The 68,585-nt window shown below is 36.9% G+C and overlaps 9 protein-coding genes across 12 annotated transcripts; 3 read left to right on the top strand and 6 right to left on the bottom strand.

The window, feature by feature from the left end:
- Positions 1-6,781: 6,781 nt before the first annotated feature.
- LOC113763049 (protein DOWNY MILDEW RESISTANCE 6) lies at positions 6,782-12,548 on the top strand. Of its 2 annotated transcripts, XM_027306733.1 has the most exons (5): positions 6,782-7,145; positions 7,325-7,572; positions 11,292-11,616; positions 11,711-11,995; positions 12,145-12,548. In XM_027306733.1, exons 1-4 carry the CDS (start codon positions 6,948-6,950, stop codon positions 11,951-11,953), a joined length of 1,014 nt encoding a protein of 337 aa, XP_027162534.1. In that variant the 5' UTR covers positions 6,782-6,947; the 3' UTR covers positions 11,954-11,995; positions 12,145-12,548. The 2 variants fall into 2 exon arrangements, with proteins under 2 accessions (XP_027162534.1, XP_027162533.1); XM_027306732.1 differs by having other exon boundaries at positions 6,783-7,145; positions 11,711-12,548.
- A 204-nt stretch (positions 12,549-12,752) lies between these two features.
- Positions 12,753-15,167, bottom strand: LOC113760751 (caffeic acid 3-O-methyltransferase). The gene is made up of 2 exons (XM_027303457.1): positions 14,595-15,167; positions 12,753-13,593 (listed from the first exon to the last, which is right to left on the bottom strand). Exons 1-2 carry the CDS (start codon positions 14,972-14,974, stop codon positions 12,921-12,923), a joined length of 1,053 nt encoding a protein of 350 aa, XP_027159258.1. The 5' UTR covers positions 14,975-15,167; the 3' UTR covers positions 12,753-12,920.
- A 7,778-nt stretch (positions 15,168-22,945) lies between these two features.
- LOC113760838 (nascent polypeptide-associated complex subunit alpha-like protein 2) lies at positions 22,946-24,721 on the top strand. The gene is made up of 4 exons (XM_027303572.1): positions 22,946-23,105; positions 23,298-23,400; positions 23,856-23,974; positions 24,068-24,721. The coding sequence occupies exons 1-4, from the start codon at positions 23,058-23,060 to the stop codon at positions 24,416-24,418; spliced, it is 621 nt and encodes a 206-aa protein (XP_027159373.1). The 5' UTR covers positions 22,946-23,057; the 3' UTR covers positions 24,419-24,721.
- Positions 24,722-29,739: 5,018 nt separating this feature from the next.
- LOC113764152 (heavy metal-associated isoprenylated plant protein 6) lies at positions 29,740-31,290 on the bottom strand. The gene is made up of 2 exons (XM_027308224.1): positions 31,043-31,290; positions 29,740-30,157 (listed from the first exon to the last, which is right to left on the bottom strand). Exons 1-2 carry the CDS (start codon positions 31,170-31,172, stop codon positions 29,844-29,846), a joined length of 444 nt encoding a protein of 147 aa, XP_027164025.1. The 5' UTR covers positions 31,173-31,290; the 3' UTR covers positions 29,740-29,843.
- Positions 31,291-33,755: 2,465 nt separating this feature from the next.
- Positions 33,756-36,397, bottom strand: LOC113762123 (heavy metal-associated isoprenylated plant protein 9). 2 transcript variants are annotated; one of them, XM_027305409.1, is made up of 5 exons: positions 35,880-36,397; positions 35,585-35,762; positions 35,272-35,444; positions 35,038-35,128; positions 33,756-34,408 (listed from the first exon to the last, which is right to left on the bottom strand). In XM_027305409.1, the coding sequence occupies exons 1-5, from the start codon at positions 35,904-35,906 to the stop codon at positions 33,930-33,932; spliced, it is 948 nt and encodes a 315-aa protein (XP_027161210.1). In that variant the 5' UTR covers positions 35,907-36,397; the 3' UTR covers positions 33,756-33,929. The 2 variants fall into 2 exon arrangements, with proteins under 2 accessions (XP_027161210.1, XP_027161211.1); XM_027305410.1 differs by having other exon boundaries at positions 35,287-35,444.
- A 3,599-nt stretch (positions 36,398-39,996) lies between these two features.
- LOC113762371 (IAA-amino acid hydrolase ILR1-like 5) lies at positions 39,997-46,205 on the bottom strand. The gene is made up of 5 exons (XM_027305797.1): positions 45,615-46,205; positions 45,382-45,507; positions 41,448-41,762; positions 41,105-41,233; positions 39,997-40,494 (listed from the first exon to the last, which is right to left on the bottom strand). Exons 1-5 carry the CDS (start codon positions 45,957-45,959, stop codon positions 40,129-40,131), a joined length of 1,281 nt encoding a protein of 426 aa, XP_027161598.1. The 5' UTR covers positions 45,960-46,205; the 3' UTR covers positions 39,997-40,128.
- Positions 46,206-47,809: 1,604 nt separating this feature from the next.
- Positions 47,810-51,898, bottom strand: LOC113761059 (protein NTM1-like 9). 2 transcript variants are annotated; one of them, XM_027303876.1, is made up of 6 exons: positions 51,415-51,898; positions 50,354-50,634; positions 49,531-49,851; positions 49,026-49,409; positions 48,394-48,849; positions 47,810-48,326 (listed from the first exon to the last, which is right to left on the bottom strand). In XM_027303876.1, the coding sequence occupies exons 1-6, from the start codon at positions 51,581-51,583 to the stop codon at positions 48,033-48,035; spliced, it is 1,905 nt and encodes a 634-aa protein (XP_027159677.1). In that variant the 5' UTR covers positions 51,584-51,898; the 3' UTR covers positions 47,810-48,032. The 2 variants fall into 2 exon arrangements, with proteins under 2 accessions (XP_027159677.1, XP_027159678.1); XM_027303877.1 differs by having other exon boundaries at positions 47,810-48,317.
- Positions 51,899-56,151: 4,253 nt separating this feature from the next.
- On the bottom strand, positions 56,152-61,200 carry LOC113760379 (uncharacterized calcium-binding protein At1g02270). Its single transcript, XM_027302932.1, has 10 exons — positions 60,481-61,200; positions 60,251-60,355; positions 60,038-60,143; positions 59,082-59,302; positions 58,882-58,958; positions 58,687-58,795; positions 58,480-58,605; positions 57,782-57,892; positions 57,564-57,671; positions 56,152-57,252 (listed from the first exon to the last, which is right to left on the bottom strand). Exons 1-10 carry the CDS (start codon positions 60,640-60,642, stop codon positions 57,016-57,018), a joined length of 1,362 nt encoding a protein of 453 aa, XP_027158733.1. The 5' UTR covers positions 60,643-61,200; the 3' UTR covers positions 56,152-57,015.
- Positions 61,201-66,295: 5,095 nt separating this feature from the next.
- Positions 66,296-68,361, top strand: LOC113761902 (60S ribosomal protein L9). The gene is made up of 3 exons (XM_027305078.1): positions 66,296-66,788; positions 67,804-67,926; positions 68,072-68,361. The coding sequence occupies exons 1-3, from the start codon at positions 66,414-66,416 to the stop codon at positions 68,156-68,158; spliced, it is 585 nt and encodes a 194-aa protein (XP_027160879.1). The 5' UTR covers positions 66,296-66,413; the 3' UTR covers positions 68,159-68,361.
- Positions 68,362-68,585: the final 224 nt, after the last annotated feature.

The following is a 68,585-nucleotide window of genomic DNA, read 5'->3' as shown; positions in this document are numbered from 1 at the left end:
CGTGTCATCCTAAAAAAAAACCAATTACTAAATTGGCATCAAGTGAAAAGTTTAGTGGTTTCAATTACGATTTCGCAACCTTTCATCATCGTGTACATGGTGCGGTTCATGTTTGAATGGTTTTCATCAAAATTCATTATTATTGACCATTTTATAATACTGATAGTTACAGTGATTTTGAAATTCAAACTAAATGGCTCTTAAGACTTTGGCGAATAGGAGCCACAGCTGATATTGGGAAATCAGAACAGGGGCTAGAGTCTTAAAATTCACCAAAAATTATAATGGAAACTGAATTTATGATTCTGAGTTGGCTCAAACCATCCAAAAAAATTTTCCTTTTTTAATGTAATATTTGAGCACTAATTTCATAAACTCACGAGTCACGATAGCTTGGAAAGTTATATGCGCTTGCGTTATTCCGTGAGTGTCGAATCAAAACTTAGAGAAGTCCAACTAAACAATGGTACATTACTACAAATTAGATAAGTTAGCGACCCAACCTCTCTGAGACAGCTATAAAAATCTTTGAAGTAGCTCAGGATCCATGCAATTGTCGCCGTTGGAACATTGATGCATCAAGCTCTTTCATTTTGGCATTTCCGATTCAACGTTCGTGACAGCAATAAGTATAGGATCCATGCATTTGTCGGGGGATCATGCTCAGAAAAGAGGGGGGAGTGGGATGGGGAAGAAAGGAGGCAAGAGAGGAGGAGGAAGAGGGTGATATATATATTTTTAATAATGATAACATTTATATAATCTATTGGGACAATTGTTTAAAACGTCCCTCACATTTTACAAAATAACTTTTTGCGTCCCTCACTTTTAAAAGTGTACTTTTACGTCCCTTACAAATTCACATTGGTTAAATTTAGTCCCTATCTAGATTTCTGACTAATTTTTTGTCGGAATTCACCACGTGTTTTACTTGTAATCATTTTTTAAGGGCAAAATTATCAAATCAAAGTTTACATTATCCAATCCATAGTCCCTCACATTTCATAAAATGAATTTTTTTATCCCTCACATTTTACAAAATGAATTGTTTCGTTCCTCACATTTCACAAAATAAATTTTTTTCATCCCTCATATTTTACAAAATAAAATTTTTAGTCCCTCATTGATCATGTGTACGAATAACTTTTTTTTTTAAACTAATATATATCTATTTGATTTCACCTGAATAATATGAATATCATGTAATATATCTCTATTTGATTTCACCTGAACATACTGTTCAAGTGAAATTAAAATAGATATATACTGAGGTTTAAAAAAAATTGTTAGTTTTTTACTCATGTTCATTCCTTTTACTCAAAAATTGAAAACAAAAAAGATATTTAATTCTAAAACATTATCAAACATTTATATCGAATTAAATTTGGACAAAAAAATAAACAAAGGAAAAGTATGACAAAATGAAGTAAGTGATTAACACTTTCAAATTTTGAAATAATCATAAGGTAAGAAATTCAACTGTTGGTCTTAAAGGTAGCAAGTAAAAATTTCAAATTTAAATTGCAATTTGTTAACATGACTATAGAATTCAAATTAACACTGATTAATTAGATGATCTTATTACACAACTTAATAAATAAATTATTACCAAAATAGAAAAGGTTACAAATATTGAATAAATTTACATGGTAAAATCAAATATAAATATATATGGATTTAAAACAAAATTATTAGATTTAAACTCATGTATATATCTATTGATTAGCATATGTACAACTACAATTAGTTTGTTTAGGTGAAATCAAATAGAGATATATTACATACTATTCGTACTATTCATGTGAAATCAAATAGATATATACATGAATTAAAAAAAAAAAATTTGTATACATAGTTAATGAGAGATGAAAAAATTCATCATGTGAAATGTAAGGGATGAAAAAATTTATTTTATGAAATATGAGAGACAAAATAATTCATTTTGTGAAATGTACAGATGGATTATGTAAATTTTGATTTGATAATTTTACCTCTAAAAAATAATCACATACAAGGCACATGATGAATTCCGACTAAAAACTAAACTTACGTAGGGATCAAATTTGACTAATGTGAATTTGTAAGGGACGTAAAATTACACTTTTCAAAATGAGGGATAAAAAAAGTTATTTTACAAAATGTGAGGGACGTTTTGAACGATTTTTCCTAATCTATTTTATCATATTTTAGGGGAAAGGAGAATCTAATCGATGGAAAATTCCATAGAAGGAAACCACTGAAGTGACTGATGAGAAAGATAACTTTCATGTCTTTCAAAAGTACTTTAAAATTTTTAAAATCTTAAAAACATCTCAAAACGATTATACTTTAATTTTTTTAAAAATACAGTACTTTTTAAAAACACTCCAAAAAGCATTTAATTCATAATGACTCTAGCATATTCAATCACCACTAATTAGCGCCACAAGTCCATCAGATAAATAATTGTTAATGGGAAGATTTGATACATATGAAATCAAAAAATATACTCACAAAAAATATAAAATTTTTTTTGATAAAAAAAAACTAGCAACTAGCGGGCTTGCGCGGCTGCGCCTCCCGTAATTTCTTTTGGTCCACGAGGTCAGAGAGTCAACTAGTCTTGTTTTATGCCATTTCCATCGATCCTAGAATAAGTCAAGAATGAATCGGAGAAGCGAAAGCTTCTTCCAACTTCTGCTGTTCTGCACCTATTTCTTTATTTATTCACTAGTTAACGTTGCAAGTTTTCTTGCCACTTACCCTTTCGGAGGCTTCTTTTTTTTTTTCCCTCTCTCTCTCTCTCTCTCTAAATCATCCGTTTAAAACTCCCCCCCTTTTTAGGCTAATTGATTGAAATATAGATACTTGCCAAAAAGTTCCATCAAATGTGGTCCATCAGCTCCGTGGTATCTTTTTATGCCCGTCGCCCCTACATGGCGCGACGGGCAGCAATTATTTTTTTTTTAAAGTTGTTCTGACCGTCGCGCCATGTTGGAGCGACGGTCAGAGCTGTCAGAAATTTCTGACCGTCGCTCCTATATGGCGCGACGGTCAGAAATGTTTTTTTTATAAAAAAATCCTCATGCTTATTTTAAAAAAACAAATTTTCTCAAGCGTCCAGCCAGATAATTAGATACATATAGCCTTTGACCGTGGCTTTATTGATAGCTTTATTCACGTGAAACCTTTCCGTGAAACCTGTGTTGCCATTCGTTCATCATTGTTAGGTTGATGCGTGCAATAAAAAGACAAATGGGCTCGATTATTGATTCTCCTCATTTAGTATGGCCTCTCCTTTTAGACATGTCCGGCAGGACATTTGCCAGACATATACAAAATTTATTGGCCAGAAGTCTGCAGCCTTTGACTGCTTGGGACTGCAGCTTTATATTTTTGGCTTGTTTTGTGTCAGGACAGGCGTAGACAGCTTTTTTTTTATTTCTCAAAGACACTTTAGTCACTTTAACATGGAGCAACGGGCTAGAGAAATGCACAATTCCTTCGCTTATAAATTGTTCTTCAGAGCAACTCCCAACTCCATAACCACAACTTCAGTCGTTTCTTCTTTTTCTGAGACTTTCGTTTCTCCCTCTTCCCTCTAATCATAAACAGAGCTCCGCATCTCCATTTCTCATGTCTGTAAAGCCTCTGCATTCTGTTCAAGCTTGGATGTGTGAAGTGAAATAAATATTGTTTGAAGTTACAAACAATATTTGGACGGAGACAGAGATCCCTGAAACTTAGCTACATTCTAGAGGAGCTTAACTTTGTAAAGTCTGAAGCTATAATATTTGAACGGAGATAGAGAGCTTGGGATTCGGTCAGTAGAGGGCCTTTGATTTGAACAGTCGTGTTTGCAAGTCTCGACAGGCGAAATTCTCGCAGAAACTCCATCATTGACTAGGGAAAAACAACAATAATCAAGTAAGTAAAATACTTATTTATTTTTGTAATTATTATTCATAAATATCGTTTACTATAATTTGGAACATGTCATTCATGATTATTAATTGTATAATGTTGTTTGTTATGTTTTAATGTGAATTCTATTTTTGTGTTATATTATATATTATTTGTAAAATCTAAATATGACATGACATTGTTTATATTTTATTCCGTATTAGTGTTTTTTAATTGACATGGTAAATTAGAGTATTTTTTTGTTGTAGCATGGTGATTAGTTGAAATTAATGAATGTAGTATTAATGAATTGTATAATACTAGGTATGTGGTAGAATATGTGATAACCCAGTAGAGTAGTTAGTTAGTGATTAGCTTAATTAATTAAGAAGGTAAATTATTTGATTAGATATTAATTAACCATATCACTAATCATCCTATTAAAAAAAGGATAAATTTAAGTGTTGTTACCAATTAATATACTTTTGACACATGATTAAAGTTAACAATAAATTAATATATTTTTACCACGTGATTAATATTTTAAACAATAGGTGCAGACATATGGATATGTTAATAGATGCTATTAAATTTTTTAATATTACATGTATATCGAATTAAAGGTAATTAGTGTAGATATTTTTCAAAACTAAGGTAAAGTTACAAATATATCTTAATAGTTTAAATTATTTGGAGAGAAATTTTTTATGATTAATTTATCAATAAACTTTTAGACTCCATATTAGTGTTGTAGCATGTTAAATACATGCTGTTGAACTAGTTTGTAATACAAATATATTAATTAGTTTTAAACGTAATTAACTTAACATAAATATGTTAATTAGGGTTGAACTTAACATAGATATATCACTCGACTGCTTACGTAATTTAAATAAAAATACAAAAAATTGTAAATTCTATGCACTGATTAGGTATAATAATTATGTTAAAATAATATAAAATAATATAATTTACTCCATTTTTATTATATAATTTACTCCATATATTATATTAACGTCTTTAGTAGATTAGGTGAAACATGTCAAATTCCCTAGATCCTTTAACAAATGGATCAAATTTTTTAAATCTAATCTCCTTTAAAATGCTAAAATTCTTGCGAGCCCAATGTTTGTTTTTAAAATTTTGTCAAACTAAATGCATTGTTTTGAAAACTTTTCATTTTAAATAATTTTTACAGAAAATTTTTTGCGAAATTCCCAATTAAATTGGACAAAGATTTAAAAAAAAAACATTTCTAAATCGCCGGGCTGAAGGATTTTTTATTAAAACAAATTCTAAATTATCTGTAACCGTAAACCCTAACCCTAACCCTAACCCTAACCGTAAATGTAACCCTAAGAAAAATTTTTCTTTTTTACTGAGGAGGAGGATTTTTAAAAAAAAAAAACATATCTGACCGTCGCGCCATGTTGGACCGACGGTCATAGGATTTTAAAAAAAAAAAATTCCTGACCGTCGCGCCATATAGGAGCGACGGTCAGAAATTTCTGACAGCTCTGACCGTCGCTCCAACATGGCGCGACGACCAGAACAACTTCAAAAAAAAAAAAATATTGCTGCCCGTCGCGCCACGTAGGAGCGACGGGCATAAAAAGATACCACGGAGCTGATGGACCACATTTGACGGAACTTTTTGGCAAGTATCTATATTTCAATCAATTAGCCCCTTTTTAAAGGGTTTTTTGTTTTTTTGGGGAGGTGGGGGTGGTGTTGGTTTGTGTGTTTAAGGAACCAAATAAGAAATAGGAATAATTTCACAAGCCTCCCTTAAGATTTTTAACAATTATAAAGAGCTCTTTTTAACTTTTAAAAATTACATGAATCTCCCTATTTTTACTGTTTAGTAACAATATTGGTCCAATAAGATAGATTTTCTCACAAAAATCACAAATTGCCCTTTTGTACAAAACTAAGAAAGAAAAATAAAGTATATTTAATCATTTTCTTTCACACTTTGCACAAATCAACAAGTTTAATCATTAACGATTGTCTAAATATAAGTTTTAAAACCAAATAACCATCCAAAATATCCCAAATCGTATATAAATTATCAATACTCGTCACACAAAAAAAAAGAAATAAAACACATACAAACCCCATTGACAACCAATTTTAAACCCCAAATTTTCAATGCTCAAATACTTTTTCAATACAAGTTAATATGATCTAGAACCATCATTACAACCCTTCTATGATTTTAAAAATATTAATATCTCAAAAGTAAAGAACAGATTTTACCTCCACAATAAAATTATAATAAAAAATTTCTAATTTAATGAAAGAAATCCTTACATAAATATTGATATTTTATAAAAGTTTTTCTTGACAACAAATAAAATATGCCAAATTTCACCTCTTTAGTTTTTCTTCCTATTTCAATTATCAATTTTATTATTTATTTTTCCATCATTGCGAGTCTCTTTATTTCCTTCTTGTTTGATACATAATTTGCTCCATCGATTGATTTTGTAATTTCAATTTGCTAATATACATAAAGATGAAGATAATAAAAAGAGGTTACATTAACTAGAAAAAAGAGAAGCTAAAATAGACAAGAGACAGAAAAATATATATATTTTTTGGATTATGTAAATTACTGCCTTAAATTTAAAATCATCTACCAAGTGGAGGGCATTATACGCATTTTACTATGTCAAGGGAGGTAAGTATAAATTTTTGAAACTTGAGAGTAGTCGAGTGAAATTGTCTGAAACCTGAGGGAGGTATTTGAAATTATCCCTAAGAATTATAAGCAAAAAGAAAAGGGCGTGCCCAAAAGTCCAGTGAAAATTAGCGATTGGTTGTAGACTTTTGAGTCAACCAAAAACTACTTCCTCCGTACCATCGCCAAGGGGAGAGCCTTACGTATAATTGTATATATATGCAGGGGGACGAAGCACTTTCCAGGAAGAAGCCTAAAGCCTAAATAATTGGAGTGGCGGTGCAGCACTGTACTCGTCCTAGCGGTTACGGCCTGCTTCAGCATCCCTTCTTAATTTTTATATTTATTTTATGTTTCTACTTTCCAGTGGCCTGCAAGTTCCATGGAAACTAAAGTTATTTCCAGCGGAATCAAGTATACGAGCCTCCCCGAAAGCTACGTCCGTCCAGAATCCGAAAGGCCAAGACTCTCTGAAGTTTCCGATTGCCAAAATGTCCCCGTAGTTGACCTAGGCTTCGGGGATAGGAACCTCATGGTCCGACAAATTGGCGATGCGTGTCGGGACTATGGTTTTTTCCAGGTTCGCAAATTAATATTTTCATTTTTCCAGCGGTCATTTTCAGCTTCAGACTTTTTTTCCCTTCTCCTGGCATTTCATTTATGGGTGAAAACAGTACCACGTCTTGCTCTAGAGATTTATCATTCGTGTCATTTGGAAAATATCCCTAATTTTCTTCTTCTGTGGGATCACTTCACCAGGTAATAAATCACGGGGTTTCCAAGGATGCGGTGGACAAAATGCTTGAGACGGCGACGGAATTCTTTAGCCTCCCGGTTGAAGAGAAGCTCAAGTTGTACTCCGACGATCCAGCCAAAACCACGAGGCTTTCAACAAGCTTTAATGTGAAAAAGGAGACCGTTCACAATTGGAGAGACTATCTCCGGCTTCACTGCTATCCTTTAGAAAAATATGTTCCCGAATGGCCTTCCAACCCGCCATCTTTCAAGTAAGTTTTTACTCTTCTGAATCTGTCTTCCGTCTCCTGATTGCATTACCACTAGATACTATTGCTCCGTGTCCGTGAGATGATAATGCAAGTGATGCAAATCGTCAGCAAAGTTCTTTTCTCCCACTTTCACGATCATCTATTTATCCCTTCATTTAGATGGCCACTTTGATTGCATTGTATTGCATGGTGGAGTTAAGTCGACTACCTTCATGCAATTAATTAACACAGTGGCAATTATCACGTACGCGTCTGATTATATTATGACAACGAAGAGTTTTTTTAAACGTGATTCGTTTCTAGACTCTTTATTAATTACATAATAAAAATTTATTTTTGAGGTCACGTCTCAAGTACCATGACAAAGATATGGAGTACAATTATCGAATTAACTATGGCCCTACTAAGAATCCTGATAAATTGGTTAAGAATTGAGAACAAAGCACAAAACTTCTGCCTATTATTTTTCCTGTTATGCTTTGGTATCTTTTTACGATTTCAAAAGTGAAACTTTCCATTTTATGAGGTCATCCAAACTTTACAACCAAATACTACTATATATATATATGTTCCTCACACTCTCCCGGGTCTTGCGGTCGTGTTCCAACATCTCATGGCTAATGGATGTCCCGCACGCAGTGTAGTCTCCGTGTGGGGTACCAAGATGTTATTGTACTCTCTTTTCTTTTTTATTTTTATTTTTTTTAAAAAGCATTGGCACTGAACTCGTAGTAGTGGTGGCGGTGGTGGTGTAGTACTTTAAGCAACGTGCTCGTAAAAGCAAATAGGATGAAAGTCTTTAGAAAAACTAACAGTTTGGATGAAGCTGAACTTAATTGGCCTAGCAGTTTAGACCATGAATTTCATAATGTGCAACTTGCACTAACCACCCCTCCATGAGTGCTATGCCGCGAGTTTCCTAGGATACATACACCAGGATAGTGTCCGTCTACTCTACTCTACTCTAAGGAGGGTTTGTTCTTTACGATCAAAATTCTTCTTCTTCTGTACTAACTAATATGAGAAGTGATTGGAAAGAACAATTAATTAAAGGTCCAGTCCACCTCTGGACCATTTGATCAGGGTGGAGGGGACTTTGTGGCCATGATTTTCTTTTCTTTGTCCTCGTTGTGGGGTTGCTGTGTGTCATTAAAATACCGCCTTGAAACCAACATAATAACTCTTCCTTTAGAAAAGTGCGTGACGGGATTCATCTACTTAAATTGCGGTGACTAGTTTCAATTAATCCTCCTCCTCCGGCCTCTTGAATGATGGCAGAATCAAACCTTCATCACTAGTACCAGTATTAAATTTAAAAAAAAAAAAAAAGTTGAGCATTAGAAAATTGAAAAGCCACCTGTGAACTATTTAATTAGCTGTGAGAATGAGAATCTTCCATCCGCGGGTGTTGAAAAGTAATAATACTCCACTACTTGAAAAGTATGTACAAGATTTTTTCCTTTTTTTTTTTTTTGGGGTACGTACTGGAGGAGTTTGGGTGTGCTAGACAATACTACTACTCGTACTCAGTAATGTATAATAGGGCGGGTTGGTGGCGTACTAGAAGGTGATGCGTCATGTGCAACTCATTTAAGTGTTGTCCGCTTTAATAATCCATCGGAGGAATGAGATCAAAGTGCAATTTTCAATACTTTCGGCGCCGTTGGATGAGTGGGATGACGCACCTGATGACGTTAGAGGCTGACCTCATTTTGTTAGTACCAGTGACTAGTAGGCCACGTACAGGTACAGGCTGGTGCTGGTGCTACAGTTCACTCGGCGGAGTTTTCTAGAATGCGTCGTCTAGTCTGACCGTGCCCCCCCTCCCCAACCAAAAAAAAAATCCCTTCCCAGTCTAACAAATGGGCGGATGACGTCACATCACAAACTCCGCGTTGACGTAGGCAAGCATCGAATCGAATCCCTCCCACCGCCCCCATGTGTATGTTCTTGTACTGTGCAATGTACATGGTACATAGAGAGTATGATGGTAAGGTTGTGTGATGACTGTGCTGTCCCTTGCTGCAAAACCAAAGGAGTCGGCAAGCAAACGCAAACTCTACATTTGCGGCAATTTTTGTCATTTTATGCGGTCCACACACTTTTGCGCAGTGGGGTCGCTCCTAAATACTACTCACTACTTACCTCTCAACTAAAATTAAAACTTTAAAACCAATCACTTAAAGCTTTTTTTCTTTTTCTTTAAAGATTTTTTTTCCCTTTAAAGCTTTTTCTTTAAAGATTGGAAAACAAAAAAGTTTAGGGACAAAGGCCGTGGTAGGACCCATCCGCGGAAGATGATTTTGTGATTTTCTTAATGTCTTCTTTTCTTTTTTATTTTTCTTTCTTTCTAAGGTTGGAAAAAGGTATTATTGAGAAGCCGCACTTCTAAGCTCTTTTTTGTTTTTTGGTTCCAATAATCACTTCTCTTTAGGAATTTTTTTTTTTAGGAAAGAAATAAACGAGAACAGACCCGTGGCCTGCCAAATTAGTAGGAATTGACAATCCAATGCATATCCAGAAACGTAAGCTTGAAAGCTTTGCCTTGGAACTTTGAATCAAATACACCGAATAATATGCATTTTTTAGCAATCAATAATTGAGTGGGCACTCAATTCTGTGTTTACTACCGCTACTATTACTGTTTCCCTGATTGATGTTACGGTGGGTCGGGGGTGGTTTAATGCATTAGTATAATGTTGCATTCATGAATCTCTTTTGTCTATGTACTAGTATTATTTTATATACATACATATATATATGTATGTATGTATGTGTGTGTGTATTTATTGATACATCATCATTTTGCCAGCATCAGATCAGCATAAAGGGTGATTGGTTATAATAAGAGACAAAAGAGTTAAGCATTCAGAGCATCATGTTTCAGGCCTACGCATTTTGTCAATGCTGGCGACTAAAAAAAAAAAAAAAAAAAAGGCTTGATCGGTTCCTGGGAAAGAAAAAGCAAATATTTGCTCCTTTTTCTTTTTTTGGGTATGCACTTAATACAGAGAGTCAAACTAAGGCCCTGTTTTGGAACAGAGGGAATAAAAAACTAAATGGATTGGATTATAATCTCATGATATATTTGTACACAGAGGGAATATGTAAAGTGCGTTTTCTTTTCTAGGCCTTTTTACTTTTAGCACAAAAAACGAGGTGTTTAAAAGATCGTAAATGGCCGAAATAGAGACCGAAATAGCGACTATTCTGTTCTTTTTCGTGCATCGAAACGCATGGAATGATTGGGGGGTTGGGGGGACCGTGTTACGCGTTGTTGGTTTCTGTCCAGAATCATCAACCGAACGTCATGGATGACGATGACGATGACGATGGTGTGGACTGTGGACAGGAGGATGCTGGACCATATTTCAATCAGCGGTGGACTCCTTAGTACTTTGGGTTTAGTTAGTTTCCTTTGCGTTATGCGAGGTAACCTCTGCAGCCGAGCGCTACTATGGTGTAAGATGGGCTTGGGCCTTTCTAGGCCCTGATTGATAAGATTGGGGGTCCATTGTCGCAAAAAAATAACGAAAACCCAGAGTGCGAGGCTGCGATTGCTTGCGTGCTCGTACTAAACCAGCCCCACGGTCATGATTAACCTCCGGAAAATAACACCACTGGACTGGACTGTGGCAATGGTTTTAACTACATTTTCAATATATTTTGAACACAAAAATTAGTGACGGCAAATATAATAATTAATTTTGGGTTGATAGGGAAATGGTGAGTAATTACTGCGCACAAGTACGGGAACTTGGGTTGAGATTGGAGGAAGCCATCGCAGAGAGCCTAGGCCTGGACAAGGAATGCATCAAGAAGGTGTTGGGTGATCAAGGACAGCACATGGCCGTCAACTATTATCCTCCGTGTCCACAACCCGATTTGACTTATGGCTTGCCCGGACACACTGATCCTAATGCCCTCACTATTCTGCTTCAAGATTTGAACGTCGCTGGTCTTCAAGTCCTTAGAGATGGCAGATGGTTAGCCGTGAAACCCCATCCCGATGCCTTTGTCGTCAACATCGGCGATCAGTTACAGGTATACCGTATACCCTTCCCCGTCGTCGGATCCTTTTATTAGAATTATTTTTTGAAGACGATTTTGATTCCCGTGACTTTAATAATCAAATCAGGCTCTAAGCAATGGGATTTACAAGAGTGTATGGCATCGAGCTGTCGTCAATGCTGATCAACCAAGACTTTCAGTGGCTTCCTTCCTCTGTCCCTGTGACCATGCCGTAATCAGCGCCCCGAAGCCGCTCACAGCAGATGGTTCCCCAGTCGTATACAGGGATTTCACCTATGCCCAGTACTACAAGAAGTTCTGGAGCAGGAACCTGGACCAGGAACACTGTTTGGAACTTTTCAAGAACTAATGGGAATCCCCGGGCATTCCGTCGAGTTTTTGCTTCCTTCAGGTCCCCCAACTTTTTTCCCTTCCATTATTCGGCTGCTTCCAACTAGTTTCTGGTATTTGTACTCTTGTGAATAACGGATGGGATACCAATGTAGCACTTGTCCTTTCATTGTCATGATGACCTTCACCATTTGTTCTGCTTCTGTCCAGTTATTTATTTTTGTTTGTGCGTTGTGGGAGGGGTTCAACCGTGCGTGTTACCTCCAGGCCGGAGCAAGAAGGATTTTATCCATGGGTGCGGCTTCAAGAGTTGTTGACTTCAATCGGGGCGAATGCTTAGATGACATGACCGAGCCACAATAAACGGGATTCAGAATTTATATCTTTCTTTATTTTTTTTCATTTTTTATTGGTGAAATAAGTGGAGAAATCTTTACATGTGTCTGTGCTTGAGACTTGTAAGGATTACGCAAAAACTTCTCGTTCCCTGCCCTCGTTGGTTCTGCACTTGGTCAATGAGTACAGGATGATTGTGTTATGTGTTTGTAAATTAATGATCCTTCTTTGGTCCATTTAATTTTCGCCAGATAATTAATTGCTGCCAGGCTTACCTCTTCCCCTGTATAATTGTTGAGCAACCATACGAGACACTAGATGCTAGACGCTAGACGCTACACACTCGGCTCGGCTGTCATAATAGTTAGATTATTTACTCAGGACAGTGCTTTTTTCCATCACTAGATATGAGAAAAAGGAGGATGAAGCCACTTTAGTTTCAGGAAATAAGTAAACTAATTATAAATAAACATGCAAAAAAAAAAAGGAAAAAAAAGGTATTGATTTCATTCACTTTCTTATTCCGTTTCAATGCTGCTGTGAAATAATAGTAATACAGAAGGAAGGTATATTAGTACTGATTAGAAACCACCAATCCAATCACGTAAGAGACAAAAGGAATTCCCAAAACAAAGGGTTCATTTAAGCCTTCATTTGCACAGCTCCATGATCCAGGTATTGACAGCAGAGCAAACCTTGCGGAATTCTTTGAATCCAGCCCCCTTTGCCAAGGCCTCGAAATCCTTCTCAGTCCTCTCTTTCCCACCAGGGTTGTGGGCCAACATGACGACATCAACGTGGACGACATTCTGAGTAGCGAGCGAGGTGTCTGGGGCTTCCGGAAGGACACATTCGGCAAGGATCACCTTCCCGTTGTCCGGAAGTGCTTGGTAGCAGTTCTTCAAGAGTTTCCGGCAGTGGTCGTCGCTCCAATCATGGCAAATCCACTTCATGAAAATGGCATCCCCTTTAGGGACGCTAACAAACATATCCCCACCCACATGCTCCACCCCGGGATGAGACGGGGCGTCCTCTACGACGTGGGGGAGCTCAAAGTTGATGCCCTTGATCGTGGGATATTTGCTGATGATCATATTGAGCGTAGCCCCAGTTCCACCCCCCACGTCGACCACGGTCTTCAGGCCCTCAAACCCTCTGTAAACTTCCAAAATCTTCTTCATGGTAATGGTGGAGTGATTAGACATTCCCTGGTTAAACACCTTGTTGAATCTGGGATCGGTTCCGTGGTATTCGAATGCAGTCATTCCGTAGGCCTTGTTGAAAGGGATTCCTCCGTCAAGAACCGCATCCTTTAAGTGATACCTGTAGCAGGTAAAATAATTAAAGCGGCAAGCTACTAATTTAAGTGCTCAAGTTACAAGTTTATAAAGGATCAATTAGTTGAGTTTTGAGCTGATTGGACCGGAGTTAGCAGCATTAATTGATAATCTCAAAGCATTTTTTTTTTTCAATTTAAAAAAAAAAAAGATGCCTTTTATTATTTTTTGCTTTGTCTTGTTTTGTGGGGAGGGTGCTGATTGGAGTCGTAGGCAAAGGTCACATAGAGTACGTATTTTCTCGTTAGGTAATCATGGAATTAGCAGTTAGTGCCAAAATGGACACCTTGCGTAAGGAGTGCGCAATTGTATATCATATGCATCAGCCATAGACAAATTACTCGAAATTGAAATTACAAGTAAAATTATATCATATGCCGACCACATCTTTTTGTTTCATTTCATCGTATCTGTGACATGTAGTAGTTGGTTTACTGACGGCCAGAAATGAGACTTTATCCTCCAATACAAGAACAATAAGCCAAGTCACACAAGTGATTCATTCCTCGCACGACGATTTTCAGCAGAATTGAATAAATCTTGGTGGATCATGACTATGAGCACGCGCAAACTTGGAAAGATAGCAATGAATAAAGGAACAAACAAAACATCGCAATTGAAGTAGATAAAGCTGGTAAGTCCCACGTATTATCACAATGCGCCATGTGTAGTGTGTGCGTGTTACTTTTATTTTTATGTTTTAAAATTTTGGTTCCGTGTTTGTAATTTCATAGGGGTTAGTTTTGATATTTGATCTTTGGATTAAGCAATTTAGTCTTCTAGCTAACTATTGAAAAAAGAATGGTCCTTGATGTTGGTTTAAAAAAGGATGAGACAGACATTGATGGATTCTGCCACGCATAAAGGAAGAGGAAGAAGATACACGTAGACATGAATGCGTTATATTATGGATGGAGTAGTGGTATTGCTAATGCCAGGAGTACTATAACCTGAGGAGACAGAGACAGAGAGGGTAGAGGATGTTACCAGCTTTCCATGAGGACCTTATCTTGATTCATGAGCAAAAGAGGGGCCATGGACACACCATCAGCGTTCTTGGTCAAGAATTTGCAAACAGGGGCCAGACCGTAGAGCCTCTCGACGCCACCATCGGCCAGATTGTTGAGCTTGCAATCGAGGACAGAGTAGGTGGCCAGGAGTCGGAGGATGCGATCAAGCATGATAGGAGCTTCCGGGTTGTGGGTGGGGAGCTGTGCGGCGAGTTCCGATGGGGAGACGTAGGCGCCAGGACCAGCCTTGGCTATAAGCTCCAGGAGGTCAAGTTCGATGGCTGATTTGAGTACCATAGGAAGTACGGATGCACTAGCCAGGCGCATGGCGAATAAGCAAGCTTCCTCCTCTGCCATTATTTGATTTCTTTTTCTTTTTACTCCAACTTCAGCTTCAGAAATCAGAAATGTCCTGGCAGGAGGTTTGTTTGGCTGGAGAGGAATCAAAGGTGAAGGGAAAAGCTTCCGGGACGAAGGAAAAGGTGAGACTGGAATATGAACGCACCCGGTAGAGCAGAGGGGAGTAGTTTATATACTATGTATGACGTCAAAAATCCTCCGTCTCTGTGTGTGTTTTTGTTTTGTTTTGTTTTTCTGGAGGGCTTTTCTTCCCTCAGACCCTCGCTCGATCTCACTGTCTGGTGGTTGGTAGAAGTCACCATCGGACCCCACCGCCTCCACCCACCACTGACCGCACACCCACTGCCTTGAGCTGGTGTAATCTAATCATACACTGTGCATTAGCGTTTTTGAGTGCGATGTTTTACTTAAAAAGATGTCCTACTATTATCCGGAAAATGAAGTTAGTCAGATGCACTTGCACCAGGATTGGTACTTATACACCTATGCCAGTGAAATAAAGATTCATCAAATCGCTATTTGCAATTTAAACGATTGTTTCGTTATCTCGAAGGTCATCTTAGAGTCAAAGAATAACACAATCCGCACGCACTCATTCACATATCTGTGACTGAAAAGAAGAAGAAGGGGAAGAAAAATATTATTGTACTTTTCCATATTGTAAATTAAACATTAGATACTACCCTATTGTCTTGATTCTTCAATAATAAGTTTGTAAGTTATTGAACTTTTACATGTTCCTTCAAAGAAAAAACTTTTATATGTAAAATATAATATGAAAAGATGTAAGATTGTGGGGTCTGTTCGGTTGAAAGTAAAGTATTTTCAGGAGAGCATATTAAGTGACATTCTAACCACTAGGCTTTGGCTCAATAGCCACAAAAAAGGGATGAAATCCCTATGTGGCTGTATTTTCACATGCAGTGAAAAAAAAAATTAAAAGAGGTGCCAGAGAACACATTTTTTGATCTAGTCGGGTCTGTATACCTGCCCCAAGTCCCTTGTAGAATAGGATATATTAGGTTATACCCTTTATACAATCTCTTTAGACTCCCCTGTAGAATAGGATAGATTATATTATAAAAATGTTACAGACAAAATATTAATATTGATAGATTAGGTTATACCCCTTATATAGTCTCTTTAGATTTCTCTATAGAATAGGATAGATTAGATTATAGAAATGTTACAAAAAAAAATATTAATATTGAGTGACATTCTCGTGGAGGTTGAATATGACTATGTCAAAATATGTTTCTTTTTTTCTTTTTTTTTTGGGTAAAAATAGGACTTAGCATTAATAAAGATTAGGCAGAACAATAGATGAAGCCTAATTATTACATTCCGACCTAACATTACGGGTAAACAGGCCCCTCTGTTGTCCTCATCATATGCAAAAGAAATTTCTCGAGGACAGGATACAAAAATAACTAAAGGCATGTCCAATTTGCATCCTAATTTTACTAAAGCATCAGCACATCTGTTGACTTTCTGATACACATGTTTGAGTTTAACTAGCTGGAGCCATGACAGCAAGGATCTGCAATCCATGACAAAGTTACGAAAATAATGGTCTGGATCATCATTTGAATCCAACAAGGTCAGCATAATCAACTTCCATTTCCAGTGGCAAAATATTCAGAGACATGGTCAATTCCAACCCATCTCTAATACCCCATAATTCTGCGATCATATTAGTGGCTAATCCTAGATTTCGACTGCATCCCTTGATCCAGCAGCCGGAGGAATCTCTAAAGATACCTCCAGTTCCTCTCAGTTCAGCTTCATAAAATGGAATTTTTAGCTTCCATATCTGTCCAACGTTGGAAATTTGGTGTGGTTGTGGTGGCATGATTAGAAGCTAACTCATATGCTGATTTCAATTGAAACTTGGCATCAAGGGAGGGACTCCATCTAAGACTGTCCTGAACAGAAGAGTAATGGGGTCTTGAAGTAGAGAGGGTTTTATTAATGATCGAATCAAACCACATGGTGCTGCTCTTCATTTCGAAGGACGGGACCTTAAATTTGATTTCTAGAGTGATCGAATCAAACCATTTACTCGTCCAGAAAATTTAGGGATTTTCCATCATCCACCTTCCTCTCCCATATGTCAAAATTCTGACATTGACCATGTCAAAATTGGTGATTTCGCTTCATCACGGGGCTTATTTGGAGAATTGTTTCTTTTAGTTGAGAAACCAAACACATAGAGTTCAGCCGCGGACAAGCATCACAGTAAGAATTTGGAAATTCTCTATCCCTAATCTCTCCATTGCCAAGAGAAAAATTAAAAATTAAAAAGAAAGAAAATAAAATCCGGTTTCTGTTCAAACCGGATTTATTTCATAGCTCATTTACTAAGTCGCAAGGTCGAATCTGAGAGGATAACATTTCACCTAATTCTCTAGCGAATCAAGCAAAGCCTTGGGGGCAGCAGCAATCGGCGACCGTCACTCCATTTCAACTCTGATCTCGACTGCCCGCTATTTTTTTTGTCAACAAAAATCAATAAATTAAGTAGCGAAAGTGTGAAAGACGTGTAAAACCTAAAAATTTCCCTCTCCTCACCAACTTCTCTACCTACTGCACAATCTTGCTTTTTCTTTATATTATTCGAGTTGCCAAAATACTTGGGGTCAGAGCAAATTGTGGCCCTTTCAATATATATATATATAAATATTGAAACAACAGGGGTAGAGGTGGCAAATCAACCCACTTAAATAAATTTACCCATACCCGCCCATGAATGGATGGGTATGGGTATCTTAAATTTTTGTATATGGATATAAATGGGTTACCCAATAATACTCATTTAATAAATGGGTATTATTGGGTAACCCATCAAACCTAATTAACCCATTTAAAATTCTCTTTCCCTAAATCTCTTCTTTTCCCCCACCCACTTTTTTTTTCAGATTTTTCATTTTGTCATAATATTAACTACTTTTGTTTCATTATTATTATTATTTGTTGGTTTTATTTTATTATTTTGTTTTCTCTTAGTTTGTTAACTTGCTCATTTTTTGGCATTACCAATTTATGATAAATTTGAGCCTCTTTTCTTATCTTTCTAAAATGAAATTTTAAATTTATATATGGAAAAAATGTTAGGGGTTAAAAATTTTTGGATTAAATTTTTATATTAACTTTTATAGTACTTAGTTCAAATTTTTATATTCTTATTATTCAATTATTAAATAATATGTAATTTTGTGAAATAGAGTATAAATGAAAAAAATTTGGTAATTAAGCTTATTGAACATTATAAGTAAATATTTAAAACTAATGATGGGTACAAAGAGCGGTATAAATTGTTAACTTAGTTTGCAAAAATGAATTTAAATAAATTTACAAAAAAATAAAATAAATGAGTTATAAATGGGTAATTGGGTTACCCAATTCATTTTTTGACTTACCCATTTATACCCATCTAATTAAATGGGTATAAATGGGTTGACTCATTTATACCCATTACCCATTTTACCCAACCCAAACCCGCCCAAGTCACCCATTTTGACACCTCTAAACAGGGGTAGTAGTTTTGCGATTTGGAGTTAGTTTAGGTTAAGGAATCATTCCAACGTGTCCCTTTCAGAAATGCAATGAAGATGGAAACTTGGATCCAACCAACCAAAGCCTGAAGAAAATTCATGACAACTTAACGAAGCAGGACACACGGCGGAGGGGGCACTAAGTTTGGCAATTGGCTCCGAGGGTTCTAAGTGCCTCTTGAGAAACGAAAACAACCATGTTGGAAAAATGATAACTGTTTTTTGAGGTATTTTAGAAATGTTTTACTGTAACGGTGTATATGAAAATTTTTTATTACAAATATTTTTTGAAATATTTAATATATTGTATGGATGAAATGTTTTCTGAGTTATTTTTATTTATATATTACTTTAATATTGTATTTAAAAAATTTATTTTTTGAAAAATATGCCAATCCAAACGGAGCTAACACCTTCCCCTTTATTAGAACATTATTATATCTATTGTTATGTTTACTATATTCTTTAGAAAGTGAGCAATTTATAACTCTTCGCGATCACGAATTCACCTCATTTGGCTTTCCTCACAATCGATTGAAGGTCAAAATTGGGTATGAACAACTAGGAGGGAAAGCGATAATTGAAGAGGGTAATAAGTATGAATGCTCGCATTTAAATGTCAACCGTTGTTCAACAAATGCCTGCAAGACATCCCTTAAAAGCACTGGTTTGATTGTTTTCAAAATGATCAAATGGGAATGACCCTTATAATTCAGGTCAAGAAACCTACACAACGCACTTGTTTCTGATAAACTATTTTGATACTCGGCGAGTATAAAGGGGCATCTAGAACATGGTACTAATGGAATAGCAGAAATAGTTTTTTATATTTTTCTTGTTTTTCACTAATTCTTCTAATCTTTACTAGGAAAAGAATAGCTGATGTCTTGATAATCCAATCTTACAATTATTTGCTGATGTTTCATTCTAAACTTCGTTACAACTTTCTGCTGGGCCCTACATCAGGAGCTGCATTTTAAGGCCATTGGTGACCCAAATTGGCCCAATGTCGTCTAACCCTAGTTGATCTACAGAAGATTGGGCCTGCTTACTACAATATGCACTACGGACGGTTGGGCCTGCTTACTACATATATGTTCTACGAACGGTTTGGCCTATTTTAATTATATATATATATATATTACACCCTCTCACTCTTCTACCGCGGCTTTCTCATCCCTAACTGTAATGCACGGGATTCGAAGTCTGAACTTGACAATGAAATTTGAATCCCGAACTTGAGACTAAAAAAACTTTAAAAACCCTGCCTTCTTCTGACTACTCACCGACCTTAGGATTTGAACCCTCTCAATATAGCTAAAATGCTAAATCCATTTGAATACAATTATACTGTATAAAAATATTTAAAAAATTGCAAATAGAAAAGATCTAAGCAATTCAACGTGTTCATCTCAATGCTTACTTTAAATGAAATAAAATTAATTAGTACATTTGGAATGAAGATTATTTTGTAAACTTTTTAACTCTAATACTATTTTTAATGTGATTTATACAAGATGAAAATGTGACTAAAAAATAAAAAAGTAGTAAAAAAACGTGTTTAGAGAATCTAGATTTTTTTTCCAAATAAGATATAAAGCAAGGTACAGTAGTGACATAAAAATACCAATTCACATATTATAAACTTATGAGAATCTCGTTGAAGTTGCAAAGTAAGTAAAATTTATTAAGACCAGTCTGTTTATAATATAAAAGGAAGAAAGAGAAGTGATTGAACACTAGCACAGAAATTTTGGATTTTTTTTCCTCCACAACCCAAAATTTAAATTATTTGATATTTCATCATCTTTTATTTTTTTAATATTTTATATGATGTGACTCTATTTCTTTTTTTTTTTAAATAAAACGCTCCATATTAGCATTAATTTACAACCATTGTGTATGGGTATTAATGTGATTTTGCATAACTTTATGAAGGGGGTGAAGTCCATATATTTGAAATTAAGGGGAGCCAAAATGTTACAACGGGAAAGTTCAGGAAAACTAATTGTACTTAGCCCCGTAAAATGTCGACTCTGTGAGTACAGGTTGGGGGGGTCGCTTCAGTTCCTGTTTCGCTCTTGGGATTCTGGCCGTCCTTAAGAATGTTCAAAGCACTCAAATCTCAAGAATGATTGAATAGTGATTTTGGGGATCAAACTCTTTGGGTTCCATAGACTGTCTATCTAGTCACTACCGCCACCCTCCTCCTATTCCTACGTCCTCACCTCATTTCAAATAGCTTCTGCAAAAAAAAAAAAGAAAAAAAATCTTATTTCAAATAGCTTTGGTGGCAGCAGCTTTGGGGCTTTTAGGTATATTTTTCTCCTTCCCGGTGATGACCAAAATGCAGAAGTTGCCCTTATCACCAATAGTGAAATGCACTGGTACTAGTGTTATAGACGAAGAAGACACCATGGTCATAGATTTGTGCTCTTCACCGTCGCCTAGATCAGAGCTAAAAGGGACTCCTTTAAGACCTGTCTTTTGCCTAAAAAACAGAGATAATATCAAGAGGATAGAGGAGAGGGAAGATTGTTTCATCCTAGATTTTGATCCTGGTGAGGATGATGATCTCACATTAAGCGTGTCCTCCAAGAATAATGTCGAGAATGTGGATGGTGTCTCTCCTGACGTCTCTCTTGTTGGGGAAAAGGGGAAGGTACTTTTCTTTTTCCTTAAAACATTTTCATTACTACCAACTTTGATTCCCGCGTTAGTTAGTGCTACTATCTGGCACTAGTAGCGGCTGTTAATGTTGGGATTATTTCGCCTGAATAGAATTGAAAATGTTTTGGTAATTGAATGAAACATGTCCATTTTGGTGCCGCAGGTGGCATGTAGGGACTACCCGCATTTCAGACATGTCTGCGTCAAGAATCCTTTTGGGCAGACACCTGACGATAGCTATTGTGATTTGGTAATGTTGATTTTTTTTTTCTTTCTTCTTTTTATGTCAATCCAATCCATAATTATCCTATAATTGCTGCAGCTTCTTGATGTGATGTTGGGACTATTTTCTTTTTGTTGTAACCAATATCTGCTGCACGGTGCAGTGCTATTGTTTTGTTTGTGATGCGGCTGCTCCTTGCAAAAACTGGACTGGACCTTCGGGGCATTGCCATGCTACAGACAATGCTGCTTGGAGGGTGGAGAGGAAGGTCAGAAAGAATTCAGGGAACACCTCACTATAAATAGTAATGACTCGCTCGAGTCTGCTTGTTTGCCAACTGGTAATCTGACGGAATACTCAGAATTAAGACATATGGTTTTCCCTTCCGGTGTGATCGGTAATGTGCCAGATAGTAGATTGTGCCAATAACCCTACCATTCTATTGCAGTGTTCGTTTAAAAAAGAAAAAAGAAAAAAGAAAAAATCTCCAGGTTCATTCCAAATCCAACTGTTTATGTTTGCAGCAGAACAACAGCAGGATGGGGATTTCAGCTGATGCCAAAATTCCTTGGTTACAAAATAATTGGAGGGTAGCTTTTTGCTGGGCATTTCTAGTGGAAGGACTGGGTGGATTGGTTTGGGCTTCGGTTGCGTTACTCGGAATTAATTTCGTATAGGATGATGATCAGGCTTTGGAGTTCTTTGGTTTTTGCCACAGTTGCATGTTGATTAGTAATACAATAGATGTCGGTGAGTAGGAATCAGCGCATTATGAATTCTTTTGTTTGATTAGATTAATCATTGTCAAGGTTGACAGGGGGCTCGCCGTTTTGGATATCGTGCGAATTTTTTCTCAAAGTTTCCAGCAGTCGAATGGCAGCACAGAACTGTGAATTTGATCAGCAATGGTCGTGTTGCTATTGCAATCATTTCCCCCTGGGCCTGGATAAAATTGTTTTAATTTTACTGACAAACTAATATACTAATATTAATGACGAGAAAAAAATTATACTATATTTACGTAAAAGTTCTTTTCTGCCGCCGCATATGGGCGTAGAAAAGTTTTGGAATAAAATGATTAGTAAAAAAAGAGGAGCAACGAAAGTAAATATGTGCTTCAATAGTATATTATTTGGGTGTGTTTGGATGGTAAATTATTTAAAATAATTTATTTTTAAAAAAATACTGAGGTGATTAGAAAATGTGTTGATGATACTTGCGAATGAACTTTTGCAAATAATTCTTTTGAGCAAAAAAATGATTTGAAATTTTTTTCCCTTCTTTTGATAAAAACAATAATGATTTGGATGTTTTCTCGTCAATAAGAAAACCAAAGATTAGCCTGACAAATCTTAACGAAATGAGAGACGTCAAGCAGGCGAGCAAGAGGAGGAACATTTTGGGCTTCAAATGAGGACAGGAAGGTAAAGACACTAGATCCAACAGCTAAAGGCCCATACCCACCAATATGTGGAAAACCCTAGTTTCAAAAAAGAAAAAAAAAACCCAAAACAAAATCTTTCCGTCCTTACTCCAACAAAGGTTTATCCTCCAGTCGTCGCAACCCGCTGTGCCTCTCTCACTCTGTTTCTCCATCATCTGGTAAAGCAAGCAGAAGCAATCAAAGAAAGCCATGCCGGGCCCCGTCGTCGAAGAACTTGACGTCGACAAAAAGCTTCAGGTTCTCAGTTTACTAGCCAACTTCTTCTACCTTCTTCATTTTTCTTTTAATCTTCTTTTCCTTTTCTGTTTTTAAATATTTTTATCAGTCAAGACGTTATTATCCGCGCGAGTTCTTTTTTCCTTTTTCGGTTTGCCTTTTTTAATCTTTGATATGCTTGCTTAATAATTTTTTTAAAGGATTAATTTGCAGGGAGATGAGCCGGTAGTGGAGGACGTGAAAGACGAAGACGACCACGAAGACGATGCCGACGATTCCGACGACGAGGATGATGACAAAGAAGACGGTGCCCAAGGTTTTCTTAGTAGTATTTGTTTACTCTTGTTTTTCCTGTTCTAGATGTCCCGTTTTGGGGGGGGGTTTTTTTTTTCTTTATATTTATGTCCGTCATAAAGTACTTCTGCTTCATGCTTAGTTTGCTAGTAGTTGGGTTACCGATTGTAGTGCTCCATGTTTGGTGGGCAATTAATAAATGCTACTTGTATCGTATGTTCCCTCCTCAATCCTCTTGTGGTTGAAATATTCAGACTAGTCCCCCCTAATGCATTCAACTCAAATTTGAAAAGTTCCAACTGCTGCATTTCTTGGTTCATGATGGTGTATTCTAGTAGTACGTGTGAATCAGATGATAGATTCACTAGCTGCGTCGCTCTTGGTTAGTGGTATTCTAGTGGTGGTTGTTCTCCTTGCTTTGCAACCACCTTGCTGCTTTGACATTGCTGAATTATACTGATTGACATTTACTTGCAGGCACTAACGAGAGTTCAAAGCAGAGCAGGAGTGAAAAGAAGAGCCGCAAGGCAATGTTGAAGCTAGGAATGAAACCTGTTACTGGTGTCACTAGGGTCACCATTAAGAGAACCAAAAATGTAGGCCTGTATTCTATCCTCTGTTTATTTCATTTTGTTTGCCTCGTGTTGGTCCCTTCTCAGTTCTCTCCAATCGTCTTCAACTGTTTGCAGATATTGTTTTTCATCTCAAAACCAGATGTGTTCAAAAGCCCAAATTCTGATACCTACGTGATATTCGGAGAAGCTAAGATAGAGGACTTGAGCTCTCAGCTGCAGACACAGGCAGCCCAGCAGTTCAGGATGCCGGACATGGGCTCTGTGATGGCCAAGTCGGATATCTCTGCTTCAGGTGCTGCAGTACAGGCAGATGAAGAAGAGGAAGAGATTGATGAGACTGGTGTCGAGCCTCGTGATATCGATTTGGTGATGACTCAGGCGGGGGTGACGAGGTGCAAGGCTGTCAAGGCTCTCAAGGCCCACGATGGAGATATCGTCAGTGCTATCATGGAGCTAACAACCTAAAATTGGACCATGGTCTTTTACCAATTTTTGATGCATTCTAGTGTTAAGAGTTCGAAATGGTGGCACCATTTTGTTTAATCATTCACCTAATAGCTAGGATTGTCATTTTTATTTTTTCCCTTTTTGCGCTTGACATTTGCGGGATCATCTTAGTAGAGAAAAATATTTGTCTGCTCAACGGCTGACTGGTCTCTGTGCTTTTTTTTTTTTTGGTGCTACTGTTGCGAGTTTGCTTATGCAGAGCTTTAAGTTGTAATGCTATCAGTTTTGGTGATTATGGATTTTAGTGTCTTGGCATCTTCATCCTAGTTACGAAACACGCTTGGTCGCTCGCTCATATGGACCATGCTGCTTTGCAAACTGTAGCCGGCTTTGAGGATCACATTTTCTCCAGTGAGATTTTTGCGTTATATTAGTCGTTTGGATGGCTTATAATTATAATTTAATTGCATTATGAGCACCCCATAATAACCTGTGTAGAGGAGCCAATTGTCCACTGACACGTGTTAGTTCTTCTAGCCACTTCGGTCCAACATATGAGCCTGTTAGGTCATTGACCGAAAGATCTATCTCGTATCTGGTATTGCACGATTACATTATGCAAGAACTCCGAATCATTCTCTTCATCATAAATGATCCGCTTGCCCCAAAATGGCCTGGACCAATAGGGAAATCCCAATTCATTGGGCCTTTCGATACAATCAAATAGAAAGGCCCAAGGGTGTCTCGTATCTAGTCCGAAGAAGCAATGTCACTCGATCATTATCAAATTGACTGCAATATTTTTTTGTTTGTGAAGATCCCACCAGAGCGCCTTCTACTTCTAATAGGCCATGAACTAGATCCGAATCGTTCTCAACGAGTCCATAAGAAGTGATTCCATTTTTTTCATCGGGTTTGAGTAGAGACCAAAGATCTTGGGCGATCAATCCGGTAGAACAACTGATAAGGGATTCCTCATTTTTCGAGATAAGGTTAGGGTTAGAGTCCAAGAGAGACTCTGCTTCTAATAACACAGTAGGACTCATATTCTAATGGGATAACTACTGTGGGTAGGGGGATAACTTTGGACTCCTTAGAGGCTATCCCTAGCAGTTCTATAAATAAGGAATGGAGGGGATCTAACAAGGTACACTACGCTACATAATACTATTACTTTCTCTATCCCCACGTACTTCCTAACTGATTTGAGCGTCGGAGTCGCAATGGAGAGCCAATCCTGTTGTTCGGCTCATTGCAGGTCAGTTCGAGAGCACACGCTGGTGCTCTGTTCGGATTATGATCTCAGCGTACTCTTCAACTTGCAAGTTGACAGGTAGGCTTACGAAACAGAAAATATAGTACATAATCCAATGACATGTCTGGAAATACCAAAAGAAAATATTAGTCATAAATTGAGCATGCAATCTAAATTATAACTCGGAAGCAAAACTCCTCAACTACCAATTAGTTAAAAGAGACGTGAACTTAGATTTTCTTATCATCCTTTAGAAACGCCATTTTTTAAATATAACAAACTTTAGGGTGCGTTTAATATAATTGAAATCTAAAATTTGAAATTTAAATCCCTTAAATTATTAACTTGTTAAGTATTAAATTTGATATATTTGAATATATATCACATTAAATAATAAGTGAACAACTCATAACTTAGGATGTATTTGATAAAATTGAAATTTGAAAACTGAAGTTTGAATCCATTAAATTATTGAATTGTTAAGTATTAAATCTAATACATTTGAGTACATATCGCATTCAATAATAAGTGAATAGTTTATCACTTAATTTTAGGAGTAACTTTTGTCTAGAAAATCCAGTGTCACTTAATTAATTCGAATGTTCAATTTTTGATTATCAAACGGTCTGAATATGTTAAAATTTGATTCCATTAATTTTAAATGATGAATTGGTTATCAAGCATGGGCTTTATTTTTAGGAGCAAATTTTATCTAGAAAATTCAGTGCCACTTAATGAATTTAAATGTTTGATTTTTAGTTATCAAATGCGTTTAAATAATTAAGATTTGAATATATTAAATTTAAATGTTAAATTGAATTATCAAATAGGATTTTAGTGAACAAGTTTTGACTCAACCCATATTAGCAGAGTCCACCTATAAAAAGGTAAATTATGACATTGCGGCTATAAAAAATAGCGACGGTAAATGATGATGTCACTAAATAATAGAAACAAACATGAAAATCCCTACAAGCAGTGATTGTAAATCACGACATTACTACGCTATATACACAAATATGGAATCCTTAAAATCAAGACGTCATAGACACAAATATGAGAATTTCTACAAACAACCATTGTAAATCACAATATTACGACGCTATAGACACAAACATGGAATCCTTCGAGACGCCATAGACACAAACATGGAATTCTTAAAATCAAGGAGGTAACTTATCTGACATTATTAAGTGATAGAGCACAAATATGGGAATCACTAAAATCAAGGAAGTAGCTTATTCTTTAATTTGTTTAAGTCATTTACTATAGCATTTTTCTATTGATAAAGCCTAGCAAATAACTGGCTTGCGAAATTAAGGGCCATTATATGTCTAGAACAATTATAAAATTTTTTGTGGAAACATTTTGTATAGAAAACAAAAATCGATACTCAAAATTCAATTTCGAGACTATAAACAATCTAGTTTGAGTATGAACCCACGTTTCATGTCACACAGCATAGCATCGCTGTTCAACCAACCTTCGACAACAATTTCAATTAGTAGTGTGTATTTTTTCTTCAAAAATTTTCAGTGAGTGGCAAATTTTATGGTTTTGTGATTTTATTTAGGATGACAGAGGTGTGAAGAAACTGAAGGGGAAGATATATATAAAATACTAAAAAGGAAGTGTTGCAATGATGAAAGTGAAGATTAAACTGAAAATGCTTTACACAAAATAATAAGGTACGTGTACTTTTTGCAAACAACCAACGCGTTTTTTGGGGGATAAATAGGCAGGTGCAGGAAGTAGATGGATTGCTTTAAGAGAAACTCGAATTAAACAAAAATTATGGATTCCTTTAACTGATTTTATCCCCCCCAACTAAGAGTCTAACACATTTGGATGAATTGGAGATGATGATAACAATAATAATAATAGCAAGAATCAAGAAAAACTCGTATTGGTAGTACGTCGTCGTTCAATAATAATAATAATAATAATAAATCAATAACCAACACAAACCACAACTGCTATTTGCTGTAATAACTCGTGAGAGTAGGACAAGAATAAACTGGTGCCGGAAAAACAAAAATTCGATGCGTCGTGGACACCGCTCCGTGATGAGAAGAGAAGGAAGAATAATTGAACGTGGCTAGAAATAGACGAAGAAAGTAGAGGAGTCGGAGTGGTGGTGGCGGCGGAGGATGGCGGTTGAGGCAGAGGGAAGGGTTCCGAGGAACAGAAAAGAAGGCGGCCTGGGAGTGGGAAGAGACATCTGCTCTCTCAGAGTTGCCATTACCAAACTCTTGTATTCCTGCAGAAGCTCCACCATCATCCCCACTCTTATCATCTTTTGATTGATCGGTCAAGTGTTTGATCGAATTCTGTCCGCCCTTATTTCGGTCTCTACACCTCTCTCGCCTCGTTCGAAAGAGTGCAATGAATTTGACTGCTCCTCTCCGCCAAAAATGGATTTGGGAAATTATTTAGCCAGGCCGATGAGACAGCGAACTGGAGCCTGCGTTTGTTTTTATACTGCTATCTATACACGTTAATGTTGTGCCTGATGAATAGGAAAATCCGGTCCCCATTTGGTTTGACTTTCTTTTCTCATCTAATTAATTTCTAGTAGTTTGTTTCTACACCCCCGCCGGCCATTTTTTGGGGAGGAGGTAGTATTAGAGTACTTTACTTGTATTAATTAGAGATTTATTATTAAGTACTCACTAATGATGGTTGTTCCACTTCCGGAGTTTCAGATTTTGCCTTTTAATACCCTACTGTCATTAAAACAAACGACAACACCCACAAGTCCAAAACAAAATCAGAGTGAATTATTTGTTGGTGGATTATTGATAGATAGATAATTAGCCATATGATGCCGATAAATACAATTTATAGCTGATCAGCAGATAGGAGTTTGTCGGCAGCTTCCATTTAAAATCGATTACATGGGGGGTTTGATTTTTAACTAATCTTCATAAATCAGCAATGAAAAATTTATAATCCACGCTGCTAGTTGAAGATTAAGGTTAATAGATTTGAGTCGTAAAGGTTCCATGGATGATCGATCTGTAACAATAGTTGATATTTATGTACTCGCCGACGTGTGCAAATACATGGTTGCTGATGTGTACGACAACCGTGACAAATTGGTTAGGCGCCGAATAAGGATAGAGCTGATGATACGATAGTAGTTGTTGGCCCAAGCAAAGATGCGTGCATCAGCTTATATCTCTGCGGTACATATTAGGAGCGTGGTGACTACGTTATCTAAAATAAATATAAGAGTGGATAGTTACGCTACCAATGATGGATTTAGGTCGAATGACGTGGACTATGAAATTAGTGGGTTCTTTTGGTTTTGAAGGCAACTTGTCGCTGTAAATGTAAGAAGAAACATCAGGTTGAAGACACCACTTTCACTCTTTATAAAGTATGGCAACTATGATGATATTTCTTTCATTTTAATGGCATTTTAGGAGTCATAGGCTATGTATGTACTTCCGATTTTTCGATTTTCAAAAACATCTCGAAAAACAGCTAATCCAAACGAAGCAATGTTATTTCCAAGCAATCTTCATGAGTTTTCTAGTTCACTTCATGTTTCGCAGTTTATCGGCTCTAGTTTACTTACTAACTTCTGTTATCGGCTCTTGTTCCTTTATTCATTCGATTACTCTTGCCACGAATTTTAAATCCTCAAGACTATTCAAGGCGGGGCAAACAGCAATCGTTTTCAAGGCCAGAAGTTCATTGGGGCATGTTCATCAAAGTTTCCTGATTTTACTCGTACAAATCGGATGGCATGCTACAGTTTGTTCGTCGGACGTAAACACCTGTCATTGGCATATCGCGTATCGATATCAAAAGGGCAAGCTCCCTCCGGTTATGGCTCTTTTTAACTCACGAGTGATGCCCTTCTTAGTCGCATTTATTTTTCTACCAATGTACAATTGTACATGTACTCAGTTACAGAATAGAGAAATGGACCAAAAAACCAAAATGGTTGGCAATGTTTCAGTATTTCAGTTGAAGACAGCCGCCGGGAATATCTTGAAGCAACACGTTAACCCAAGGGAAAAAAAGAGGACAATATTAATATCTTTTTTAAAATAAAAAAAAAAGAGGACAATATCTTGAAGTAAAACGAAAGTAGAAACAATTGATATTTACGCGTGGAAGTTGGTAGTAATGAATAATAGGGGCCTGACTCTGATAATCTCTTATGCTCAAATCCAATTAAAAGGAGTAGGACCTGATGAAGACCTTCTTCCAAGTGTTCCAGCTGAGTGACCGACCTAAACCTTTGGTGACGAGGGCCAAAGATGGAGCGGAAGCGGAAGTGGGCTTCGGATTTGGACATGAATCAGATTGGGGCGAGGATGGCGGCGTTTGCAATTTCTCCAGTGCTAGAAGTTGGGTGCTGTCTTCGGGTTTCCAAAAACAGGCTCCTTTGCGCTTGTTTCTGATGCTTGCCAGCACATCGTACTTGTTGCATATTCCCCACACCGTCACCTTTTGCTCTTGGTAATCCACAATGATCGAGTATATACCTGTCTCGCCAATTCCCATAACAGATGGTTGGATAGTGGAGACTCCCTGCTTCTTCTACTACTACTACTACTGTTGTCTACTAGTGCAATTAAAGCGTTCAAGAAAAACTACCAAAAGTTACCCTCGTCATTGTGCTTCAGATGCAAGTTGGTACAACGTACTGAAAGACCATATTGAACATGAAATTTAAAACCAAAAAAAAAAAAAAAGAGTCAAGTTGGTTGTGCTCAACTTAAGCCTAAGTTGTCGAGAAGGCCTTGATCTAGTGATTAAGGTAGAAACTCCAGTATCTAGAGATTCTGGATTATAATCTCCCGTCTACTCCGCAGTTTATTAAACTCACCTCTCTTCTGCTAGAAAAAGAAAATTTAAAAAGCCACGTTTGTTTGGACCAAAAAAAAAAACTTGGCTACTCTTCAATCCAATTCTTGGCCCAAGTTTGATTTTAAAACAAAACTTAAGCCCAAGTTGGATGAAAGCCAAGACACAGACCAATTCAATTCTCGGCCCAGAGTTGTAAAAATCTTCCGGATCCAATTTTCGAAATTGGTGCTGGAAAGCCGAAAGAAGTTAAGAAGAGCCCACTTCTAATATTTCTTTAGAATTATTTATCTTCTTCTAAATTCCAATTCAAAATGGGAAATTACAGGAGATTCCTCATAGAGACATCGATGGTGGACTTTTTACCATCGCCGATCGTGCACTGACACAAAACTCAAAAAATATTTGGTAAAAACATAACACGATTGGACACTTTCTAAATTATGTCCAACAATCAAATCTGCGTCATTCAAAGTTCAAATTAATAGGGCCGCTTTTGAGGGCCTCGCGTGCCCTGTTCAGATAGAGATTCAGTTGGAAGAGGAAGCGAGTATTAATTTTACCTTTGAGATGGGCTAGGGCCTTCTTGACTTTCTTCTCGCACCCGTAAGAATAAAGAGGCACCTTCATCTCTACGTATTGGGCCTCAACAACATTCGTGATCCCCGCTGGCACTATTTGCAGGTTTGCCATCAGCCGATTTCCTCGGATCAGTCGGGAAAACCAAAATCCTCTCCACAGAGGAAGCCAATTGATCTGCTCCGTCTGTCACAGTTTCTACCAATATATATACCAATATATATATATGGTGATTGCGTTGATAGCAACTGGCTTAACTCACAGCCTGTGAATGACTTAGTATTATATATGCGTACTAACACAGCAGTAGGCTAAAGTATATATATATATATATGCGCGACTTCTGGTAAAAGGCAGCAGCAGACATGAAGCCAAGATTCCTTCAAAAAGATGAAGTCTGTGCCGTTTTGCTTTCTCGTTCATCTTTACGATATTTTTTAATTTTGGTTTCCTGATATTAGTAAGCTGCTTGTTAATACAAACCTTCGTTGCTGGAATTAATATAATCAAGCTGACATTTAATCCGTTGTTTTCGCATTTCTACTTTGGATCAGATTTTATAAATTTGCTGCTTCTTCCATGGAGCAAACTTAAATACCCGTCATGGATCAAGCATATGCGTGCGTGATTATATTTACAATCATTTTTCATTCTGATTGTTGTGATTCACACTAATCCAATTATCATCATAACTGGCTAAATATCTCCAGCATGCATTGCCAGGAATGGACTCTCAAATTAAAACTGGTTAAAAAGAAGCCTTACGAACTGTGGTGGTGTTTTTTCTTTTTTTCTTGGTTGGAGAAAGGCAAAAATTTACATGGATGAAAAGCGAAAAGCGATAAATTTGCTTTGCTTAACCATGAAGAAGTTGCCGTGCATTCAAGATGGTGACGCACAGCATAGTAGCATAGTAGCAGCAGCTCCAATTTTTTTTTTTTTTTCTTTTTTTGGTAGTAACTTCTTTCTTACCCAAAAAAAAAAAAAAAAAAAAAAGCAGCTCCCAGTCTGTCGGCGGCTGACTCGGATGATCGAAGTCGAACCATGCATCTTTCATTTACTTGACGTGGATGCCATTTCATTCATTATATGTGAGATTAAGGCGGCCGGATGACGTGTATCTGATCTGATTTGTTGGGGCTCACGTTTCCTTGCCCGTGCCTTTTCAGGTAAGGTTCACCAACTCTGCAAATTCTGACTTATTGGTCATTCCTGAGCACAGAGAAAAACGTTTTTTCCTAGTCAAATTAGAAAAGTTATTTTTTTAACTCGGTGTGAGATATTTAGCAGTGTAACGCGATCAATAAATCATAACCTACACCACCACACACACACGACAAATTATTTTGCCTAGTCCTCCATTAGTGAAAAATTTTCATGTATGTTTATATTTTGTGCTGTCTTTTCTTTTCAAAATGAAATAAGGATTCCCTGGCTCGAACCTAATGATCAGTACCGATTTTTTTTTTTTTTTTTTTTTTTTTTGGGGTAGTGTGTTTCCACTTTTGGAAATAAAATACTACTACTACCCATACCAATTACTAGTTAAAAATAAAGTCAAATTAGCTCCGTGATTTGGTGGGTTGATAGTGATGGATTGGATGCACTAATTTAAGAAAAAGGAGTCAAATGTGGTGGTGGTGTCTGTGATGATTTGATTATGATATTGGAGTAGTAGACTAGTTAAAGTAGCATCGCTGAGTTTAGGAGCAGTTAAGTAAGAGTAGTCCGCGTCAGTTATTCCCTATGCGACAAAAATGACACGCCTGCGTTAATAATCTGTCGGATATCCGGCATCATCGCATATGCACTACTACCACTGCTACGACATAGAAAACTTGTACCGAGGATCCCAAGTGCTACCACTGCTATATCCTTCCAAGTACTCATCGGAGGCCCCACGCCACCGCCGATGAAGTCACTCTCAGACGGACTAGGATGACTCGGATCTCACTACATTTCCCATACCTAAATAAATACTACCATGAACAAATGAATGTCCCTAACCACCAAGCCCTTGGGCTGGTGGCCACCACCAAGGGCTTGGTGGGGTGGGAGGCAAGGGTTCAAACCTTGCCTCCCACCAATATGCCATTCTTGTGGCTTACTTCAAATCCAGACGGGTGCGTCATGCACCCATTTGGTCCGATGGTGGTTCTGTCCCCATCGGTCCCCATAGGCTCAGTTGAGCCTCCCCGTAGATAGAATAGGAGTAGGAGTAGAGTTGACAATTGACAAAAAAAAAAAAAAAAAAAAAAAAAACAAATGAATGTCCCTCGCTCAGTCAGTCCTACCACGTGGATTGGAATTTGGAACCCATCCTTCTGTGTTCTGAACCCGCTGATTCATTATCTACCTAACCTTCCCCATGAATATATATTAATTTAATTAATAATAAATTCTTCCTCAATCAAATTGCTCCTACGTTACACTACTAATTTCTTTTTCAGTCGCTGCTGCGCGCTCAATCCTTCATTCATGCATGCCTCTGATTTTTTTTTAAATTATTATTATTTAAAGTTCAATACCGTACCTCTTGTTAATTGACTTGGAATATATATATATATATACATACACACACGTGCTTTTTCCCTTCGAAAAAAAAAAGAAAAAAAAAGCGCTTCCAACTAAAAGGACATAGAAGCTAATTAAGTCTGCACACAAATTAAGGAAAAGAGTTTGTACACACAAAATCCAGTACTAACAAAAATTAATGCTGGACCATTTCACCAAATACCGGATCTGGTATTAGAAAAAACCAAATCTCTGTGGTTGAATGTACGTGTGCCTTTAACTTATTTGATATTGCATGATGTGGTAATTAATAAACGCTGAGTTTCTTTTTTTTTTTTTGATGAAAAAAACAAAAAACTATGTAATGCAACAGGCATTGGGGTTTTCATCGGAGAAGAGCTGAGGCGGTGGGATCCTTTCCATGACGTAAAGTGGCTGATAATAATACATCATTTTTTGCTTGCTTAGCTCATCGACGTTACTCATCATCATCACCGTCTCATTCCCACCGCCACCGCCTTCTTTCTTTTCTTCTTCTTCTTGTGGGGGCGCCGGCGCGTCGCCCTTCTTCTCGGCTGCTTCTTCCGGATTTTTTCCTTCTTGGGGTGCTTTTGCTTCTTCTCCTTCTGCAGCGGGTGGCTTCTCTTCCTTAATAGGCTCTTCCGAGGGCTTTGCTAATGCTTCCTCTTTTGGCTTCTCTGCAGGCTCGGGTTGAGGAACAACTTTGGCTTGCTTTTTGGTGCGTCTGTAAACGTACTCAACCAGCCTGTTTGCGTCCATGCTGCCTGTCACCGTGACTTTCCCGGAGCTTAGCTCCGTCTCCGCCGTGCGTACTCCTGTTTCAGTTAGTGGCCCCAATCAGACTAGTGTAGTGAATATTTTTTTCCTTTTTTATTTTTTTCCCTGAAAGAATCTGCAGTCAGTAGGGCTTCAATTCGTTGAGAATTATTTTCAAATTCTTTGAAAAACTCCTTGCCATAATAATATTATGGCACTTGTTCATATTTGAACAACTTGCCATAATAATATTATGGCACTTGTTCATATTTGATTGATACTTGTTCATATTTGAACTCATCAATAATATTAAAACGCTTTTGTTGATTTGAAATACCCAACTTTTCAGAGAATTATTAATTGTTGTGTATCAAACTCAACTCTGGATTTTCTTTTTGTTTTGATTTTGGGGGTGGCCCTTTAACTCCTGGATACTTTTTTCCTCGATCAATATTCTAACATATCATGAGCCCATCCAGGGAAACAACTTTTTCAGTACTTTTAAGTGGAGGAATTTAGTACTAATAATATTTAATACTTAGAAATACTACTACTACCTTTGTTATGCCAACTTTTTTTACTAAGAGCTTTTGTTCTGTGATCTCTTCTCCGGTTCTGATAATGAAGGACCATAAAATGTGGTAAATTTGGGCTCGAACACCAAAATGCAGGCAGGCAAGTGAAGTACCTTTCATTTTGAGAATCTTTCTCTTGAGTTGGCCAGCGCAAGCCTCACAATGCATGTTCACATTCAGCTCCACGGTGGTCAATCCGCTAACCTGGATGATGACGATGACGATGCATCATTTTTGGTAAACCAGTTAACCAACAAGATTATTCTTGATACAGACTTAATACTCCATTTTTATGCTGAACTTAAATAGTACTACATGGCAGTATTGATACAGGAAAAAAGCAAAACCTGCGAGGCAACAACCTGGGGCATCGGCTCCCCCTCAGCTGCGGGTAGCGGCGACAACACTTGGGCTCTTCTTTTGGTTTTCTTCTCAATGGTGGTGCATACAGCTTGGGGCTCCACTACACCTTTTATAGTCACTTGGTTTTGCGACATGTCGATTACAACCCCCTCAACGCCTGTGATCGTCAAACGCCCCACCAAATTTATCGTCAAAAGTTTTTTTTTTTTTTTAAAAAAGAAAACCCTGCTAGTATATTAACCAAAGCAGGGTAATATGTACATATACATAATACATACATATATATATGTCCTATACCTCTAATCTTTAAAATGGACCGCTCAATCTTCTTTGCACATCCCATGCAATGTAGGTCCACCGACAAAACAAATGGTGTGGGGGGCTTATCGGCTTCATCTGTTTTCTCCTCCGCCTTGTCTTCTTTATTCTCCTCTGTTTTCTCTTCTTTCTTTTCCTCTGCCTTGGCCTCTTCCGGCTGAAAGTTAATTAAGCAAATGAGATCGTATGTTAACCGAAAATACTGCGGTAAGCCAAAAACAATAGTTATAGTATTAATGCGGCATACGTTTCTGCTGCAAACCACCAAACTAACCTGCTGTTTAGCTTCTTCTTCACCCATTGGCGGCTCTCTGTCGTCAATAGATTATGGAGAAGAAAGGACCCAACTTTATAGGAAGGCTCAAAATTCTCCAGCAGCAGCAGCAGAAATCCGGATGAGGAGGGAAGTAGTGAAAGAGAGGATATCAACGAAGAGAATCAAGGGCATTTAAATGGGAAATTATACTATTCCGCATAAATGTAAAGCGAGGGGCGGTGGGATTATTACTCTACAAAAAGCACAGTCTGCGATGGCAGGGCCACTAAGCAAGCAAGGGGCGGGGGGAAGAAGGAGAGAGAGACAGAGAGAGAGGCCGGCCTCTTTAATCAAACCGAGAAATATAAAGCAGTAGTTTATTTTATTATTTTTTGGGGGTATCGAATGTATGAGCGGCTGGAGGAAGAAGGAGATCAGGGAGATTCCAGAGGGGAATGCTGCGCAAATTTATAGGCAGAGAATTCAGAATCGAGTTAGAAGCAAGCATCGTTCGTGCGTCCTGTTATGCTGGTCACTCTAGGCCCAGTCAGACTCACCTACCTAAGCAACACTTACTTATTTTCTTTTCCCAAAATAAAAAAAGTTTAAAAGGAGGTGAATATTATCCCATTCTAAGGCCAGGATAGACATTTTATAGTTACTACCTATGTGGTTCTTTTGCTGACCTATCAAATTTTAGGAGTAAGGATACAGAAATCCATTTCAAGGTCAAGTACCCTGCATTTTTCAGCCACCAATTATGTAGTTGGGAAGTCATTTAAAACATTTCTCGCGTTTTGCCAAATAAATTTTTTCGCCGTTCACTTTCAGAATAGAAAATTTGTGCCCTTTACAAAATTGAATGGATAAAATTTGGTTCTCACGTAGATTTTTCAATCATTTTTTACCTTGAATACATCATGTGACTCATGCATGATCATTTTATTAGGAGCAAAAAGTTAGATCTTATTTATAGTAAAATAAATGACCTGATCAATATTTACTTTTACCTCTAAAAAAGAAGTATCTTACCTGGATCATATTTATTTTTTCTCATATGCAATTATGGTAGTATTTAATAAAATGCTGAAAAGAATTTATTATGAATAAAGTAATTCAAAATTCTAGAAAAACAAAATGAGGAGTTAGAGGTTCAATGGAAGGGCCAGATTGAAAAATCGTCTTCAAATATATAATATATAGATTAGATATAGTACAAATATTCTACATGACATAATGATTGGTTTCCAAAACACTAAGGAAATAAGAAATGGATTTGTATCACAAAAACATACATGCATTTTTTCCCCCATTTTTTTTGGGGGGTGAAAACGGCAACATAACTAATCTTAACTCCTATAGCTGCACTTACAAAGTGCAGGGTGAAAGACCTAATAACTTAACCACAGGGGCTGTTGGAGCAACTTTTGCTTTCCCAAATAACACCGAGGCGAGTCCATCTCCCAACTTGAAGCGGGGGAAAGGAGAAAGGTTTCCACTTTCCTTTTCTTCATTCCATGCCCTCCGTTGAAAAGCACACCTTGTCGACTTTCTGTGCGGATCAGCCGGCCAAAAGGACGATAAAATCTGTTCTTGCCTTTAATCATCGCAGCCAACCCCGGACGGAGATAGGTCACTCAGGGTAAATGAATATAAACGGATTGTCCCAAAAAAAAAAAAAAAAGAAAGTTGCGGATGCTAAGAGTTCTTCTAATGATTTGCCTGTAAAGAACACTTGGGATCCTCGGTGACATATTTGATATCAGCTGATGCTCGGTGTGTAAAGAAGGATACATATGCTCAAAAGTTGGTGTCACATGGGTTTTTTTTCTTTTTTTTTTTTTTCATTTGATTGTCTTGTGCTAAAAAAAATCCCTCCTTTTACTTTCTCAGTAAAAAAAAAAGAAATTTAAAATAATTTTTTTAATGAAGTCCCTTTTACCAGTTGTGACGACCCTTTAAATTAGAATCCAACACCACTTTTGTGATATTTTCTCGTCTTAACATTATTATGAGAAATTCGACTCCAAATCATGTAGTATTATTTCTTTTTTACATTAACAAGTTCTTGGTGCAGTTTTTATGTTCTACAAATATGGCACAATTGTCCCAAAATAAAATGATTATTCTTGTCCTTCTCCTTCCTCGGTTAGCTAGCTTACACCTCATTAGTCATTTAGTAATATTATCAAGACCACACACTGCTGAGAAATGACCCATACATCTACTTCCCTGCAAAGATATCCCAGTCACCTTCTTTGCCCAAAATGTATCTCTCCTCTCCCTCTATTTGCATCAATATCTATATTCTGTCATTCAACAACGGCAGTAGCTATCAAGAACTGGCTAATTAAACACTAGCGAACATCTACTTAAAATGAAGCACTTGTACAATTGAGAAGTCGTAGTAAAAATCCCACAATATTGTGACCAGGCAGCTTTGTTTGGAGGTGTCTACTTATGCATTAATAATAATGTGACCGGCTCTGAGACAGATTACCACACAAATAAATATGTACGACAGAACCAGTAAAATTAGGTTGGGTTGAAGCGGGTTGGTAATTAACTCATGACCGGACTCATCACTCATTTTCGATCGGTAACACTTGGCTGATTTTGACGAAGCAACTTCAGTCTTCAGATGTATTAGTTGCATCGATCAAAAGATGCAACTTTGTCTGTAGCAATGCAAAACTGAGCAAAGTCCAACATCTTTCTTAGGTGGTTCGGCGTGGAAATGAGTCAGCATGCATGGCCGGGCAACAATCCTGAGGTAGAAAGTAGAAACCCACAGCTCGATCCATCCCAAGGTATTGAATGATTGTCTTAGGCTTAGCTAGCTAGATGTCATCAAACAAAGGAAACGCTTTCGTCTGTGACGAGGACTTGAAAGGGATTTGCTTTCTCTGTACTGTCTCTTTTGCACCGTAATAGATAGGGCGAAACTCTGCTTAATTAATGTTTAATTCCTATTTCCACCCAAAAAATAAAAAATCAAACGAAGGAAACGGGTCAATTCAACCACCCAAGAAAAGAGCACCACTAGACACTACTATTATTACTTCGTCTAGTTTAGGGATGTACCCAAGCCGAGTCATAATCGAGTAGCTCGGTCAACGGTTTGACTTAAACTCGGGTTGACCAAGTTCGAGCCGAGTCTCGAGCTATTCGATTGTCATTCGAGTCGAGTTTCGAGCTAATATTTTGAGACTCGAGACTTGTCGAGTTACTCGTCGAGCCGGGGTATTTAAATAATATATTTATAATTTAAATAATATATATGTATTATAATTATAAAATGACCATTATAGGTATAAGTTTTACGGAATTTATAATAAACTCTTCTTTATAATAAAATTTCATAATGGCAAAAAAGTAATAACATAATTGTAAAAAAACCTAAAAAGAAAAAATGTCTAAAAAAGGGAAGAAAAGACGAAAGTGTGTCAAAAAACTTGATTAGGCTCGACTTGACTAAAAGTCGAGTCGAGTCTCGAGTTTAAAGCGAGTTCCTCGAGTCAAGTTTCGAGTATCGATTTTTTGTACTCAGTCGAGCTCGAGTATAGCAATATTCGAGTTTGACTTGGCTCGATTACATCCCTAGTCTAGTTAAGTAATCTTTAAGGTATATTTGACAAAATTGAAATCTGAACTCTGAATCCGTTAAATTACTAAATTATTAAGTATTAAATCTAATACATTTAAGTTTATATCACATTCAGTAATAAGTGAATAATTTATCACTTAATTTTGGAAGCAAGTTTTGCCCAGAAAATTTAATGTCATTTAATTAATTCAGATGTTCAGTTTTTTGTTGTTAAACACGTCTGAATACGTTACTTAATATCTGAATAATTAAATTTAGGTGCTGAATTGAGTATGAAAAAAGACGCCTTTGCATTCCCCACTTTTAAGATGCATTCGGGTTTCCTGCAACTATTGACCATCCAGTCCGTTCGCTTTTAACCCGCACGCTGCTGCATGCATAATGACAGATACAAATTCGTTACTTTCCAGGCCCTTTTTTTTTTGTGCTAGTCCCCCAAATTAAGTTACTCCATTCTATAGCATGCCAACCAAAACACATGCCCTCGACGCCTTTGGATCTTGGATGTTGCAATTGCGAGGGGAAAAATATCCAAAGCAACTCTGTCCAAATTCCAATTGACGAAATGTATACATGCAGACCCGGGCATTGAATACAACTCGCACATGTATTACGCAGACCCTCATCACACTCGATAATTTATCCGGTACAACTGAATGGTCAAAACCGCTCGCTCAAATATAGCTCTGCAACAGCGGTGTGTATTGCTGCACCAATTGGCAAGACGTCCTCGTCCAGAAAGAAATACGGAGAGTGTGGAGAATATACTGAGCCCACATTCTCATTCCGAATCCCAATGTTAAACATGACTCCGGGAATCGCCTCTTGATAGAAGGCGAAGTCTTCTCCAGCCATAACCTTTTTAGCTTCTTTCACATGGGCAGGACCAAGGAGGAGTGAGCCAACCCTTTGTACATGCTCGTGCAAGCTCTCATCATTTGTGCAAGCAGGATTTGGCGGCAACTCCGTCTCTTTCAAGTCAACATATGCTTTACATCTGTGTACTGCAGCCTGTTTTTCAATAACCTACAAAAGCTCCACAGTTTTTAGTAATCAACCACTTGATATGTGGATCAACTTTTCCCATCATCATACCATAACGTCAAAAGAACACACATCATACTCTGTCTGACATCTCAAACTAAAGTTTCTGGATTTGATCAGTGATTTTGGATATGAGGTACTAGAATTACGACACAAGAGCCAGACTTGAAGCACAAAAAGGCTATCTCAAAGCCACACCAACATGAAGAACAACAAATGTCTGAACACCTTTTTCAATTACTGTGGCGATGTTCAAAGACAAATTTCTCTTTTGACTGAGATATGATCAAATCCACGAGTTTCTCTAACGCAAACAATAGAAGACAGAAACGAATTCATATAGCACATAAAACTTTCTGTAGGAGCTATTACTCTGAAATCATTCCTGAATGCTTTAATAGTTTCAGACGCCAAGGATCCACATTCTTTGTCAATATAGCTGTGTTACTCGTATCCTCCAAGAATGGAAAATCAGCTAAGCACCTGAGTTTTAGGAACACTGAAAGGAAAACAAAAAATCTACAAAATTCTCTAGCTCTACTTCACATTGAATTCAAGATCTTAAGCAGAAATGGACAACATTAGAAGTTACCTCTTTTACCCTCTCCATTAGTCTATGCAAGCCTTCAGTCGATAAACTTCTTAGAGTTCCTCCCAGTTCAACGTAGGGTGGAATTACATTCAATGCATTCCCACCTCTGACATAAGTAACAGTAAGCACCTTTGACAGAATTGAGTTTTAGTATCAGTTTAGCTATTTTTGAGTGTTGGCTGACATGTATTCAGACACAGGTATAAAAGCACCTAAGTTATAAAAAAAAATCCGTTCAATTGAATGCGATTGGGATGCCATTCTAACAGGAAAATAGTGTTAAATTATAACTGCAATGAAACCAGAAAAGAAACAAAGAATAAAAAGTAATAGGGGAAAATACTTGACTATGGAGAGGATCTACTTCCCGGGAGACAATTTGTTGCAATGCCAAAACCACAGATGATGTGGCAAGTATTGGATCCATGGTACTCTGAGGTCCTGCAGCATGTCCGCCTTTTCCTTCTATTCTTGCTTCAAAGAAGGATGCACCAGCTAAAACAGGGCCTGGTCTACTTGCGATGGCCCCTGTCAGTAGTTCATAATCAATGTGCATTCCAAATATTGCTTTTGCACTTCCAAGAGCACCTTCTTTTATCATGTAAGCTGCACCACCTCCTCCCTCCTCTGCAGGTTGGAATAGAAGTCTCACAGTACCCTTTGACAAGAAACTCAGAATCAATGTTTTACGTCTCAAAGTATCCTTGTGTCTATGAAGGGGCTACTATTAAATTTTAATAGGTCCATCTTTCAAACTGGAACATGAGCTAACAAGTCTATATAGCCAAAGAAGAATTTGGTCAAAATATCTGAAATGGGCAGCCTTTTCCTCTGCAGTGCCACCTTGCTTAGAAGTTAAAGTGATTTTGAAATGGATGAAATCACTGCACATAGAGAATCCTGTGGAAGTCTAGCCTGACAGCCTTCTTGTTGCTTCTAATCTTCCATCCATTAAAAACATCAAACTAGAGCATGATACAGAAAGGTTCCCCAAGATTCATCTTAATTTGGTAGAAACTATATTAAGCCACAACACACAAGCTGTCTGAAATCAGTTGCAGAAGGTCAAATATATCCTGTTCATTTCAACCTTGAAATGCTTCATCTACAAGATATATAAGTTTATTCAACATGCTTCTACATGATTTGGCTTGAGAGATCTCCTAACAATAAATACTGCACACAATAAGAATAAAGAAAATGTGGCTACAGATACGTTGCAGTTTCAGATTATTCTGCAGTCAGTAGGATATCGATGATTTTAAGCAATCACAACTGCCAGTTACTTCAAAAATTTCAGACACTAGCTGATCCAAGGTGTCATGGAGTGAGCTGAGTTAAAAGAGGGATCCCAATCATCTAAATTGGAAAGTTATGGAGAAGGTGAGGGATTCAACATGAAGGGTTGCAACCAGACAAAAAGGGGAGCTAAGAAGGCATGAGAGCTGAAGCATATCTTCATTGGGAGTCTCAACACTGAACATGTGAAGTAACCAGCTCAGCATCTAGATTCCACTTAGCCATGTGTTTAGATTGTATTGGGAGTCTTGGAAGTTAGTTAGAACAGTAGCAGTATAAGTAGGATAAATTGCTGCTGTAATCTTAAGATTTTGGTTTCCTGGAATTTGTATTGGTCAATAATCATCCGAGTGTTTCCAATTTCCCCTCCCCAAGTTTCCTTCATTCTTCTCCCCTTCTCTCCTTATTCCTTTCAACAAATATTAATCACACACACACCCGGAAAGTAAGGTGAATCCACAACCATACCCAAAAGGCAATTGCATCTCCTTCTCTCCTTATTCCATCTCTTCTGTTTCTGTAATAGTTTTGCAATACAATTAAACCCCATTCCCTGGTCTTGGAGTTTGCATTTTACTGTTTCATCAATATCTAACTATATAAAAGCGGGAGTTGGACAATGAACAGTTCATTTTTTGTCAAGCGGTTATAACGTAATTTCTAGCAACTTTGAGGGCATTTGGTTTTCAGCAACTTCAGGTACTAACAGCACTGCAAATTTGTTGTTATTTGTACTAAAGAATCGGGGAATAATCAAATGCCACATCACCCAAAGAGTAAGGTATGCCGTATAGCATACAATGTTGATTCGGCCTTCACCTTGGGACTAAATACCGCTCAAGTACAGTTCCAAAAACAAAAGCCCAGTTAGTCACAAAAAATTAAGCAAAAAACTCCACAAAACTAAACAACTCAGCAGCAACAAAAATGGAGCCAATTTTCTTTGTAGACTCCAAAACCGCTCAACAAAACTACTCTAATGGAACAATAAAAACAACATTTACATATGTAACTCAAGACGCTGATGGAGTCCCAAAATATATTGGTAAGATCAAAATATATTGGTAAGAGCAAAATATTGGTAAGAGCAAATGGTAAGATCAATATTTTCAACAAAATATATTGCAAATCAAAATCCACTTTAATTTTTTCTTACTTTTGCTACTAATTTTCAGGTCATACCAGCCAAATTTTTGCCGCATATAGGACACCATATGCGAAGAACAGCAATACTAAAAAATGGAAACAAAATTTGGTTTATTAAATTACACAAAAGTCCCGCAAATTCTGGCTGGAAAGAATTTCTATGTGATCACCAAATACAAGAAAACTTCATGATCCAATTTTTTCACATAGGTGTAATGACCTTTCGAGTGCAGATATTTGCTCCAAATCGTTGCTCAACTTTCTATGAATGGAACATTTTACCAGCCCAAGACTATGGCCAAAACGAATACGGTATGGTACAAAATTATTACTCTCTAATTAAAGACAATTTATCAACCTAAATTGTTATCCAAGAAAACTGCAGGAACATTCTGCCCAACAAAAGGACTACTAACAAAAAGTTTCAATTTTATGTGACAATACGGCCATCCGATATAGAATACTTGGTAATTTTCATATTACACAAAATATTTAACATATCAGTGTATCAATATTCTTACAAAAATTTCACATCTTTTTATGACAGGAATTACATCCAGATGATGCCTTCCATATTCTACCAAATAAAGATTGCATAATTGTGCTCTATTGTCAACAAAAGACTTGGGACATAAAAGTTGAGGACAATTATTTAACAAATGGATGGAAAAAGTTGACAAAATTTCATGTAATTAAAGTAGACCATAATGTCGTATTTACTCACTTAGGATTGAACAAATATACACTTCAGATATTTGACGATGAACTTGTTCAAGTGTATCCAATATAATCTAAATAAAATACAATTAAAATGTTCACAAACTCAACGCAGTTATTTAACATTGCTACTGTAATAAACATAGTCCAATAAAATCCAATGAAATCCAATGAATAACATTGTTCACAAACTCAACGCAATTATTTAACATTGCTACTCTAATGAAATCAATTCCAGATGCACTTTTGTTCCACTATCATATAACTATCAACCCAACTATGCATGTAATATCTTATGGACTGACTTCCATCTATGTAACTGCACTTCCATCACTTTGTAACCATCTTTTTGTTCTACTTTCATGTAACTATCAATCCAACTATGCATATAACTATCTTGTGGACTGACTTCCATGCATGTAACAACACTTCCTTCGCTTTGTAACTTCAACTATACTTTTTCCCACCTTTGTAATCACTTAACCCACGCCACATAATTTATACTAATCATATCATACAAGATATCAACACTATATTATTTGAACTAATTCAAACCAAGCTTATACCACCTATATCATTCTCTACACTATAACAACTACACAATAACTAAAAATTGTGCAACTTAACACGGGAAATATTAGCTCTCCTGCGCAACGCGCAGGCCGTCTCACTAGTCTTTTTCTTAAACCCTGGGTAATCTGATCACTCCATGACACAAGGACACCTTCTTGACCTAATATCAGCTGCCCCGGATGTGAAAGTTTATCTCAAGCAAGCCAACTTGCTTGACCATCCCAATAATGAAAAAGCCTGGATTTGATATTTGGCTGCAACATTCATGGCTGTTATATCTTGTTTTTTTTTTCTTTTTTTCCTTGGCTTCTCGTTCATTCTGTCATTGATCATGAATGATCCTTATTTTTTTCCCCCCATTTTTAGAATGAAAAATGGAGAGAGGGGAGGAGGAGGAGGAGAGAGAGAGGGGGGAGGGGGGATGGAGGCTTCTGTGTTTCCTTTCCAAATGCCAATCACTTCAACCAGATCACAATAAACACTTCTAGATCATCCAAACTGCCATGTTAATAGGCAAGTTGAAAAATGAAAATGCAACTAACCTTTAGATAGTGCTTTCGTTCATTCAGTAGCTTAGCAGCACCAAGCAGCATTGTTGTGTGGGCATCATGCCCGCACCCGTGCATTTTTCCTTCAACTTTACTCTTATGCTTCCACTCAACTAGTTCCTACAGTATTAGAACAAATTACGAAGAATAAATTAACACATTTGCTGCACAAAGTAAAAAAAACGATGATTTTTGAGTTCTAGGGAAAATATATTATAATTATATACCTGCAAAGGAAGGGCATCCATGTCAGCTCTTAAGGCAACTACAGGGGATGTCCCAGAGCCAATAAGGGCAACCAATCCAGTCTGGGCAAAAGGGTATTCATAAAAGATGCCAAGTTTATCGAGTTCACTGCGGATAAGTGCACTTGTATTGTATTCTTCGAATTTGAGTTCTGGGTTTTCATGAATTTTCCTTCTTACAGAAACCAACCAATCTTTATGCATTTTGGCTGACTCGAGAACCTGATTTGCGTATTCTTCGTGATAGTTTCCCTGAATTGCATCCACAAAACCGATGATGAAGGAAAAAATTAGCAAAGTGGACAGAGAATCAATGAGTGGAAACATGGTTCTTGTTCTCCTCCGGAGCTCTCGATGATTTTGGCCGACCTTTGAAGATGCTAAAGAATGAGAAGAAAAGTTTCCACGTGCATTAGAAGCCCAGAAATTTTAGTCAGAAGTAGATTGGGGCTTTAAACAGTAGATGACAGGATTGTTTGGTACTCGGCCACAGTTTGAGTTTGATGAAAGAATCTCTTGCTTGTGAGACCCAGAATCTCTGGCTGGGCAAGAAACGGACGATCTCACCTAACCTACCTACCTCCCTTATTTTCAACTTTTTTTTTTTTTTTTGTAATTTTATCAACCCATTTCAAAAGATATCCCGCATAAAAAACTCATTTTGGAAGAGGTAAAACAATTCTGTTCCAAAATTACCTTTTTCTTGTGGGCCTTTAATTTTCATAACAATCCAAGTTAAATCCTTAAGAATTATAACATATTAAGGAGATTGAAATATCTTTTGCAATTTTGCAATCATCGAACCGGAAGAGAAATATAAAAGAAAAAACTATTGTAATTAGAAAAAATAACAACATTTTACCCCTTGAAAATATCTCAAATAAGTTTCTAAATATACTGTTAACAATTTATCTTTCTCTTATTTTTGAAACCATTGACTTGGGCAAAACTAAAAAAATTCTCAACAATTTATAAAATTCTAAATTCATCCAAAAATACTTTGTAATAAAGAAAAATAAATACTATTATGTTTTTAAAAACACTTCAAACAAGTTTGTAAAGGTAAGTTTGGACATTGTGTCTGTTACTGATATTCAAATCATCGATCTAGAAATTTTGTCGACTCGCTGTACAAGTTCGTCTGTTACTATATGTTACAGGTTCCGGCGGTAGAAACATGTAAATTTTGTGTGAACAATTGAATCATGAGTACAATTATCATAACCTATTAATGCGCACTTTGTAATGACAATCAATGACCTATGAGCCAAGAAATCTGCTTATGAAAGCTGAGATCCTAAGGTTAGAGGCTTTTAAGAAGATTTACGAATTTGGTGTAAATTAGATTCATATTTCTCCTACCAAATGCAAAGTTGAAATAATTGATGAGTTATATATAAAGAAGAAGAAAAAAGTTTTTCAAAAAAAAATAAAGAAGAAGAAAAAAAAGAGTGAAAAATGGGACCTTAAAAATGGTTGCGGGCTTGCGGCTAGAGTGGTTATGTTTGCCTAAGTCCATAAGTCCGATTTGACACTTTAGAGTAGTTGCGGGCTTCGAGGACTCCATAAGTCCGATTTTGGTAAAGTCCCAATTCAACTTACAAGATAAATAGGAGTTTTTGAACCGTTAGACTTTAGAATTGTTTGACACTTTAATACGGGTTTCGAGTTCAACTCAATTCAATCCAAATTCATAATTAAATAGAATGCATCATTATATATAGTACATGATTCATATTTATGTATTATTATAAATTATCCATATTTTATTATAATACATAATATATATATATATATATACATATATTTTTACATGAAGAGTGCATAACTGCATGAATAAACTCGCCCTAACCCATCAATTTGTAATCCAATTGGAGATTTTTTGGGAGATATTTTAAAAAGAATTGAAATGGAATGGAATGATATAAAAGATGTGGTTTAATATCTTATCTCAGTAGGTATAATCATATAATCAACAGGCTGTTGGCCTTTAAATCATCACCTACGTTCCCCATCGTGTTGACGTTACATCAATCCTTCCAAGAGAAAAGAATTGTTAAACCTCATCTTTCCCTCTCAGAATCCCAAAACCTGCTTTCCACTGCATTTGGTATTGCAGCCTACAGCCCTGGCAAAGAGGCCAAAATCAGCCTATCATGAATAGGATTACCACACGCTTACGGAAATGAAAATCCCCTGTGCCAAAGTAAACTTTTACAATACAAAATTTGCTTCTCTGGGTGGTATGCATACTAATGTTTCATTGCTATTTGAAACTCCTGCTAATTAGATACAAATACGAGCATGAGAAGACGAAGAAGCCTCTCCAACTCAACTCTGACTAAAAAAGACGTCAACCTTTAAGTTCTATACAACAAAAAAGACCTGCATGCTTTCCACCTATTTTTGAACTCCAAAGAACTGCCAAATACCAATAAAGACTACAAGTATAGTAATTATCACAAAGATCTTCCGCATGAACATAGGCGACGGAACTACCTGCAACCAGTCTTCCTTGGATGGAGCGCGCACGCAGTTTTTGATATAAGTCGATAAAAATTCACCTCTAGACTCCCTTAAACCCACTGTACTTCCACCAACATTCTTGTTACATTTTTTAAGCAGCACATCCCCCTTCTCTTCTGTATAAGCAGCATCTGTGTTCCTTTTTGTAGCCTTCTCATCCTGCAGCACCTATCCAACAAGTTTAATAACAGAGATGAATCATTCAAATCAACAACAGTGCTACAACAAATCCTACCTCGGTTACTGCTGATTGTCCATCATCGTTTTCTTCAGTACAAACTGATTCCCTAAGCAGGCTGCACTGAACTGGCCCAATTTGAAGTTTATTCTGCAGACGAAGTCTTCTTGGGGCAATTCCATGGGCAGCAAATGTTGGGTTGTTGGAAAAATTCTGGAACTGTCGACTCCTTAATTTGATTCCAGTACCAGAAGTGCTGTCAGTACCAGTATCATTGTTGTGAACGCCAGGCACTTCAGTGCTTAAAAAGTCAGGGACAACACTGCCATTGAAAACAGCAGCATAAGCGTTGTGTCCAAGATGATTGTTTCCCGCTAAATTCAACTTCCCCTCTTGGTTGTCAATGCTAACATCAGCTCTATGAGCATCTTGCTCCATATTTGCCATCTGAAGGGTACCATATCCTTCAATATTTCCCATGAACAACTCACTTTCAAAAAAGCCCGCCTCAAACTAGCAACAGCAGCAATAACGTAATTAATAATTTAGCAACAGGAAAAAAGTTCGAAGACACTTAATATATCTAACAATACAAAGAAGTTAAACCGCATGATGAAGTAAATCGGCTAAGACTTTTTATTCATAATGAAAAAATTGAAGCTTAAGAGTATCTTTGGAGTTCAAGTCACCTGTCCCTGCGTCACTTCCGCTTCAGAATCACTACAGGACCCACCATCCCTCACAAAAGCTCCATTCATAGGCTTAGTATCCCCTGGAGTTCCACATTCAACAGTTGAAATTGCATTAATGCAGGATTCTTCGTAGGAATATTCATCAGAGTTAACAAGAACTGAGTTCAAGAACTTGTTGACGTCATAAGTATTTGTCCCATATTGAGAAGCCATGCTCTTAGCATCACAGTTGATGTCATTGGAGACAGGATTACACATATAACCAGATCCAAGTTCCAACTGAACTTGTGAATGCAACGGGGAGAAGATTTTCCAGTCCAATGCCTCCGGTATAGGGTCATCAAAAATATCTCTTAATGACTCTATCAGATCTGGATCTGACTGAACCATTGAACAAGAAAAAAATAATAATAATAAGCTAAGCACATAGAGCTATCACAAAACCAAATGAAGTGAAAACCAAAACCAAACCTGTAGTCAAAATGATAATTCTCCAACTCACCTGGATACACGTTGGGTCTATCACTTGACCCTTTTCTTCAGCAGAAAGTGAGCAATCATTTTGCCAACTGGTAGGCAAAGGATTTACAACAATTGCTCCATCAGACCCCTTGGCAGGACAACTTTCTGCACTTGAAGGATGCACTTCAGCTTGACTGCCTGCAACTGGTGTTAAAGCCTCAGAATTGCCATCTTCAAGGGGCGACTTCTCTGTGGTAGGAGAAGGAACTATTGTTTCAACTTCATCCAAGTTTGAACCATCAGCAGTCTCATCCTGCTTTAATTCATGCTTCTTAAATAACCGACAGAGTACAAAGGAACCCTGCAAAAAGCAAATTAGTTGAAAGGACAGCCTTTCATTTAGTGAAGTGGTACAACAGAGAGTTAGCAGGACAAAAATTAGAGTTAACAACTGGACTAAGTAGAAAAGGCCTTGAGTGTCTTTTGGTTTCTTTTTTTTTATTTTTTTTAACAAAAATATTTACTGGAACGAATCTCGAATTATCGCAAAGAGCTTCCTTTCATTGTTACACGTCAAATACATAAAGAAGTCCCTGCGAGTGAAATAATTCAGCTCTCTGTATTCCCCTATTATATCCTTTAACCACGAGCTATAATATGCAAGCGAATTAAATCAATGTATCTGACATGTAGCATTCTTATATTATGCATTTTTCCCAAGTAAAGTTGAATGCAATAACTACTGCATTATAATGAATAGACAGACATAACTACTAGGATAAGCAAAACCAAGTAGCAAGAAAATAAATAGCGATCATTGTTTAAGAGTTAAGACAAAAAGTAAGAGGCTCGGAAGCCTGAACCTGTCCAGGGTGGGTACCATCCAGCTCCTTATTGGTTGCACGATATTCATGTATGACCCAATTAGTCCTCTGGCCATCTGGAGCACGGCCAGTGTAAAAGACCAGAGTCTTTTTCATACCAATCTTGGTCCCTTTCCTGGTCCTGATATTCCTATCTTTACCAGTAGCTTTCCAGTAACCCTTCATTGTAGCCCTATTCAGCCTCTGCCCATTCTGGTATTTGCGATCCTTGGGACAGAAAAAGAACCACTCATTGTCGTATGACTCTACGCGAGACAAGACTGCACAAAATCAAGCCCAAAGTTTGAGTAGAAAGAAATATAAATAATCATGATCAGACATTGAACAATTCATTAAACCAACAAAAAATAAGCTTAATAATATATAACTTGTAAAAACAATCACGATCAGACATTCAACAATTAGTCAATAAGCAAAGCACGCATAAAACCAAAACTAGGAGGAGTTAGTTAACAAAAGCAAGCATAGTAGCACTGCTTATGATCACATGAATTTACATCAGAAAATACGCAAAAGATTCTATCTTTTGCTAAGTTGAACGTGCTCCCTGTGATAGACGTTTATTCGGCGTATAAGAACTATTAATTAATCATCCACGAAACTCAGCCTACATTGGTAAAAATGTGAAGAGAAAACCACCCATATTTTTGGGACAAATTCGCCAATAAGTTATGATCAAACATTCACAGCAGAAAACAATCAAAGTGCCTATGATCAAAGCACGCATAAAACTACAAACATGAGCAATCATCCTTGAAATGCTTATGATCACATGGATTCACAGCAGAAAATACCCAAAAGATTCTATCTTTTGCTAGCTGGAATGTGTTCCCTGCGACAGATGTTTTTCGGCGCATAAAAAAAAACGTTAATTAATCATCCACGAAACTTGGCCTACATTGGTGAAATATAAAGAGAAAAACACCCATATTTGGGATAAATTCGAGATTGAGTTCTTTTTTTGGTGTTTTTTTGGGGGGGGGGGGGGGGAGAAGGGGAGGAGGAGGAGGCAAGGAGAAGTTGAGGGGGGATGTAATCACCGGGCAAGTCCCAAGGCTCCCGTTTGCAAATATCAACTTCACGAATAATACTGACATCTTTGTCGAAACCGTTGATTTTCAACCGCAGATAGTGATCGATGAGCTCCTCGTCGGTGGGGCGGAACCTGTAACCGACCGGCAACTGTTTCACGGGAAGCACAGTCATCATCTTCCACCAAAGGCTAGTTTTTCTTCAAGCAAAATTATAAGCCGTATTGAAAAGCGAAAGTTAGAGGAATTGGAGAGGGAGAACAAAACCCTAAAAGGCCAGGAATCAGGATGATGGATCAGGGAGGAGGGAGGAGGGGTTAAAAGAAAGACTGAAGGAAGGAGGAAAGATTCAAGGAAATTTCGGCCGCGTAATGCTTCTAGAGAGAGAGAGAACAAATGGAGGAAGCATCTAAGGAATTTACTTCACTTCCCAAACCCCCCACCCTCTCTTTTTAGTAATTTGCTACTGCTACTCCTTCCGCGACTACTTTACCCATTCGTCTCCCCTCCTACTACACTAGTACTACTATTGCCGCTCTCCACAACCCATAAAAAACAACAGAGAAAAGTTAACCCCTACAAACCTATTACGCAGCAGCAGGGGTCCGCGTTTTAATTCTGCGTATATACCGCGTAAAATGTTCGGACGTGGTTTTATACTCAAACTTCAATCATGCCATTGCACTTTCTTAACTTATCATTTCTGCCCATTGGAGGATAACGTATGGGTACGATTGGGATTTCAACTTTCAGGGAAGCTTAACGAGCAAGGTGAGAGATGCGTAAAAGTCAATGCCCCAATTACCAGTTGCCACGTTGGAAACTTGGAGTCATCTTCAGCGGTTGGACTTGGACGGACCTTCCCTTGGAAGCTGCAGCTTCTCCGTACCAAGAAAAATCTTTTTTTTTTTCATTTTCTTTTTACCCCTTCTTTTTTTTATTTTTTATAGCTTGACATAAAAAGGATCGAAACTTCTTGAAGGCCTTGTTTGGCAAGCAAGTTTTTTGCTAAGTTTGTTTGTTACAAATTTTTTAAAAATTTTAACTACAGTAGTCTTAAAAACTTTTAAATTTTTTAAACTATACACTTCAAAATATCCAAAATTTTACACATTTCAATAATTTTTTGTACAACTTCTACAATAAGTTACAATAAAATTTTAGACAAACACCTAAAAAACTTACTTGTAAACACAGGGCCTAAGTTGCAGACAAAACTACTATGAATGTGCACGTGTAGAACTTTGAAGTTGCCATAATCATTTCTTATTTTGAAAAGGAAAAATTTTTTTATTAAAAAAAATTTTCTACTCTAAACAACATATTTTCTTAGTCCCATAAAATTTCAAGTTTATCGCTTTTTCTTTTCCCAAATTAATCGTCATCTTAAAAAAATCAATGATTTGGACAAGTGTTGTTAGACCTAGATTGGATCGGCCGGTTTGGCCGGTCCAATCGTGAACCGATCTTCTTCTCAAGTTAGTTTATAGCACAAAATCACTTTGGTCTAAAATTAGTCAAAATCATCAAAAATTAGTTAAACTAGTGACCCAGTTCGACTAGTTTACTGTGTTCTCAAACTTTTCTTTCTAGTGTTTTTCAAACATAATTCGAGTTATCTAAATTGTAACACTTTCATTTATTAATAGAAATATGAAAACGCCACCGACTTAGTATAAGTACCAAAATCACTCATTTTCTTAAAAGATATCTAAATCAAGACATTTCATTCCTATCATAAGTGATTCCAACTTGCATTAATTTATTTTAATTTAAGTTTTCAAGTAATTTTGAAAAATGGGCATATTTTAGTCAAGAATTTACATTTTTATATATAATTATTAGGTATATATTTGATTACAAGTCTAATATTTTTTAAACATTTTGTATGATTGGTCGAATATAACCAATAACTTAATTTCAATGGCTCTATTTGGATTGTAAATTATTTGAGATTTTTTTACTATAGCACTTTTTTTGATGTGATGTATGTGAGATAAAAAGGTAATTGGAAAGATATAATTATAAAAATATAGAATAATTATGACATCATGCTAATGTCAGCAGGTTTTTTAGAACGGTCCGACTGATTCGGCCAATTGATCTCTAGCTCTGTTTGGATTGTAAATTATTTGAGATATTTTTACTGTAACACTTTTTGTGATGTGATGTATGTGAGATAAAAAGGTAATTGGGAAGATAAAAAGGTGTGTTGGAATTTATAATAATGACGTAAGCAAATAAAATTGGGAAAATGACCTGTTTCATCCCTCACATTTCGCAAAAATATTCTTTTCGTCCCTCACTTTTAAAATGAAGCAAATTCGTCCCTGACATTTAAAAATTAAAGCTATTACATCCCTAGACCTAATTTTCAATCTAAATCAAACTATCCAATAACCCAGTAATAAATTTCGAAAATAGAATTGATAGATCATTCGGTCAATTTCATCATATTCACATGACATTTATTAAACCAAAAATAAAAATTATAACATAAAAGGTCATTCTTTTGTCTTGGAATAGTAGAGTTTTTTTTTTAAATCTTTTCATGCACCGTTAGTTTTATCCGCTTGCGAATCTAGATGTGTATCATAAATATAAAATTTGGTGTTTAAATTAAAATTTGGTGTACAATGATAATGTAGAAAAGATTAATCTTTCTTTTTTATGTTATAATTTTTTATTTTTTCTTTTTAGGTTCATTAAATTTCACATGAATATCAAGTTGAGTTAGCCAAGTGATCTACTAATTACACCCCTAAAAATTTGTAATCAGGTTGATTGGTGGTTTGATTCAGATTGAAATTTGGGTTCAGGGATGTAATAATTTTAGTTTTTAAATGTCAAGGACGAAATTGCTTCATTTTAAAAGTGAGGGACGAAAAGAATATTTTTGTGAAATGTGAAGGATGAAACTGATCATTTTCCCAATAAAATTTGGTAAATAATCATCAATCCAAACAAACTTTACACTCAATAGTTTAGCCGAATCACTATCCGGTCTGACTTTAACAACATTAATTGATTTGGACTATTTCTCTCTCGAAAAGATGGCTTACCACTAAGGAAGTATAAGGAAAGTAAACATTCTGATTCCTATTAATATCGCTATATATATATAACGACAAATTTTATGGGACGGGGTAGTACTAAAATGATACGAGGGCACATTTCTTGATTTTTAAGAATGCTTAACTCATACTACTATTTTTTTAAAATCGCTTAGCATAAGTGTACTCTTTGAAAAATATAAAATTCAATTTAAGTGAACATTTTACACCAAGTCGTAACCCTTGCAATTTTCTTTAGGATGATCGATCAACGTATGCCCTTCAATTTCAACTATATTTTAACCCGTGCACTTGCACAGTTGATATAGTTTATAGCGATTATGAAAATATTTAATATTTATCTAGTATAAAGTGTTTAAAACTTTTAATAAATTGAACATATATACAATTATTAAATATGATTAAAAGAAGGAGTAGTGAAAAATAAATTGGGTAAAACTCGATTTGGGAACAATATTCCAATATATATATATATATATATATATATATATATATATATATGAGTCAACTAATTTATGAAAACGTACACACATCTTGCTTAGCATGTAAGTCCATCTTGCTTCCATTGCCACAACATAATCAATTAACTAAAACAGAATGAATAAATAAATAAGACAGAGCGAGGAACGAACTAATTAATTGAACTAATGCAAATTGGAAGAACTTACACATACGCTGTACATTCCCATGATTGAAAGGTTAGATGTTCAAATGCCATCTTCTTGGTGCAAAATTAAACCTATATTGAAAAAAGGATCTAATATATAAAGCAATTAAGAAGGTACAAAAAAAAGTACGAACTTTCCATACATTCGTATAGTCAACAAAAACATTGCGCAAACGAATTGTGTTCTTAAAAATCATCTTATATACTTGAAAACCCTCAAAAGGTGGGCAAACATTTTTAAAACATATATACTCTAGAAGTTATAAAACTAATGTATCAAAAGAACCACTACTAAATCATCATAAAGTTTCTCAAAAAAAAAAAAAAAAAGTTTTCTTGAGCATGGTATAGGATTTCTTGAGTATGAGAAGATCGAAATCATCACTAACTATTACATTTTATAAGAATGGTATATGATTTCAAATTTGAGGTTAATCTAATAGAAGAATAAAATTTTTAATTTTGATGATAAGGATTATTTTATATCTGAATGAATTTTGACGGATAGATAATAGATTTATCTATTCATAATAAAAAGGAGTGGATACTGTTTGAGTGAAAAGGGATATTCTCTTATAAAATAGATAAATTCTATCTAAGATAAAAGTTGGAGACTATGAAGAGAAAATTTTAAAAGAATGAGACGATTTTTTTGTAGAACGTAGGATTTGAAAGATATGTTATTAAGTGGATAAAATATATGTATTTTTCAAAGATATATGATTAAGTGAATAAAATATATCCATTTTACAAGTTTGGAAAGAATTATTAACACTAACCAATTAATTGGGTCAACCCAAAAGAAAACTTGACCCGTCAATGCTGCTCAATTGAGCATGCCAAGTATGAGTGAGAAAGAGTCTAATTAAAATAGCTACTTATATATATATATATATATATATTGGATTAATCTTCTATACACTGAAAATATATACACTTTCATCATTAAATACATAACATATAATCCAAATTTATATATATATATATATATATATATATTTCATCATCAGCCGTCAACCTGAATTACGACTACAATTTACGACTATCATTACATTTTAGTTTCTTTGTTATTTTATATATCTGCCCAAAAAAAAAAAAAATTATCTCCACCAAGAATCCCAATTTTGTCAGCAGATGTTCTGGGATCCCGCACGGCGGCACAATGGCCCTTTACCAAAACAAAAGGACTTCCATGAATCACACAGACACTGGAGTACTTGGAACTGGAAATGAGTAGACTCGCCTTTTCTCTCCCTGTGTCGTCATTGAACTGGAATACTTGGAACAGGTACAAAAGGGAAGGCAGTAGTATAACCAGAATTCCTTTACAAGGTCAACAACATTGCTAATCTTGAATTCCTTTAAAAGGACTTTCATGTCGCCCTTACTAACCTGAACTTTTGGCAGTCTAATTACAGAAACCAGCCCAGCGTGCCATCTCCCTCCACTACAACAGGAGACTGCTACCAAGATACCTGTTTTAACACCATCCACACATCCCGCTTCCTTCTCCTTTCTTCTAGACGCAATGCAAAAGCAGGAGGCTATGCAGTGAGATCCATGGATCCACCGCATCAGTGGGAGATCCGGATGCAACAAGAGAGAGAGAGACAGAGAGAGAGAATGCAACCAGCTTCAGCTGACAATGCTGCTCCAAACAGGTCTAAACCTCAGATAAATGAAAGTCCACTTTTTTTGTCTGTGAGGGTGGGTGCAATAGTCATCCTGATAGATATGTGCTTTTCAAACTCCGCATCTTCAACTTGAACCCGTCCGAGGGTCGTTTCAGCATTAAACAGACTCGTAAAACCTTCGGTCCTGTTTTCTTGAGTCACAAGCATAAGAACCAAGCCTTACAGCACCCAATTGTCAGGATATCAGACGAGAACATGGCATTCTTACTGGTGAAAACACCACAGTAAGCCGGGCATGATCAGAGAGTGAATAGTCCTCAGGCCACATCCCTTTCTCTACTTCTGTTGGGAAAAGTACTGCATTCTTCACGCTGAAACCAATTGTTTGCTCTGTACCATGGACAACATCTTCCCACCCGTCCTTGCTAAATTCCTCTCTAACCTCTGACCATGTAGGGTGCCATATTCGTTGCTGCAATTTCATTATTGAGAAAAAAAAAAGTTATCGTCCATGCATAGGTGTCCAAATCTGAAGAAGTAGCACTCTCAGAAGGATAGCAATATAAGAGGCGACTAAATCCTTTGAACGAACTACTAGATGACATAATCTGAAGAAAAGTTCAATTTCCTTTTGCTGTACTCCAAGAGACCAACTTAGAAAAGTTCAATTGATAACTATATTTAAAAGGAAAGATTTGATGAAGGACGTTTCAACGCACAGAAGGCAAGCCATACATGTGAAGCTGACAGCACAATATGCTACAAAAGAAAAAGATCAAATACCTCAAATTCTTCAAAATCAAGAACACCATTTCCATCAATGTCTGCTTGCACCCACAAGTCTTTAGTCTCCTCTATGCTTAGCCCATAGCAATGGCCAACCAATTTAAGCTGAGAAATTATGAAATAAAATCAGATTGAAGAATTGACCTTAGATTAAACAAAATTGAATGACTTGTTATCGTGTAGAGTACTTGTTAAGTATAAATTTATAGTGCTACCTGCCGCAATGCTTCACAGAAACCAGTGCAAGTAATGTAATCACCGTCACTATCAGCCTTCAAAAAGGCAAATGCATCGTGCTCTGTCAATGAAGCTCGTCGAAGTTGATACTGAAATCCATCAAATGTTAAAAAAAAAAAAGAAGACCATAATCGGAATATGTATCACTGAGGAAAGAAAGCACAGAAAAAAACAGAATTCAAATCATAGACAACAGTTGTTGCCAACGAGTAAGGCTATCTTTTAAGTCCAAAAGATATATTGCACCCAATAATATATCTTGTACCAAATAATCAAAGTAATTTGAGAAAGATGCTGCATAAATTATTTTATTATCTTTTTAAGTCCAAAATATTAATTTCCATATGAAAGTGCCATCTGTCGCAAAACAGGAAGCCAACCATAAAGGAGAAAGGGCAAACATATATGCCCAAAGAAGGTGATACAAATCCAAACCCATGGCTGCAAGGTTATGGTTAGTGGATATGGTCACAGTTCAGCATCCAGAGTTCCAAGGGTTAAAGTGAACACGACTAAGTATAAAACTCTGTACTATAGCCTTTTCAGCCATCTAAAGAGCAGTCAACCAACAAGGACTAGAAGATCAAAACTACATCAAGCATGTAAAGAAAAATAATAGTCTCAATAAAAGCACTGTAGAGTGAAAAGTTACACAAAGTTGGACGCATTATCTCACCTTGAACATTCCAAAGACAGCTTCACTCCAACTTGTTTTCAGTAATTTTCGATATCTGTTCGGATTCAGTAGCCATATGAAATCTACACCACAGATATTTCCACGATGATTACGGTGGCTTATCCACTGCATAAAAGTTTAAGATGTCAGACACTGGAGTAAACTTGGTACTCCTACAAGCAATTATGAATATGAAAAGCAAGTCACCTTATGTGCATCAGCATCAGCGTACTGATGAGCAGTATCATATGATGATACAAATCCCTGAGATCGCAGAAACTTGTAAACATGACCTCGCTTGCTTCCGTTCCAATCTCTGAAATGGCAAAGAAAGGAGCATGTTATGAGTAATACTTTAACAATGGCTGGGATTATTTGCAAAATAACTAAAAAGAGGTTTACCCGCAGAGGATAATGGGAAGGGGGTTGAGCTTGTTTTCCTTTTGATAAGATTCCACATACTGCAATATTTTGTACACCTATTTATGGGTGGCATGACAATAAAAAAAAGCATCAGTGAGTGGACATATGAAGCAAACCATGCTATGGTTCACCAAATTAGCAGTATACGACCACGACTTGAATAAAGAGATTTGACAGACCTGCCGCAGTCTTTCCAAACACAGACTTGAATTGTGTGGAAACAACAAATGGGTGTTCACAATGAGAATTTCTTGACGAACATTGCTATTTCGACTTTGTGAGAAAGGTGCAATAAGTTCAACATGCAACAGCTGAGCAACTCGGTCTCCGAAATCATTAAATAGCAACTCTCGGTGGTTCATGACCCTAAATATGTCCCGATGGACAGCAGTCAACAAACCTGTACAATTTCAGAGGGCAAGGGGGAGGGGGAGGGGGGAGGCAGGTTAGCTAGGAAGCATAATTCTAAAATATTCTAATTCTTCACCTAGAGTTAAGATCATTTTTTTTTTCACTTTATTCACTAGGCAGTGCTAATGTCAACCCATAACATGTTGGTTCAACCCCCACATGCTCTAAAGAATTATCACGTATGCTTGTACCCAAGTCAACAAGATAATTTTATCAGCATATATGGCGTCAGATGTGCAAACGCCCAAAAAAAAGAAAATCATGGAGTCGGGCAGCAAAACTAGTACTCCTCGACTAACTACTTCGCTAACAACTCTGTTTGACGGTTTCGATTCCCCCAATCAAAACTATATCATTTCTTCTTCATTTTCATATTCCTCTGCTCTTGCTTTTCCACATCTCTTTACCTTCACTCTGTACCATTTAAGAACCCAGCAATAGAGCAATTTGCCTACTGGAAATGCGCTATTGGAATGCAGATAAAAATGAGGATAAACCAAGAAAAGAAGTTAGAAGTTAGAACATGGGGGAAAAGGATGCAGCAGGCAGGCCTCACATTGGCAATTTCAACGCAAAGTACAGATGACCAAAACCAAATGTGACAATAGTACTTAATGATGACTTCCACAGAGCCTCCCCAGTTCAATGATTTCTTTTAAAAAAAAAATCAAAATAAACGAAAAGGAAGGAGAAGGGGGGGGGGGGGGTTGAAAGGAGCCAGTACCATCGCCACGATTGTTGGTTCGCGCGAGTTTAAAAATAGTATAGCCAGCAGCTCCAAGCCTCTTGTTGTAAATATTAACAAGCTCTTCGTTTCCAACCCAAAATTCCTGTATTTGGAAAAAACATAGCACAAAAGGGGGTGTCAAGACGATGAATTTAATCAGAATTGTTAAGGAGAGGAAGGAATAACAAGAGCTACACGAGGAAAGATTACCTGGAGGCAGATAATGGAAGATCTTTCGTACAACAACCAATCCAATATCCTGTGGTTCCTGTTCAACCAATAAGCCTTCTTCTCGCTTTCCCTGATACTCTGGTCCTGCCATCCCCCACCCAAACCCAATAAGCAATCAACCTCAACAGAAAGGAAAGACCAACCAATTAATCCTTTTCGTGAAAAGAGAATGAAATAGAAAACACATACAGAGGGGGAGAGAGAGGAACCTCATGGTTGAGACGCTTGTAGATAGGGGCGAGGATGTTGAAGGTGGTACAAGAAATGCAGGTAGGATCGGCAATTGAGGAGGCTATAGCATAGCTTCCAATCCTCGACACCCTCCTACGCCTACCTTTTGTGCTAAGGCCTGTATCCCTCGTCCTTCCCATAGGAAAAAAGATAGTACTACTCTGCTATTATGCCTCCTATTTGAAAAGAAAAAAAGAAAGGAATGATATACTTGGCTCCTTAATGGTGGTCGAGGAGGAGGAGGAGGGCAGCAGCGGCAATGAAGAAAGTGAAGGATGAGGCTAGTAACAGCGTTTGAAAGAAAGAGGACGAGGTGGGGACAATCAGGGATTTTCGTTAAGAGGCAAAACCGAGACGGGAATACGATTCTGAGAGTTTGTTGGTTGTAGATGACGAAAAACAATGCGGCCACAACCAACCAAAGCTCCGCTTCCTTAAATTTGTGTAGTATATAGAGGCAAAATGCAATCACAATGGGGGTGGCTGTCCCTGTAGATTGTTATTACTACTGCAAATGAAGTTGCTCAGAGAAAAAAAGAAGAAAGAATCCAGAGAGAGCGCTATGGGAAAAAGGACGGATGACTAGTGAATGAATGATGCTGGGGAAAGAGAGAGAAGGGGGAGTGGAATTGTGGTTCTGGAAATGAATTGAAACGAATGAGAGAGTCCAATTCCCCCGCCCTGCCTCTTTTTACGGGCGGACCGTCCCTCTGTTTTTCTGTGCGTGAGAGAGATTGAGACAGATCCAGAATCCAGATGGTGTATTTGCCGGTTATTCTTCTCCTCCTCCTTTTTTCTAAAGATGTAGTATTCTAATTATGAAAAAAAAGTAGTGGTATTCTAACACACCAAAAAAAAAAAAAAAAAGTACTATTCTAACACAAAAAAAAAGAAGTATATGCTCAATGTTTATTAGTACACCCAATTCAAATACATACACTTCAAAACTCATCTTTTCTCTCTTTTTTTTTTAATGGATTTCACGAGGAGGAGAACAGCTGATATTATTAAATTTGTATAGATTTGTCTGCGAAGAAAAATCCTTGTAATACACTACTATTAGTACCAATGATAAGGATACACTCGATGTATATACAATTCAGAAACAATCCCTTTTTATATGAAAGAATTTAGTATACATTTTTCATTAAAAAAAATTGATCTTTTAAAGTTTGTTTAATAGACTTTTAATTAACTTGGTGATTACAATGTTTGTGGGTAGTTATGCATGAAAATTATTTGTGATTACATTGATTGGCAGTATCAACAATATATAATCAGATGTTAAAGGTATCTATATCTATATCTATATATATTAGACAGGTTTTTGACGAGGAACTTCCACAAACATTAGAAATCTAAATCCCTTTTTACTATAATTTTATATTTATTTTAGTTCAATAATCCTTATCTTCTCCTTATCCCTTTCCACTCTTTAATTTATGTGATCCACTAACCCACAAAATTAAAACCCTAAGTTTTAACTAACAGATAATAACCACGTCCGCAAAAAATTTACGTCTCACATTTACTACTGACACTTACTATATCACTAATAGCAATACTCACACTTATCACATCACTGATAGCAATAACTAATTGCTAATTTAAGAAACTCGCAACTACGAAAGTCACATATCCAAAAATTTAGGAGTCTGTTTGATTACAAATTTCACAACTATACGCATCTTATTATCATAATGTATTTTACTCTCATAATCATGCGCAAAACTAATGATAACCAACCCATTTTACCCATTTTCATTTGTCATCACACAAATTAAATATAGTGAAAAAAACAGTATATATCATACTCTTACCATGAATGGATCCCATTTATAAACATTTCAATCAGTGATGAAGTCAAGTTTTTTTTTAAGAGGGGTTAAAAATTTTCCTAACATAATTATTATTATGTGTTATGTTCAAATAACTTTCATCTATTTAAATATATGACATCTAAAAATATTAAATTTTAATTTTAATTATAAAGGGATTAAAAAATAAATAACTTTTTAAGAAAAAAATTAATTCAAATGTAGTTAATTCACACACACACATGCACACATATATCCATATATATATATTCTCATAATATAAACTAAAATTGTAAAAAATTAGGAGAGCCAACTTTGTTTTACACAAATATTTACACAATATAAATTACAATTTTTAAAACTTTAGGGGGGGCTATGGCCCCTATTAGCCCCCCTTAGTTCCATCATTGATTTCAAACTTGCAAGATTATAAAAGAAAAAACAACTGATCACAAAATGAATCTTACACCATAATGATTCAATTGAAATATTTAAAAAAGGTTCGGCAAGTTTACTTCCAAGATATACAAGTCTCATTGAACATTTTTTTGTAGTATGAACTGTACAAAATTCAACAGAATTAATTAAATCACCAATATTGATTTTTATACTAAAAGTTGATTGATGCAAAAAATGTTCGCGCCTTTGTACAAAATTATTAAATTGAATGCATAATATTTGTGAATATTTCATTTTGAAATAATTTTCATCTATTTAAATATATGACATCTAAAAATATCAAACATTAACACTAGTGTTTAACGATTCTAACCACTAGTAGTAGTTAAATGGGCAAAAATCATATTGCAACAGCTCGGATTTTATTTCAATAGCGACTCAGATCAGAAAAAGGACAATATTAGTCCTTTGGAAGCGCAAATACATTTGAAGTGGAGAAGAATAGGATGTCCAAAAGTTGCTGTGAAGATAAAATCAGAGTTTCAGCATTAACGTCAGGCATGAAGATTGGAATTGTGCAGAATTTTGGGGGGGGGGGGGGGGTCAGAAGAGAGAGAGTGAAATTGGATGGTTTATAAGATTCACCCTCCATGAACATCCTCTTGAATAATAGTACTACATTTCAAGAAACAACAATTACGAAAGTTAGGACCCATAAAATTCCAAAACCTTTTCCCTGCTGTGACCCTAATGGCCGAAAGCTTGATTCGACAATTTTAACGCCAAAAAAGGATAAGGCAAGAAGGAGAGCATATGAATTGAATTAATGGTGGATGACAGGGATGGTAAATACTACTACTGTCTGCTACTGCAAAAGATAGCAGAGATGCTTGTGTGAGATGGAGCAGAAGCTTCTATCTATTTTCACGTACGCAAATTTTTCCCATCAACAGTAAAGAAAAAGAAAAAGAAAAAAAAGCAGCTGGCATAATCCAATCCAGCACCGCACCATTGCAACCGCGTAGGGATGAATCATGAAGACCAAAGGGCGCGGCGGTGGAGGCGGAGAGGCTCGACTCCCTTTTTTTTTTTTTGTTGCTTGTCACGGTATCCAGGCTCGACTCCCTTTGATACATACATATATATCAAAAACAAGTACAGCTTGTGTTCAGATTCATCAATCATGCAAAGCAAAAGAGCTCTTGGGCTCTTCCTCAACCAAAACACAAACAAACCTATTTTTCTTCTATTGATTTCAGAATTTCAAAAATGTCCTTTCTCGCCAGATGCCAATTCAGAGTTGGCCATTGCCATTTTTAATTTTTATTCATCTCCAAGGCAAGTAATTGAGTCTAGTGGGATTAGAAAACCTCCGTTGACCAGATTAAGGTCAGCACTCAATTGGAAGACAAAAACATTTTGGTACTCACTAAGTACTAGTAGAGTAGTCTTCCGAGACCCATGAATGTTTTAGGTACTACAGCAATTCGTTGAACCAAAAACAAATTATAATTGGTTTGTTTGGATAGAGTATTATTTGAAATAATTACTGTAACATTTTTTGTGATGTGATGTAATGTATGTGAGATAAAAAGATAATTGAATATATAAAAAAGTAGATTGTAAAATATATTTATGATGTAAACGAAATATTATTTGAGATATTTGTACTATCCAAATTATTATTATCGTACAATAATAAAAAAGTCTGCATCATAGTACTACTACAAAAAAGAAAAGAAAAGAACAATCTATGTGGAACTCATGGCAATCGGACGGTAGATGCATTAGAGGACATCACCGGACAAACGCGAGGAAGACGACAAATGAGATTTTAAGGAGATCAAAAAAGAGGACCGTCAAAATTCATTCAAGTGGGATACAGCAACTAGGAGTACAACTAGTCGCTCATCATTGCATGGATGTGGGCCGGGCCGGGCCGGTTGTAAATTTCTACGCTCAACTTGATTGGTGACGAACCCCTCGGGGTCAGCTCGGCTGGTGAGCCTCGGGGGTAATCTTCGGGGTGGCACAGGTTCGAGTCTGGCCTCACATACCGCCTGGATGCTCTTGGGGGGCGGGGTACTTCAGGCGCAGGGGATTAGTCGGGCCGCCTTCGGGTCTTGACCCGGACACCCCTGTGTTGAAAAAAAAAAAAAAAAAAAAAAAAAAAAAACTTGATTGGTGACGAACCCGTCACGTCATTTGCTTCAGTTAATATAATATGTCCTTTCACTTTTGTCCAACATGCTTGATGAATGATGCTGCCCGACCCATATTCATTACTCTCTTCTATTACACACTAATGTGAACTAAACATTTATTTTTGTTACGCACCGGCACCTTCATGAATATTACAGCTTATTGTGTAACACAAAACCGATTCCCGCATTACAATCCAATCTAATAAAACAAAATAATCAAGAAATAAGTAATAAAGAAAGTAAAATCCAATTTGTCTATTTGATTCTTTGTAAAGTATTGGGCGCAGCCGAAAGGTGCATGATTGCCCCATTGCCTTGTGCCTTTTGCACCCCTATATCTTGTGGTGTCTCTCAAATTTTAAAGGCATAACATGCTTGTCCGTGTTCTAGTCGTCGATATATAGTTATTAATATATTTCAAGAGCCTCCTTACTTTGAGTGTGTTTGGACAGGAGATTATTTGTCTAAATATATTTACTTACATTATCATTACAATTTTTAATATATCTTTTTATCTTACATACATCAAATCACAAAAAGTGCTATAGTAAAAATATCTCAAATAATTTATAATTTAAACACATTATTTGATTTCTGTGAGATATTGTGCATATAATTCTCTCTCTCTCTCTCTCTATATATATATATATTCTTATTGGTGGACCAACAAAATGGACAAATATCAGGGGGGAAAAAGATTTTCCGTGCTTTGCTTAGAAAATTGTATTGGGGTTCCAAAAATATCCAGATATATACCCATGTGTGTGTGTTTTTTTTCCTGGTACGAAAGATGCAATTTATTAAATAAAGGGTTATTATCACTTTACCTCCTTCAACCACATCACTACTAGTTCAGTACAGTCATAGGCAGGGATGTTCCCCTAATGTCTTCCAAAATTATGGGTGGATACAAAATAATCTCGGAAGTTATGCCTTAATGCGACCTGTTGTAGCTGTCCCATGAGGGTCCTGCAATCATCATGTAAAAAAAAAAAAAAAAAAAAAAAAAAGGAAAGAATTCCTGGGTGTCAAATTTATTTTCTTTTATCAAATTAACCGCAAGTAAGGCGTCCAATTCAATTTCCAAGAGAGGGATGCTAAGTTGGACAGCCGGCGTCAGACCATCCCCTTGATGCCCAACATCCTGCCAAGGCACTTTTTTGCTGCTCCCAGATTTCTATGGAAGCCCGAAGTCCAATCCCTTAATAATCCTCCCGCCCCTGCCAATCCAGGATCATCGTGGGCCCAACGGTGAGCGTTATAAGCTTAGCCCATGCAATTGGAGGAGGCGTCCAAGAAATCAAAGATTCAATTCTAGTTGGGCCAGAAGGAGTTTCTTGAAGGGCCAGCACACAAAAGCAAAAAGGGTACTCCTTTGTGGCTTCGTTAGGGTTTAAGGTGCCATCGCCAGTTCTTTTGCACTCTCCAGGACAAGGACGAGGACGACGAGTTGTTACTGCGACTGATCGTCCTGTACAACGTTCAGCGAAGATGAAGACGATTCTGTCATCGGAGACTATGGATATTCCCGACGGTGTTAAGATTAAGGTGAAAGCCAAGCAGATCGAGGTGGAGGGACCCCGCGGGAAGCTTACTCGCAACTTCAAGCATCTCAACCTCGACTTCCAGCTCATCACCGATGAGGCCACCGGAAAGAGGAAGCTCAAGGTCGACGCTTGGTTCGGCTCCCGCAAGACCACCGCCGCCATTCGCACTGCCCTCAGCCACGTTGAGAACCTCATCACCGGCGTTACCAAGGGTTACCGCTACAAGATGAGATTCGTCTACGCTCACTTCCCAATCAATGCCTCCATCACCAACTCCAATCGTTCTATTGAGATCCGTAACTTCCTTGGCGAGAAGAAGGTATCTGCTCGCATGATGAAACATTTGGGCCTTTTCTTTTCTCTTTAGATTTGTCATTTTTCTGATTTCTTTTACATTTTCATGCATGTGAATTGTTGATTTGATTTAGTAATGCTCCGAGAGGACTTGACTTGTGCGGAGGAGTTCTTCCTCTTCCCCCTCCCTTTTGAGTGTGCCTTTTGAGTATAGTTTTTGGGCTGGACTACTAGTGCTTTGTGTTTGTTCATTTCTGGGTTCATCGTCGGATGCTTTTGACCCTCCAGTTTGAAACCAACCAAGCCGAGAATGGTCCCCAACTTGAGATTTCCGTGGTTGGGTGTGTGAGGTTGCTCGATTACTCATCTGGTTTTGGTAGTGATGTAATTGCTAATCTGGACTGCTTACCTGTTTACATTAGCTTGTCGATTCTAGTGTCCAGTTTGCTTGTTATGTGATTGTACTGTGTTTGGAATCGTTTTGTTTGTATCACTGGTCATTGGAGATGCAATAGTTTTAGTACTATTAATACTATATGCATCTTTAATTCATAGAAATGGGTAGTAGATGTTATTGGCATTATGGTTTTGACTTTAAATGAAGTAATTACTGTCCTTTGCCAAACATACTGTATTTTGATTTTATTTTTTTTAAAATTTTCTGCCCTTTTCTTTCTTTCCTGAGTTCTGCTGGAACATTCTAGACCAGTGTCGTTGAGGCTAATAAATAATGACCAGGTCATGGTTGAACCTTCCTACTAGACCAATGATGCGTGTTTGAACCTTTCTGCTCGATGTTTGTATAAACTTGTTCTCATATTATTTCTCGGCTAATCATAAACGGCTCCTCCTTTAATAAGGGTTCATTTTTGCTTTCTTTTGAAGTAATTTATTGGCAGGTTAGGATTCTCTGTTATCTTGTTAGACAATGAGGGGGACTATGGAATTGCTTCCAATGGGTTGCCTCCATTAGGCATGTTGAGATTGCTTGAAATTTCTGATAGGGAACATTTTGTAATGTATTAAGTTTTCTGCATTAGGTGAGGAAGGTGGACATGCTTGAAGGAGTCAGTGTTGTCCGGTCTGAGAAGGTTAAGGATGAATTGGTGTTGGATGGCAATGACATTGAGCTTGTTTCCCGATCTGCTGCCCTCATAAACCAAGTAAGAGTCACTCTGTGCCATATTTTTGACTTTTTTTTTTCAAAATATTTATGACATTTGAATCTGCAAGTTTTGTTCCTTCTCATTGTCTTTAATATGTAGCCCAACTGGCTGAATAGCTAATGTACTACCGTATTATGGACAGAAATGCCATGTGAAGAACAAAGATATCCGGAAGTTTCTTGATGGTATCTATGTCAGTGAGAAGGGGCGAATAGTGGAGGAGGAATGAGGAGAGTTAGTGTGCTATATTTCTTAGTTGTTCTCTTGGAGATTTGTTATAGATGACTTCTATTTTGAACTTAAAAATTTTGTGTTTCAAGGCTCTTTTCATTAGACTTTGCTTAATACAGTTATGGTTTCAAATGTTTTCGAGTTAGTTGTTTGGTTTTCTAGGACGTATAATGCTGCAAGCGAGCTGTTTTTACTGTTTTTTGTGACCGTCGTTGTAGCTTTCCGTTTATGTAGCCCGCTTGTTCAATTCGTAGCCCGAAGACACAGTAAAGTACGAAAATTACTGCTCGATGTCACCCATTCAAGTCTCGACTCTCGGGCTCAGCTTGAGATGATAGTGACAAAAAAGGTCGAAAGCAATGGGCGACTGCATTATTGGGATGGTAAATTTCATCAGAATTGGAATACAGGTGCTAAACCTTTGG

The sequence above is a fragment of the Coffea eugenioides genome, chromosome 2, assembly GCF_003713205.1.
Source record: "Coffea eugenioides isolate CCC68of chromosome 2, Ceug_1.0, whole genome shotgun sequence".
NCBI classification, from domain to species: Eukaryota; Viridiplantae; Streptophyta; class Magnoliopsida; order Gentianales; family Rubiaceae; genus Coffea; species Coffea eugenioides.
Note: the sequence above shows the minus strand (reverse complement) of the source record. Positions and strands in the feature narration are given on the sequence as shown.

What these genes read in the sequence shown, in the direction of transcription:
- LOC113763049 (XM_027306733.1), top strand. Translation starts at nt 6,948, where the DNA reads ATGGAAACTAAAGTTATTTCCAGCGGAATCAAGTATACGAGCCTCCCC. An exon ending in GGGACTATGGTTTTTTCCAG is followed by an intron (nt 7,146 to 7,324) that starts GTTCGCAAATTA and finishes TCACTTCACCAG; the next exon opens with GTAATAAATCACGGGGTTTC. An exon ending in ACATCGGCGATCAGTTACAG is followed by an intron (nt 11,617 to 11,710) that starts GTATACCGTATA and finishes TAATCAAATCAG; the next exon opens with GCTCTAAGCAATGGGATTTA.
- LOC113760751 (XM_027303457.1), bottom strand. Translation starts at nt 14,974, where the DNA reads ATGGCAGAGGAGGAAGCTTGCTTATTCGCCATGCGCCTGGCTAGTGCA. An exon ending in AAGGTCCTCATGGAAAGCTG is followed by an intron (nt 13,594 to 14,594) that starts GTAACATCCTCT and finishes TACCTGCTACAG; the next exon opens with GTATCACTTAAAGGATGCGG.
- LOC113760838 (XM_027303572.1), top strand. Translation starts at nt 23,058, where the DNA reads ATGCCGGGCCCCGTCGTCGAAGAACTTGACGTCGACAAAAAGCTTCAG. An exon ending in ACGTCGACAAAAAGCTTCAG is followed by an intron (nt 23,106 to 23,297) that starts GTTCTCAGTTTA and finishes ATTAATTTGCAG; the next exon opens with GGAGATGAGCCGGTAGTGGA. An exon ending in CCATTAAGAGAACCAAAAAT is followed by an intron (nt 23,975 to 24,067) that starts GTAGGCCTGTAT and finishes AACTGTTTGCAG; the next exon opens with ATATTGTTTTTCATCTCAAA.
- LOC113764152 (XM_027308224.1), bottom strand. Translation starts at nt 31,172, where the DNA reads ATGGCAAACCTGCAAATAGTGCCAGCGGGGATCACGAATGTTGTTGAG. An exon ending in GGCCCTAGCCCATCTCAAAG is followed by an intron (nt 30,158 to 31,042) that starts GTAAAATTAATA and finishes TTGGCGAGACAG; the next exon opens with GTATATACTCGATCATTGTG.
- LOC113762123 (XM_027305409.1), bottom strand. Translation starts at nt 35,906, where the DNA reads ATGGGTGAAGAAGAAGCTAAACAGCAG. An exon ending in GTCCATTTTAAAGATTAGAG is followed by an intron (nt 35,445 to 35,584) that starts GTATAGGACATA and finishes TGACGATCACAG; the next exon opens with GCGTTGAGGGGGTTGTAATC. An exon ending in CCCAGGTTGTTGCCTCGCAG is followed by an intron (nt 35,129 to 35,271) that starts GTTTTGCTTTTT and finishes GTCATCATCCAG; the next exon opens with GTTAGCGGATTGACCACCGT.
- LOC113762371 (XM_027305797.1), bottom strand. Translation starts at nt 45,959, where the DNA reads ATGTTTCCACTCATTGATTCTCTGTCCACTTTGCTAATTTTTTCCTTC. An exon ending in TGGATGCCCTTCCTTTGCAG is followed by an intron (nt 45,508 to 45,614) that starts GTATATAATTAT and finishes CTAATACTGTAG; the next exon opens with GAACTAGTTGAGTGGAAGCA. An exon ending in AACGAAAGCACTATCTAAAG is followed by an intron (nt 41,763 to 45,381) that starts GTTAGTTGCATT and finishes TTCTTGTCAAAG; the next exon opens with GGTACTGTGAGACTTCTATT.
- LOC113761059 (XM_027303876.1), bottom strand. Translation starts at nt 51,583, where the DNA reads ATGATGACTGTGCTTCCCGTGAAACAGTTGCCGGTCGGTTACAGGTTC. An exon ending in TAGACCCAACGTGTATCCAG is followed by an intron (nt 49,410 to 49,530) that starts GTGAGTTGGAGA and finishes TCAATGGTTCAG; the next exon opens with TCAGATCCAGATCTGATAGA. An exon ending in CGGAAGTGACGCAGGGACAG is followed by an intron (nt 48,850 to 49,025) that starts GTGACTTGAACT and finishes TGCTGTTGCTAG; the next exon opens with TTTGAGGCGGGCTTTTTTGA.
- LOC113760379 (XM_027302932.1), bottom strand. Translation starts at nt 60,642, where the DNA reads ATGGGAAGGACGAGGGATACAGGCCTTAGCACAAAAGGTAGGCGTAGG. An exon ending in CTTCCATTATCTGCCTCCAG is followed by an intron (nt 60,144 to 60,250) that starts GTAATCTTTCCT and finishes TTCCAAATACAG; the next exon opens with GAATTTTGGGTTGGAAACGA. An exon ending in CTGATGCTGATGCACATAAG is followed by an intron (nt 58,606 to 58,686) that starts GTGACTTGCTTT and finishes ACTTTTATGCAG; the next exon opens with TGGATAAGCCACCGTAATCA.
- LOC113761902 (XM_027305078.1), top strand. Translation starts at nt 66,414, where the DNA reads ATGAAGACGATTCTGTCATCGGAGACTATGGATATTCCCGACGGTGTT. An exon ending in ACTTCCTTGGCGAGAAGAAG is followed by an intron (nt 66,789 to 67,803) that starts GTATCTGCTCGC and finishes TTTCTGCATTAG; the next exon opens with GTGAGGAAGGTGGACATGCT. An exon ending in CTGCTGCCCTCATAAACCAA is followed by an intron (nt 67,927 to 68,071) that starts GTAAGAGTCACT and finishes TATTATGGACAG; the next exon opens with AAATGCCATGTGAAGAACAA.